At 36.8% G+C, this 58,757-nt stretch overlaps 1 protein-coding gene across 1 annotated transcript; it reads left to right on the top strand.

Annotated features, from left to right (window-relative positions):
• Positions 1–19,326: 19,326 nt before the first annotated feature.
• On the top strand, positions 19,327–43,907 carry LOC121267727. The gene is made up of 7 exons (XM_041171745.1): positions 19,327–19,467; positions 31,643–31,892; positions 37,739–37,862; positions 38,611–38,936; positions 39,046–40,750; positions 42,374–42,627; positions 43,511–43,907. The coding sequence occupies exons 1-7, from the start codon at positions 19,412–19,414 to the stop codon at positions 43,580–43,582; spliced, it is 2,787 nt and encodes a 928-aa protein (XP_041027679.1). The 5' UTR covers positions 19,327–19,411; the 3' UTR covers positions 43,583–43,907.
• The last annotated feature ends 14,850 nt before the right edge of the window (positions 43,908–58,757 follow it).

The following is a 58,757-nucleotide window of genomic DNA, read 5'->3' as shown; positions in this document are numbered from 1 at the left end:
GCCCCCCAAATAATCAAATGCATCGCTGATAGCCCTCTACTGCCAGGTATGAATCTCTCTTTGTTTGGTTGTTAAGAAAATAAAAGCAAATGAAAGAAAAATAATGAATTTACAACTTGTTCTCTGTTTGGTTGTTAAGAATCCAAAAGAAATTGCAGATAAAAATCATTGAAATGGAGGGGGAAGGGAGAAATGGTGGTTTGCAATAGCAGAAAGGGAGGGGAGTAGGGCGCGAGGGAGGGAGAGAACATTTCAATGGATGTGAAAGTGACACGTCAGTTTGTGGGATCCCTTTATGTTTCTAACAGCCCTGTTTGTCAATTGATCCATCTGCTTGGCGCTTATTTTTAAAATCCATTTGTTTCCAATAGATTTGCATCAGGCGGAAGATCAACTAACTCCCAAACTTGGTTATTTGTCATAGAACTCATCTCATCTCTCATAGCAGCCAACCATTTATTTAAAACAGGCAAAATGAGTGCTCTTTCATAAGAAGAAAGTTCATCAAAGTCACACGAAGCACACATGAAAGATTTTCCTTCAATTTCAAAAAAATGACAAGGAAACTCTTGTGAGTTACTCCTAGTGGTATGCTCTCACTAAGAGGCAAGTCACTCCCACTATCTTTTGCGATTCTAGAATGTGATAATTCTCCACCCTTGCCAAAAGATGGTGTAACTCCCTCAAGTTCTTGCAACTCAAATAATGCAAGATTATTCTTTGCTTCACCAATATTGGAAAAATCACTTTCAATAATTGTGACATCATGTGACTCTATTTTTTTCATCTCTATACTACGATGTTCACTAAACATTACATAGACCTTTAAGCTCTCTGAATATCTTATGAAGATATGCTTATTTGCTCTAGGGCTAAGTTTTCCATATTGATGAAAAATGGTGTGGACATAACCTGTAAAACTCTAAAGATACAAATGTTCCAAATTTAGTTTTACGTTATTCCATAATTTATATGGGGTTGAAGGAACGGACTTAGAAGACACACGGCTCAAAATGTAGGTCGAAAAGCTTTCTCCCAAAAAGATATTGGCAGGTTAGCTTGCGTCATCATTGATCGAACCATTTCCAATAAAGTATGATTTCTGCTTTCCGCAACACTATTTTGTTGTGGTGTGCCAGGAATGATCAATTGTCTCTATATCCCTTTTTGCTCACATAGTCCCTAAAACTCTTTAGACAAGTACTCTCAACCACGATCAATTCATAGAATTTCTAAATTTCTTTCTTTCTGATTCTTAACCACATCCACAAAGCGCTTAAAGCAGTCAATGCTTCAAAGCAATAAGAGATCATATAGACATGACTTAAAAGTGAGTAGTCGTCTATAAACGTGAGAAAATAAAAGGCGACATGGTGTGCCTTCACATTCATAGGTCCACAAATATCAGAATGGACTAGGTCTAAAGGATAAGATGTCCAAAGAACCTTTCCAAAAGACTTCCCACAAGCCTTACCAGCTCAACAAGGCTCAAGTAGGCTGATATTAGCGAGAGATCTCAATAGACCTTCTCTAGCTAGTCTAGCCATTCTATATATTCCTTTGTAACCTAGTCTAGCATGCCATTTCAATAAATTAGAAACAACATCGTCATCATTTGAATCCATAAAGGAAAATGATGAATTATCTAAATCCAACATAAAGAAACCGTTCAAAAGAAAATCATATCCATACAAAACTCTATCCAAATAAAGGTCTAGTTGAGCACCATCAAAGTGAAAAGTAAAACTAAGTTCCAATATAAAAATAAATGAAAATAAATTATATTGAACACCAGGTGCATATAGCACATCATGAAGAAGTAACAAGCGCCCTAGACTCATCTTGAGTTGGTAGGTGCCAACTCCCAACACTTTCTCCCGAGTTTCGTTACCCAATATAATTTATTGTCTGTCAACTGGTAATCTTCTATAATCTATGATCCCAACTCGATCTCGAGTTACATATTTGGTTGCTCCTGTATCTACAATCCATTCAGGGATTAAGTGAGCATAAAAAATATGTGAACAAATATAAGTAATGAGAGAGTTGTATTTAGTGGATACCTTCTTTGCCTCAATGCACTCACGAGCAAAGTGTCCCACTTTTCTACATTCATAGCACTTCAATTTGGACTTGTCCTTGCTAGCACACTTGCCTATGCGACGCTTTGCTAATTTTCCATTCCTTGGCCCAAGACTATTTGCCGCTCCAGCAAATCTTCTATGTTGCTTGCGCTTAGGCCTGAATGCCTTGTGCTTCCCAGCTTGGGTAACAAGAAGAGTATTAATGTGCGCATCTATACACTCCGCCTCTAGCTCCAAATAGCGAGATATATCAGCAAAAGTCTTAATTTTCTCACTATGTGTCAAAAAAAGCTTCATTTGCCTCCATGTTGACTCGGGCAAAGATTGTATCACATCGATAACTTCTTATTCATTGGTGAGATTATTGCCAGTAGCCTTTAGATCACGAATCAAGGTAGACATCAACCTCAAATGCTCAGTCATTGTGTGTTTAGGGTCCATAACATACTGCTTAAATCTCAAAGTGAGAGCACGGATCCAAGTAACTAATGTCCCCATAAGCAATTTTTAGCTGATTCCACATATCTTGAGTAGTTCTCAAACTCTCTAATAAGATCATTGTGCATGCTATTAAGCATGGTAAAGCGCGCACCGATCTTTCTTTGTCCAAGCCTTATAGAATTTTATATCACGACGATGTTGGAAGTATTCCCTTCTTTAGGTTGTATCATAAGATGAGACAAATTTTCAAGGACTTCTTGTTTATTAAGCAAATATTGGATTTTTCTATACCACATGCCTTAGTTGGTCCCATCCAGTTTCTCTCTTTCAGTAAGATCAGTAACTACGTTCTTAGTAGTCATTGTCACTATATTCATTACGCGAGATTGATATTAGCACACATTTAATTTTATTTCAAAATCTAATTAGACCATAGAATTCATTTCTACATAGTGAGATTGAAACTTTCACAAAAAACTAGTAATCATCTCCCACTATATAAGTCCAAATACCATACCTAATTAATTTTGAATTAAATTTGTGGAGGAGTTTTTTTAATGAAAAAAACTCAAAAATCATGCACATATAATCCATTCATCAAATATAAAAATCAACAATTATTACGCTAAACACATAGCGCATAGGCTTCACCCAAAGCCTCATTGATAATTTGGTACATCATGTTAATGTGACCTTAAAGTATATCAATAGACTTGAAACACATCCCTTTACATGGCCTCAATAACAAAATTACATTCACAAAATTATATTTTCAAAGCAAATCCTACTACAAATCTTCTAGAAAAATAATAAATAAATAGGGATGTCATGTCATCTATATATTTATAAGTTACACCTTATCCATTCACATAAAAATACATACATACATTATACATGAGCCCAACAAATTAACAATGTCAACTCTATTCATTTTTATAAAAAATATCAATGAACTCAAACATTCAATTATAGTGGTATGCTTGATGGTTCAATGGATAGAGAATTCACATTCTCAACTAATGAGAAGGGTTTGATATGTCATCAAATTTAGGGACATATTCAATATGAATATGTATTTAATAACAATTCAATAGATGCATCCACAACTAATCTATATAAATATCACTTAATATCGAAAAATTAGACTTGAGGAAGTATGACAAAGGTTCCAATTGTTTTTTTAGAAAAACTTTTTCCGACTCTTTGTTTCAATAAAAAAATGTATGAATTAACTTTAGACACCAACACATATTACAAGTGCCACTTGTCAAAAAACGAAGCCCACATACATAGGCGGCGCATGTGCCCCCATGCGCCGCCTACATATGTGGGCTTTGTTTTTGCTTTAAAGGTTGTTTTGCCTCTACTTCATTTGCCACAAAGAAGAGTGTACATCACCTCCTCCGCTCATGGTGTTTTCAAACTTCTAAACTTAAAATTCAGTTATCTTAATGTGTATATGTCTGTAAAGTGAGTAATAATGGAGCCAAATGGAAGAGTGGACTACACTCTCTTTTATCGAGAGTGGGACTAGGTAAAAAATACTATTCATCGTCTCCTTCCTCAACTCAAAATTCTGATTTTTTTCAATTTTGACCACATATTTTCAATTGTTCATAACTTACTCATACTACGTCTAAATTAAGCATATGATATGTCAAATTAAAGCTTATGAACCCATCTTTCTAACATATAAAATTTATATCCAAAAAATAAGGTTTGTTTGGTCAAAAAATTACTCAAAGTCAAGGTCTAAACATGAACTCTAAAATTAGGGTTTTGGATTTCTTCTTCCATATGCAATGAAATTTCACCAAAATTTAGAGACATGTTTCTAACATTATAAGGAATGTTTTCATGTTGATAATTCAATCTTAAACATGTCATATCGTATCCTCTAATGAAAAATCTAAAATACAAGTAATCATGTCATATCATCAATTACATGCTTTTAAACTCATTTCAAAGCATCAAACAACATGTAATCTTATTCATATGGGCGAAAACAAGCAACCTAGATCTGATACCAATGTTAAATGAGGTTAAATCGAATTATCTCAAAGAGCAAAACTCCCACAATGTCGATTCTTTACTAGTCTTACAGCCCACATTACTTTATTGTTTACACTTTTACGTCACTTAGGAGACTACTAGAAACTCCTAGAAAATTCCATGCTTCAAGATCAAGAGATCTAGATGGTTTCTCTAAGAAAATGAAGAGAGAGATAGGAGAATTTTTATCTTTTTACTAAAATTTTTCACTCACACATTTAATGTACGTAGACTCTTATTTAAAGAGTTTTCACACTTGGAAGTTAATTAACTTCCCTAAAGTTGTGGTAGTGATGGGGAGCTAGTAAATAACTTCCCCACCCATGTGGACACAACTTGGTCATGGGATTTACCCACTACCAACACTTGCTTTTCTTGGTTAGTAATTTGGGTAGCATAGGCCCAAGGGGTTGGGTTAGGGATGGTTGGCATGCTGGGCGTGTTTCTCTATCAGCTTGCATGTGCCACAACTCAATCTTCCTCCATATCTTTCCAAACCAAGGATGTAGAACTTGGTAATCCCATCTTAGCAACATTCCTTTTTATATATCTGCAATATCCTGAATTTCAAGAAATTCTTGGAACCAGATCATGGAATAATACATTGATATGAGTACTCGAGGAACTCTCCCTCTAGGAACAATATTTGAAAATTTTATTTCATATGGCTAAAATAGAAACACCCAAATGCTGGGACCTTTTGCTTGCTTTGGGTTTGGACTCCCCAGCCCAAGTTATAGGAACGCATGAATTTGGAAATTGAATCCAAATTATTGAGTCCATGCATGGTACTATTATGTTGGCCGAAAATCAAATTTTTTCCTTGCATGTTGGGTGGACCAGATAGCCTTCATTTAGATATTTGATATTCTTTCCATCTTATAAAATAATTTCATTTCTACCTCACCAGCTCCTGTTTGCAATCAATCATTGTACTATTACAATTCTATAAGAGTCTCGCTGCTGGGCTGAAATATATTGTTTGGAAAAATGGAGATGAAGTAGAAGAAAGAAAAGGTTAGTTTTCATTTTCGTTCATCAAATACATAGTACTCGCTTTGGATTCTTAAAAAATCTATTGGTGTAACGCCCTGTATCAGGAGGTTTAGGGAGTTAGGTCATGTCACTTAAAATCACTAACAAATGGGAGTTAGGTCCTGTCACTTAAAATCACTAAAAAACGACAACTCAACAATACATATATAAACTCCAAAGGCTTTATAAAACATATAACTCATTTGTTCAAACCAAACATATATGTTCCTTTACAAGGACATTAAATAAAGAGTCCAACAGAATTAATTAAGAACTCCACAATGTCTCAATAAAAGGGTCAATATCTCAAAATACCAAATCAACAGAAAGTGACAAATCTCTGTAATAAGACTCTCCAATAATCACTTGTAACCTTTAGCACTTATTCTCCTACGTTCAACTAATCTTGTCCATGCTTCCTACTCTTGATTTCTAATTGAAACATCAAAATCATCTGAAAATATTAAATGTAATTTGGTGAGTTATCAACAACTCAGTAAGCAATGAACATATATAAATATGTAAACATGAGCCAGTTACAAAATGCAAAACAAAGCAAAATACCAAAATAATAGAGCGATGGTTCTGAAGCATTTATTTACACTAATATGATATACAAAGTCATTTGGCATAAGCATAACTGAGCAATATCATTACTGAACAGATTCCATGTATAACCCCCGTAGTAGGATTGTGCTATCCCTTGTGGCCAAACTGGGCATAAGCAAAAATGAGACGCATTCATAATCTACCTGCTTATTCTTTTGCAGCGATGCATTGGTGCGATTGATAAGACCATGATCGACGTTGTTGTACCTGCGGAAGTACGTGAGACATTTCGCAATTGACATGGGCGAGTTTCCCAAAACGTCTTGTGTGTATATGACTTAGATATAAAGTTCACATTTCTCTACACTGGATGGGGAGGATTAGCGCATGATGCTCACGTATTCATCGATGTATTGAGTTAAGTCCGAAACCAATTTCCATGACCTGAGGATGGTAAACCTCTAATATTATTTAATTCTTTGTCTTCATATGTATTTTGTTATATTTCTGGGAATGGTTGGTAAGTAACTGATTTTTTGGTTGAAATGGGTTAACAAATTATTATTATCTAGTGGATTCGGCGTTACCATGTACTATGAGATTTATGCCTCCATATCCCAGAAAAAGATATCATAGGAGGGACCATCAAAGTTAACGGGGATTTAGGGGGTATAAGGACTATTTTAATTATCACCATTCATCCATTCATAACATAATAGAATGCACATTTGGCATCTTGAAATCACGATTTAAAATTTTAAGACTCATGCCTACGTATTCAGTTGGGCGGCAAGGACTCCTGATCACCGCATGCTATATGTTACACAATTTTATTAGAACAACGACTTTGAATGACTTCTTGCTCGAGCATTGGAGAACCGCGCGACTCAATCCAAGTGGTCGTGCGATTGGTGATGCCATAGCTTCATCACGTTATCTTGATATGACCGTGGAATCAGTTTGAGCTATGGCTGCAATTAGGGATGACATTGCAATTTCTATATGGGCATGTAGGGTGGTCATTGAATGGTATATTGCTCATGATGACATGTATGTAATAAATATTGTGGGTGTAAGGGTGTAGTTTGATTAATCAAATTTATTACCATTTCGCAAGTACATTTCGAATCTATTGAAATTTATGTAATATTTCCCATCTAATTTTAATGATATATCAAAATAAAAATCTTATTTTAGTATGGGTGTAAGGGTGTGGTTTTATTATCTTTTTTTTGGTGTAGCATCCATAATTTGCTATAGAAATTATAAATAAATATATTTTCTTTTGGGTTGTATTTATTAATTACTACTAGTTATTTATAAATATATTTATAAATAAAACAAAATTATTATAAAAAAATATAATTATAAATATATTTTTTAATGGGTCTCGCGATAGATTAGTTATTTACACATGAGGAAATTTGTGACACATTTCAACACATATTAGCATTGCTAATTTTACAAGATTTATTTTAATAAATGATTGGTCCATACATAGTTCTAATAATAATAAAATTATAAAATAAAGTGATTTTATATGAGTCAAACTATAAAATAGATATATAGATTCAACATTTTCTTTGCTCTATGCTAAGTTGTTGAGAACATTATAGGATAGAATTTTGCCAAAACAAATCTGAATAATTTTCAATCATCAATGACATACACACGGTGTTTGCATAAAATAAGTTCAAAAATTGGACAAAATGACCATTAGTACTCGAAAATGGAAAATGATTTTAAGCACAATATTTTTATAAAAAATATTTTATAAATATCTTTTTAAGTATTTATTTATTTTTAAATAAAAGATATTTTTATTTGATATTTCATAAAAATAATTTAATTTTATAAAAATATTTTCATCTTATAATATTATTATGAAATATATTATAAAAAATGAAATTTCGGTAGGTAATTTATAAATTAATTACTATTACCTATTTATAAATAAAATAAAATCACTACAAACACTATGCAATAATTGGTGGGACCCACGTCTATTTAAGCTTCAAAAATTTAAAACCATCTCATCTCACTTTCTAACCCAAACAGACAAAATTTTAAAAAACCATCTAATCTCATCTCAACTCAACAATCTCACTACTATTCACAACTATCTCAACTCATTTGATATCATCTCACTATCCAAACATATATAAATCTCAACATGTTATCCTTCAAGCTATTAATAGGTTCGTACTCTTAAGATATAAACTGAGTCTAAATTAATAAATTTATCTCTTATTTTGATGTACAATTCTAAGTTAATGGCCACTGTCCCACAAGAAAATAAATAATGAGACTCATATTGTCTCTTTTGAGTCAAAATCTTCTAATCATTCTCAATATTCTCATTTTTATTTTTCCTTTTAAGGGTAAAAACAACCTCTCTATTGGCATCTAGCTTTTAAAATCACTATTTGTCCTTTCAGCAAATCTTCTTTGATATTTTTCAAAATCTTCGAAAGCTAGTCTACCCATCTTGTTTTTCTTTTCTTTTTAATTATTATTTTTTTATTTATTAGAAAAAAATAACCCCAACCCACAAATTTTCTAGCAATCACAAGTAGATTTCTTACTCCTTGATTTTATCATTTTAGTAAGTTTTCAGTATAATCCATAGGTCTTAGGAGAGAGGGAGAGAAATACATATTGACATCAAAATAAGCCAGCCAAGAACTCCACTATCTAATAAAATTCACATCTCTACAACTACATTTTATTTTGTTCCTCATATGATCAAAAGAATATCTATTCATAATAGAAAGGATAAAGGAAAATAAAATGGAAACATAATCAAAGAGCAAAGAATGAACAAAAAAAAAAAAAGCAAATTAAAACAGAAAAAAACAAGAACAGATATGTATTTTTTTTTTATTGGCTCTTACAGGGTAACTATATACTCCCATGATCATATCCTTTGCAGCCTTAGGGATGTTCGACAATTGCTATCTAATTAGGAAGTTCTTAAGTTTCTTATGATCACCAACACTTCAAATCATTATCTCCACTATTTATGGTGTATGCAAACAAAAAACTATTAACTATGAAAGATTAAATAAAACACTTGCATGATCTCAAATTTTTTTTTATATCATGTCAACATCTGCTGCAAACCAAGCTTCCATTCTACATATGTACCATTGCGACACTTCATGGGCAAGCCTTTTTTGTCTATAGAAAAATGAAAGTTCCATGAGTGACGCTAACAGATTCAGAGCTAGTTGCAACAATGATATGCCCTGCTTCCATATCTTAAATCTGGAAGTCTGTCCAACACAATTGAAATTGCTTGCAGAACAGACACTACATAATACATATGTACCATTGCAACTTTTCATGGGCAAGTCCTTTTTTGTCTGCAAAAAAAATGGAAGTTTCATGAGTGATGCTAACAGATTCAAAGCTAGATTAACAATGATATGCCTTACTTCCATACCTTAAATTTGGAAGTCTATCCAACACAATTGAAATTGCTTGAAGAACAGACAGGTCATCAGTATGCTCATCTTTTACAGGTTTCTGAGCTCTGTTCTACCTCTTCTAGAATTCTTTTAAATGTTTCTCCAACTTCAATGACCATATGTTGAAGAACTTGATGGCCATCCACATCATAGAGCATATAGCTGAAAGAAAAAAAAATCCAGATCTTCAAGACAATAGTTCAGAATGAAAACAAAAGAAACATTAATTATGAAAAGAAGTATTGTGGTTTCATGGGCTATATGATAGAATTATGCTCAATGCAAGAATCAAAACAAAAGGTTGTGTTGATCTGTAGCCTTTCTAATGACACTGTAAAAACCTTTTAACGTGAACTGTTCTTTTACTTTGATATGTCTGTTTATTCGTCTCTCCATAACAAACATAACCAGACAGTTACGAAAGTCATGAGGATGATTTTTCTAGGCCAGTAATTTATTTGGGCTCAGAATGTGTAAAGCATATGCAGCATTGAGAAAAAGATAAAAAGGATAGCATCATTTATGACAGTATTAACCAACGAGTATCGAAGGCTGTAAAACAATTATGATGGATAAGCTTTAGGACATAGCATGTCTTGTGATTCTTTCAATGCACAGATTAATGTATGCACATTACAAAATGTAAGTGATGGAACCCACAACTTTGGAGACGGAAAATTTTGTAACTGAAAATTCTTATAATGAGAATTCTACTATTTGAGATCAAGAGTTGGCTGAAGGTAAAATTCAAAGAAAACTCATTTATGTACCATAGATAATGGAATTGAATCCAGAAGCAGGGAATTGTTGCTAAAGCTGATACCAGTATGCAAAGATAGCCCATGAACCATGGATAATAGAGCAAGTAAATTGGATAGTATGCCATAAGAACTAACAACATTGTGAATTTATGGATAAAGACACCATTCAATTTTCATTGCATAACCAGCAATGAATCCATTTATACTTACAACATCCAAAGTTTGGAAAATCATCCACAAAAAATAACAAGTGAACTTACCATGATGTACCCATATCTATTGGACGACCAAATGAGTAGTCTATATGAATATGACCATCAAATCTATCCCTTGATTCTAGCGAGATCACCTAAAAAACAATTGACGATATGAAGAAATTGCAGAAAGCAAGACAAAGTCTTGCCTACCTAACACTTATAGTAAAGAAACAAAGATATACTACGTTACATATGATCACATTAAATGATGCATCATTGAGGATATGAGCAGTAGCTACATCCAATATACCCCCACATGAATTGATTATAACTAAATGTATTGAACCCTGTTCCCTCTCCATATGGGAGGCAAATGTGCCTAGTCATCATACACAGGTATATCAACATGAGAACAACTTTCTCAAGCATAGATAAACTTAATACAAGATGAAAAGAGACACCTGACTTAATTAGAATAAATCCTAACTTAATTATTTCAGTTAAAAAGACACCCTCTTTCCGCTCCATCTTTTTCTTCACACAAATTAAAATTAAATAAATAAATAGGCAACTGTTAATATTGTAACATGCTTAAGCAAGAAAAACAAATCTAGATTTTTTTTTTTTTTTTTGGCATTCAAATAGACAATTGGCACCTAGAGACAAAACACATTAAATACAAGAATATTGTTATATTTTTCATCGCAATCATACCAATTTAAGACCAAAAAAATAAAAAAATAAATCAGCGCACTTTTTTACATAGTTTATCATTTGCCAGACCCATTCTTTCACATTTATTAACAATAAATCTAGGTAATTAAGAGATAATTATATTGTTAATTGACTCAGAATAATGAGTTGGGCAAGTTTTGTTGTAAATATGTAATGTGGAAGGGAACATTTATATGCACTACATCGTAGGACTATTGGAGTAAATAAAAATTGAATATATGTGTGTGTGTGCGTATGCACGCGCATGCGCATGTGTATGTATAAATAGTGAGGGAGAGCAGTACAACCACCACTACTACCACCACCAGCAACAGAAATAGAGGAACATAACAAAAATAATCTATTTTACACTAAAATCTAAAACATACCAAGAAGCAGATGAGAGGCAAGAAATATACAAGACCCAATCCAATCTAACTGTGAAAAATCAAAAGCGAAATTCAAACAACTAGAAAAAAATGAAAATTAATTATTTAACACAGGCTCTCCAACGTAAATAAAATCGGAAAGAAAAAAAAAGTGACCCTTAGATCCACACCTCACAGAGAGAAGAGAAATGGGATGCGAGAACCACCATACCTAGGGAGCGTCGATCTTGCAATCCAAACAATACATATTGCATTCACTCTTGTGGGAATCTGTGTGTAACTTGCACTGAACAAAGAAATTCTCACTGAGCAGAGGCTGCAGCCATAGTGGCCACCTATTGTCATCGTCATTAGGGCCTCCAGCACCCTATTCAAGAAAAATCAAGAATTAAACCTAGACTAAAAAATCCCGACCAAAAATTGACTGGAACAAATTAACACATAAAGAAAGGGAATCCTATATTAAAAAACAAAAGGAACAGCCTAGCTATAACTCCACGATGGTTGAGCTAGGCTTTTCTAGCCATGGATGGTGGAGAGAGAGAGAGAGAGAGAGAGAGAGAGAACTATTGAAACCACTGTTTCTAAGAAGGTGTGGTGGAGGAGATCGAGAAGAGAAATGACAGATTGTTATGATCCCACTTGAAGAGTAGATGAAGAACACATAAATGGAAAATTACAAACAAGTAGAAATAGCAATGGAGATAAATTGTAGAAAATGAACTTCGAATAAGTTAGCTATGCCATGGGAAGTTTGAGGCTCCCAATTCCTCCAGATAGTTCTAACTTCAAGCAAAATTTTCAGTGTCTTTCAATGAATTCCTCTTCCTCTCATATCCTCGCAGGGATAACTACCAAACAAATAACCAATTGACACATAGCAAGTGAAATAACAAACTACTGAATTAAAATGACTACAAGGAAATGAAATGCAAATGTCCCAAGTCATAAAGCGTTGCATTGCAATATAGGTTCATATCGTTTATCCACAAACAACACCGTTATAGTTAGGTTCATAACAAATCATCTCCCTTTAAAGAATATTGTCCTCAAGGTTCAGAGTAGTGATTATTCTCCTAACTCACCAGAGAGCATGAAAGCATTAAGAGAAGAGTTGGGTCTTGGAAAGAAGTTGCAAGAGGGCTAGTATAAGACAATATATCCTTCTTTCAGAAATATTGCTTGGCACGATGGATCCTTCTAGCATGCCGAGAACATCATTATTGTATTCATCATTTATGGACAAGGATGCAACAATGTAGTAGAGTCCAAACCTAATGGAGGACTTCTGATGAAAAACCACCCCTACATAAGAACCACGAAAGATATTGGCTGACATGTAGCTTAACATTGCCCCAACAACAACCAATGGGCAGAGTAGGATGTCCAAACCAACAAAAGGTACACATATTGTCTTTGAGAAAGGGCCTCCACGACTAATAAGGTCTAGAAACAAATGGTGCCATCCCTTTTAAGAGCATGTAAGGGCCTTTGCAAATAACAATGAGTGAGATTAAGGGCAAATCAATGATGAAACCAATAACTACAGCCATAACTGCAACATGAAGATAAAGCAATCTAATATCATAATAGTCCACATCTGGAGGCTCCTTTCTTTGAAGGTCATTCATATACGAGAAGTAGAAATGGTAACAAATGTGTCCAAAATTTGTGACAGTAGTGAGGCTTCCTTCAATAGTTCCCCAAGTCCCATTATAAAAACAATGGAATAGTTTATTAGTCTTTCATTCGGCCATAGAATCAAAGGTAGCAAATATTGGAGAAAGAAAGCCATATGCTAGCTACTCCACCTACGATACATGCACTAAAGCCAACCACTGGCCACAAAAGCAAGAGCGAAGGTAGAACGCCTATGTAGATAATTATATTGCTATGAAGTTGTCTTTCTCTATCAAAAGGCTAAAAAATCCCTTGAAATTCACTTTTAGATTCCCCGTAATATTCATAAGCATGTAAAACCATTCCTTTCCGCTCAAGACCGAGATTCCCCTCAATCTGTGAAAGCAAATATGCCCACTAATTCCCCAATCTAATCAGCTGCTTCTTAGTCGTTCTCACTACAATCGATTGTGACTTGCCTGCGACCACCACCAGATGCAATAAGTGCATCAACCGGATCCTATATTCTTGTCAATTCACTCCATGATGACGTTATAGTTGCCAAGCTAATTGTTAGCAAGCATGCAATAACAACTAATATATTTCCAAGAAATATTGTCTTAGAAATTGTAGTTGAAATCCATTGTTGTTCAAAGCCCCTCTTTGTAAGTGCAATCTTGACCCCAATATCAGATGCTATTTTAGCCAGATAATCTCTTCCTCTATCAAAGGGTTTGAAAACACCCTTAAGTGGCCATTCATCAAACAACTTAGACACCATTCCTTGTATGTACACTAAAACCATAGCATTCCCAGACCCCACACCTCTTTGAGGCATTTTCTCAAACAACGCTCTCGCATCAACTAAACAACCAATTACTCTTTTACACATGAAATTCATCCATGTGAACCACTGAAAGAGAAGAGAACCACTGCCCAAAACACATACTACTAACAATGAAAAACTCAAAGAGGCGTAGATGGGTGCAACATAAGCACCAAAATGACTCACCAGTTTCCTAAGCTCTTCTCCCTGAGGTGTAGCAATGGGCACTGCACTAGGATGGTCTATAAAGGACCACTTATCATCTCAAAGATTAAGCTTGGTTCCAACCCAATGTCCAGAGCCTCTAGGTTTACAAATTGATTGAGGATGCAGCTCGATGCAAAGTCGAAGATATTTGTACCCCAATCCATCTATAAATTCTGCAGAATATTTTTACGAGAATCATCAAATAATTTTAAAAACTTATATGAGATGTCTCGGCAGCCACCTACAATAAGATTTTCGAGATTTTTGCAAAATCTGACCAAGGAAAATATAGAGGTGTCCCCAATTTTGTAACACCCTTTCTCATCCATAAAAGCATCATTGAGAATATTGTCGAGTTCCTCATTTTTTGCCTTCTTCATAAGCCTGACTGTGAGGTGAATAGATGAAACATCCACAGTGGGTACCTGGATGGCCATTCCTGTCAATTTGCCATGAAATAATGAAAGAACTTCCCCTGATGCCTTAACAGCTCCAGTGCTGCTGAGAATAATGTTGAAAGAAACATCTCTTCGACCATTGCAATCCTTGTTTGGAGGGCCATCAACAACCTTCAAGGTGAGCTTAATGGAGTAGACGATGGTCACTTTGACACTACTTCTAATGGACATTTTCACAAACAGTTGAGACCTTTCTAACTGTGTGAGAACAACTCCAAAAGAAAAGAAAAGGGCAGATTCCTTCAGACTGCCTCCCTTTTCATCTTCACAATCCGAGTGAATGACCAACTTGGCTACAGTAGCAAAGTCACCCACGAGGTCAGAGACGGGGCCACCATGCATCGGCTGAGCAGAGAGAATGGCAGACACAACCACCACCAGTTGCGACCTTTCCATCGTAAGGATCACGACATCAAGAAAATTTGGTGAGCCACTGGGCTTTTGTTGAACCAAGAAAATGAGAGGAAGCTCCCATACATCGTTCGATTGTTCTACGGGTTTGAAAGTGAGTGACATGATTTGGGTAGGGGTTCCCACTTGGGACAATGTATGAATCTTACTTGTGAAAAAATAGCAAGTGCGTATACCCGAATAAAAAATTCACAATCCTACACGAGAAACCTACGTATTTTGGGCAAAAATCCCTACTGGAAGAGCTCGATAGTAATCTCCATGTTGACGAACATCATCCCAGAGTTCACACTTAATAATTTCCTCATCAGGAAGCGGTCATGATGCTCGATCTTCTGAGAGTTGAGAAATTAATTTTGGTTATGGATTTCTAAGAACATATGGAAGAGAGATTTTTTTGGGGATAACTTCCGAAGGCACTACCACTATCTCCTCCACCTCTACTACCATTCTTCTTCCTCCTGCGCAACCTGGTCTTGCCACTCCATGAAGGATTGCGTGAGAATCTTATAATTTTCAAGTGTTTGGTCGAGTAAATCTATGATCTGCAACATTTTGTCAAGAATCCTTTCCATCAACAACAAATCTGCTTGTTGTTTGTTGAAGCTTACCCTGTCCCCCATGATGGATCATTAGGCTCTAGATACTACTTGTTATGATCCCACTTGAGGAGTAGATGAAGAACTCATAAACGGAAAATTACGAATAAATAGAAATAATAATGGAGATAAATTGTAGAAAATGGACTTCAAATAAGTTGGCTACGCCTTGGGAAGTTTGAGGTTCCCAATTCCTCCAAATAGTTCTAGCTTCAAGCAAAATGTTCAGTGCCTTATAATGAATTCCTCTTCCCCTCATATCCTTGTAGGGATAACTACCAAATAAATAACCAATTGACACGTAGCAAGTGAAATAACAACCTTCAGAATTAAAATGACTACAAGGAAATGAAATGTAAATGTCCCAGGTCATAAAACATTGCGTTGCAACATAAGTTCACATTGTTCATCCACAAGCGATACTGTTATAGCCAGGTTCATAACACAGATCTGGCTGGCTCGGCATGGTGCAAAGCTTGACAGATGATAACACTCGGTGAGGCTGTGGCCTTTGTTCAGCGACATCGAGGGTGGCAACTTCGGTTGCAAAAAGGAAAGATGGCTCGGGGTGGGGTGCGGCGCATAGGAGAAAAGTGGGAGAAGAGAAAAGAAAAGAAAGGAGGGAAAAAAAAAGAACTTAGGGTTTTAACCCTTGTGACCAAAAAGAAAAACACTTGACACAAAGGCTGACCATAGCACCCGATGACGTGGTGGCTTTCGTTCGACGACATTAAGGGCAGCAACATTAGTTGCAAAAGGGGAGAGAGGGCACAGGGTGGGGTGTAGGGCAGAAGAAAAAGGAGGGAGAAGAGAAAAGAAGTGAAATAATGAGGAAAAAAAAGAACTTAGGGTTTTAACCCTTCGTGGCCAAAACGAAAAAGAAAGAAAAAGAATCTCACATAGTCACACAAGGGCATAAAACAAAGAAAACGAACGAAATATATGGATGAACAAAAGTTAATGTTCATAGCTAATAACCACTTATATAGTGGAATATATATTATTTTATTTGTTGTGAACCTTTCCTTTTTTTACCATTATTTATCTCTATATATTTATATTAATTAGAGTAATGCAACTTGTAATTCTTTCATTATCCTATAAAGTGATATTAAATGATTAAAAAATTATTTGTTATACTTCACTTATTTATCAATAATTTGATACCATATCAAGAGATACTAAGAAAATAATGGTTAAAATGATGGTGAATAGTAATATGTCTCTATTTTTTTTTTTAAAATCAACATCATAACATTTCATTCATGAATTACATGACTCTATTAATCATTCTATATCTTGCTATTTAAATACAAATAATTTTTTTTTTCAAATAAACCTATTTTCAAATATTAAATAAAGCAATTGTGTTAATTGTAAAAACATACTTGGGTTTTATGTTTTAACAATTCAAGACCACAATTTTTAGATTTTGTAAAATTAATAAATTAAGACTATGTTTGGGTAATGTAGATTTCACTATTTACAACTATTTAATATTTTATCATTATTTTTTATTACTATTCAATATTTTCTCATTACTCTCCATTACTTTTTTACTATTATGTACATATTATATGAAATAACCTCAATACTCAAATATATTTTAAAACTTTCGTTAATTTACCATTAAAAAATTAATGGCAAAATTGATACATTCTATCAGTAGAGAAATGCTTCTAGACAGCCTTGCTGTTTATAAGAGAAAAACAGCCATCCAATAAGCATAAGACACGTAAGAAGCTGGTGTATGAGGACAATACACAATAATACAGGTGGTTAAAACCGAATTGCTTTGCTCCAGGTTCTCTTTTTCTCGAAATCCTTCCCCCACCAGAATTTCCAATGCAAATTATAGTAACTTTTGTGGATGCATTTCTCCATTTTAGCATACAGAGAATTGAAACTGGATTTTGCATATTCCATCCTTGTATGCAAACGTTGTATTCCCCTAGATACCAGAGACTTGCTTTTGAAAATTTAATTATTTATATGTTTCCTTATGCAGACCCAAAAATGTTTGCTCATGTTTACTTGTAAGCAAGCAAGTTGGTCGTCACGTGATCATTGAAAATAATCTTGCTAATGGCTTAACTATTTTACCCTGCCTCCTGAAAGGCTCATTGAAAAAAGTAAATAATTTTAGAGATTTGAAGCTTTCTGCAATACTATTTCCACAAAGTGAAAGAATTACAGGGTATGAATCCTTTGGGAAATCCCCTCTTCTTTTCTTGTCATGACCTCCATTGAGATCTTGCCGTTGCCGCCACCAAATGGAGACCCCACAGTTGCTGTCACCATTTCGAGATTTTGTCGTCACCATCTTCGAGATCTTCCCGTCGCCCACCATGGTTGTCATCGCCACTACGTGTTCATCATGCTCTCTGCCATTGGGGATGAGTGGGGTGGACATGAGTTTAGGTTGAGGTGGAGTGGGGTGGAGATGAGTTTAGGTTGGAATATGAAAACAGAGAAGCACAATTTGTTGGTCTGTTATGTTCTAGTAGAGGCAAATGCATGGTAATTAAAATAAAATGTTTACGTGTCAGACTGCTATTGGAGGGCTGGTTATTGAGGAAGACCAACTGGACCTGTCTCCATATTTTCTCCTATTAGTATGTTAGGTGTTTGCCTTCAATTGACAAACGTGAATATTAATACTACGTGAAAACTAACACGGGACTATCGGTTGATTTTCTAATGAAAATTGATGGACCTATAATTTTTTAAAAAATAAAAAATAAAATATAAATGTTAACATTTGGATACTGACTTTCAAAGTAACTTCAGAAAATTAAATAGTGAATTGAGATGAGATAATCAATTGAGATGAAAATTAAAAATTGAATAAAATATTATTTTTTTAATATTATTTTTATTTTAAAATTTGAAAATTTTGAATTTTTTATTATATTTTACATGTGAATTTGAAAAAATTATAATGATAAAATGAGATGAGATGAGATAAAACATTTTTTTAAACGAGACCTTAAGCTTTGGGGACTACTTTTTTCAAGTATTTTTTAGTATTTGCTTGGATAGTGAGATGAGATAAGATTGTTTTAGATTAATTGAATAAAATATTGTTAGAATATTATTTTTTAATATTATTATTATTTTGAGATTTTAAAAAAATGAATTGTTTATTATATTTTGTGTGAAGATTTAAGAAAATTGTAATGATGAGATGAGATGAGGTGAGATGATTTCTGTATCCAAATGAGTCATTAACGATTACTCATCATCTTCTTAGCATCCCATGATTTGACATTAGATAACTATAGACTATTTATTATATTTTATTTATAAACCTATCATTTAATATCACATCATGTGATGATAAGAAAAATGATGATAAATAGATTTTTTTAAAATTATTTTAAATATATAAACAAAAATTCATAAATTTATTTAAAAATATTTCTTTAATAACTAGAAAAAAAACCGATTGTAGTCTTTCTCGGTGGCTATCCTCGGTGAAATAACATTTGCCTTTAAGCTACGCGGACGAATATTGTCGGTATAAATAGCACTTCCCTCCTCTTTTTTTCTCGTATTTCATCGCTTCGAAATTTGGGGCAAAGAGTCAGAGACACGAATGCGAGAGGAGGTTATCAGCTCCGGAGGGACCATTCACCCAGCTTCTGCTGCCAGGTACCGTTATCTCTCCCTCTCTCAATCACAAGCTTGATCTTCAATTCTTGTTTTTGTCTTTGATTTTCTTTATTCTTTTAAGTCTGTGAATTGAATTAAAGTAGGGTTTCGAATTAAGTCGGCGAGTCTTGAATGTTATTTTGTGGAGTTCACGTTAGGGTTTCAGTTTATTCGTGTCCGGGATTGGGAGCTCTAGGCCCTGTTTGGTTGCCGGGAAAGCGGAGGAAAGGAAGTGGGAGGTGAATTCGATGTCCGGCGCTAGAGCTGTACATGTGATTAGTAAAATGAGAAACTCGATTGAGCTTATCAAATAGGTTTTCAAAGGCTCACCAGGTTGTCTGTAAACATAAGTTGTACTTGTGGTCTAACTGAACTTGGGTGTCCAAAACAGTGGGTAATGTAGCACTCAAATTTGGGAAATTCGTATTGGCACTTCCCATTTGCTTTCTGACCTGTACGGGTTTTGTATTTATTAATTTTCTTGCATTCCCAATTTGAATTTTGATAAAGCAATTTTATTAAATTGCAAACGCAAGTACATAGGAAGTATGCAAGAAAATCACTCAGTATACTCTACCCGTTTGATGGGGGAAGTTGAATATAGGATTTTTTGGTGCCCCTCTAAGAAAGGAAAGTTCATAGTCTGCTCCTTCTGCCAAGCCATGACAACACATAATACAAATGTATACCCATGGAAGAGTATTTGGAAGATAAAGGCACCCTTAAAAAGCAATGTTCTTTGTATGGACAGCTTCTTTGGAGAAGATCCTCACTCTAGACAACTTGAGGAATCGTTGAATCATTGTCATGTGTAAAAAGAGTGGAGAATCTATTGACTATCGACTATCTTCTACTTCATTGTGTGATTGCCATGACATCGTGGAATGAAGTCTTTTTTCGTATGAGGTTAGCTTGGGTGATGCCAAGAAGGGTAATTGACCTCCTAGCTTCTCATAGAGGCATTTGGGACAACTCTAAGATTGTAGCAATATGGAAGATGGTTCCAACATGTTTATGGTGGTGTATTTAGAGGGTGAGGAATGAGGAATTTTTGAAGATCAAGAGTGGTCAATGAATGAGCTTATAAGTTTCTTTTTCAATATTTTACTCCATTGGTCAATTGTAATTGATTTTCATGACATGAATTTTCATCAATTCCTTGTATCACTAAACTAGCACGCTTAGGCGTTGCTTTTGTATGTCCTGTATACTTGTGCTCTTGCCTTTTCCTATGATCAATAAAATTTTGTTTACCTATAAAAAAATAAAGGAAAACACAGAGACATGAATTACTGATAACTAGAGAAGCAAGAGTTGTTGTTAGCTTTCATGCTAGCAATATAGGGGGTGTTAACCACAAGAGCTTTTAGTTATGAAAACCATCCTCACTTATTCTTCAAAGTTTCGAGTGTTGCATTCCTTTCATGCACACCACACACCCTCAAGTGGGTCTAGGGTGGCTATGACCACCCCCTTTGATCTACTGTGCATTTTTTTTATTAAAAAAAATTAAAGTTTCTATTTTTTTATTAGTTTTTTCTTATTTTATTTTTATTTTTATTTGAATCCTTCTTTTTAATTTTAAATATTTTTAGATCTTTTTCTGTTGACATGTAGCACATTTTTATTGGTGATGACGTGGATTCCTTTAATGGGTTTGACGGATTTATAAAGGAAGGATTAATTTTTTTTTAATAGGTAATCAAGAAGTGTTATTCATAGGAAAGAAGTCATAGCCCAAGTACATAGTATGTATACATGAGAAGTACTTAACTAGAGTTTACAACTAAAAATAGAAAATCATGGACATTTAGCCCATTAAAATCATTGACCCCCGCCCTTGAACAAGGTTTTAAAAAGAAAACTTTAAGCTCATATCCTCTTCGCGATTCTTGAAGCTTCTATCATTTCTCTACTGCCAAATGCACCGACACATACATATAGGGCCATCTTCCAGATTGGTGCCACTTGAGGATTGCCTTGGAGGCCTCTCTAGCTTGCTAGAAAATCCACGGGTAAATAAGAAGCCAACGTCAGCAACAACCATCTATAGAGTAGCAGATAAAGGAAAGGGGCTGGGGAGGCAAGAAATTTTGTATGCAGAAGCGGTTAGGAGTGGCGTTGGGAATTAGTCAGCTATATTGGGTGGTTCAGGCTGTATCGGGGTCAACGCGACGGTGGGCTTTCTACGTCAAAGGAGGCTGCACAACAAGTGGTTTCAACAATGGAAGAGCACTGTCCACCGGCGAGACACAGAACAATGTGTTGGCCCTCTCTGGGTCACATACTGCCGCCACAGCTGTGAAGGTGCCTTGGTGCCGGTGGAGAAGATATCTCAGATCCTTGCAGAGGAGACGACGAGAGGTTCGTCGGGAGTGCTAGCGCATGGCAGGAAGCTACAGAAACTCCATTCAGCTACCTCTGGGTAGTCTTCTGACCTACACGCCATGCAAGAAGGCATATCGGCGTTGGAAATTGGTTTGGTTGCTGAGAAATCCCATTCTATTGACAAGCAATTAACTTTGTGGAGGAATGCGTCGGTGAATTTTCGGTAGCATGCTCTTTCTCGAATGTGGATGATGGTTTTGGTTTGGAGTTTTTAGGTGTTTATTGGCCCAACGATGACAGCTGTAGAAAACTTCTCTAGGACGAGATTGCTGGCCTGTGCAGTTGGTGGGATATTCCGTGGTGTATCGGGGGTGATTTCAACGTCACTTGATTTTCGAGTGAGCGATCGGGGGTTTCTAGCACGGGTTCAGCAATGGCTGATTTCTCAGCTCTTTTATTTGAGTTAGACTTGGTGGATCTTCCTTTAGCAGGGGGAGACTTCACTTGGTCAAACAAAAGGGCCTGATCGAGGTTGGATAGGTTCATTGTTTCTCCTCCTTGGGAGGTCTACTTCCCCAATCTATGCCAAAAACGGTTCCCTCGGCTTTGCTCTTATCATTTTCCCCGTTTGCTAGATTGTGGGGGTCTTCATGAGGGATAGAGATACTTTAAGTTCGAGAACTTGTGTTTGAAGATCGATGAGTTATTAGAGAAAGTCAGCTTGTGGTGGGCCTCATATCAGCTCACGGGCACTCCTAGTTTTGTTTTAGCTAGGAAGCTTAAAGTTTTGAAAAATGATCTAAGAAAATGGAATTTGAAAGTCTTTGGGAACATCAATGACCCGCGGGACAAACTCTTTATAGAGCTGCAACAACTTGATGAAAAAGAGGTGGAAGCCGATGATAGGGCAAGGAAAATGATTGTAGTTGATGAGCTGGAAAAAATCACTCTTATGGAGGAGATCTCATGGTGGCAAAAATCACGGGTCCTTTGGTTGAAGGAAGGGGATAGGAGCACTGTTATTAATACCGTACCGTACCGGCTGGTACGGTCGGTTTTGCCGTACCGGCCACTGGGCCGGTACAGATACTATATATATTTCTTACCGGCCTAAATATCGGTCGTACTGGCCAATATTTTGGCTTGTGTACCGGTCGATATTTCGGTCTTAAATTTTTTTTTTTCATTTTTTTACACTACAAGCTCATTTTTTGACCCTCAATTCAGACTAGGCTATTTATAATTTATATATATATGTATTTATATATAATTTATTCATATATAAACTATTATTTTGAAATATAATTTATATATATATTTATATATATAATTTATTCATATATCGACTATTTCGAAACGGTACACGAAACGATACCGGTACCGAAATATTTCGTTCCAGTGCTTTGATCTGTACGACATCCGGTATGGTATTCAAAACATTGGATAGGAGTGCAAAGTTTTTTCATAGAGTTGCAAACTCTCATCGAAGAAACAACGCCATAGAGGTCCTTCATGAGGAGGGCAGGGTTTTATTGGGTAGAGATGATATTAAGGATCATAGTGTCCACTTTTATGATAAGCTTTTGATAGAGCAGTTCTTGGAGGCCCAAGGTAGAAGGTCTAGTTTTTTATTCTATGGACCACACGAGTGCGACTTGGTTGGAGAGGCCTTTCGAAGAAGGCAAGGTGCTTGGTGTGCTAAAAGGTATAGACAAAGATAAAGCACTAGGTCCAGATGGCTTTCCAATGGCTTTTTTTCACGCTTGTTATGACATTGTCAAGGAGGATCTAATGAAGGTTTTTATTGAATTTTACTCTTTTATGAAATTCGAGAAGAGCCTTAGGCTTCATTTGATTTCAAAACCCACCTTAACTCATCTCATCATTACAATTTTCTCAAATTTTCACATAAAATATAATAAACAATTCAATTTTTTCAAATGTCAGAACAACTTTTTCAAATTCTCACACAAAATATAATAAACAATTCAACTTTTATTCTATTATTCACAAACCATCTCAACTCATCTCTGAATCCAAACCACTCCTTAATGTCTCTTTCATCGCTCTTATTCTCAAGAGGATGAGGTCGGTGGAAGTGAATTATTTCCGTTCCATAAGCTTGGTGTGTGGGGTTTATAAGATCATCTCTAAAGTTCTAGCGAAGCGGTTTAGCGAAGTCATGGGGAAGATCATCTTGAAGTTCCAAAATGCTTTTGTGAAAGGAAGACAAATACTAGACTTGGTCCTTATTGCTAACGAATGCCTGGAGAGTAGAGTCAGAGACGGCATTCCAGGTATCTTGTGTAAATTGGATATGGAAAAGGCATTTGATCATGTGAATTGAGATTTTTTGTTGTACATACTTGGTAGGTACGACTTTGGGGAAAGATGGTGTCAGTGGATAAAGCATTGTATTACAACTGTCAGATTCTTTGTCTTGGTCAATGGCACTCCTGAAGGTTTCTTCAACAATTCTCGGGGTTTGAGACAAGGGGATCCACTATCCCCACTCTTATTATTCTAGTCATATGGATGTGCTGAGTAGAATGCTGGAAGTGGTGGTGGATAGGGGTTTCATCTAGGGTTTCTCGGTGGGTGGTTCCTTGCATGGAAGCTTGACAGTCTCTCCTCTTCTTTTTGCCTATGATACATTGATTTTTTGTGACCCGGATTTGAATCAAATTCGTTCCCTAAGAGCACTTCTACTTTGCTTTAAAGTTGTATCTAGCCTTAAGGTGAATTTATCAAAGTCGGAAGTAGTTCTTGTTGGCTTAGTCAATAACTTAAGTGCATCTTGGGCTGCAAGGTTTCATCCTTGCCTATGAAGTACCTTGGACTCCCTTTGGGTCCCCTCATAAATCCAAGGTAATGTGGGGAGGGATTGTTGAGAAAATTGAAGGCAAACTGGCGGGTTGGAAGAGAATTTACTTGTCTAAGGGTGGGAGAATCACACTTATTAAAAGTTCGTTATCTGATCTCCCAATGTACTTCCTTTCTTTATTTCTTGTGCCTGCAGGGGTGGCGAATAGATTGGAGAAGATTTTCCGTGATTTCTTATGAGGGATAGAGGATACAAAAAAGTTCAATTTGATTAAATGGGATAAATATGCATCCCTTTGTCTTGCGGTGTGTTGGGTGTAAGAAAATTGAGAACCTTCAACAAGGCACTTCTTGGAAAATGTTTATGGCGTTATCATCAGGAGGGAGATGCTCTTTGGAGGAATATTCTAGATGTCAAATATGAGAGCGTTTGGGGAGGTTGGTGCTCTAAGGAAGTAAGAGGGGCTTATGGCATGGGAGTTTGGAAACTTATCCGGAATGGTTGGGATGATTTTCTTGGTAACGGCAGGTTTGTGGTGGGAAGGGGCACGCGAATCAGGTTTTGGCACGATATTTGGTGTGGGGATATCGCTTTGAAAAACGCTTTCCCCTCTCTTTATAGGATTGCGTCTGATCAGGGTTCCTCGGTGGCTGATAATATGTACAGTATTGCTGATTCCATTCATTGGTCCATGAGATTCACTAGAGTTGTCCAGGATATGGAGGTGGGAGACATCACTGAATTCTACAGTGTGTTATATGCGTTGAAACAATGGGCAGGAGGGGAGGACAGATTATTCTAGACATGCACAGGGAACAAGAAATTTTCAGTTCGTTCACACTACAAGGCTTTGACGACTCACCTCTTCAATGCCTTCCCTTGGAAGAACATTTGGAGGAGCAATGTCCCCCTCAAGGTTGCTTTCTTCGGTTAGTTGGCATCCCATGGTAAAATACTGACTACAGACAAGTTAAGAAAGCGTGGACTCTACATAATGGATTGGTGCTTCATGTGCAAACACAACAGGGAATTAGCAGATCACCTTCTTCTTCATTGCGAAGTAGTTAAGGTATTATGGGATGAAATCCTCTCTGGGCTTGGTATTGCATGGGCTATGCCTAGGAGGGTGATAGATTTATTCTCTTGTTGGCGAGGGATTAGGGGCAATCGCCAGATCACAACTGTATGAAAGATGGTGCCTTTATGTTTAATGTGGTGCACATGGAACGAAAGAAATGGCCATTATTTCGAGAATAGGTAACGCTCTCCGGATGGTTTTAGGGCTTTTTTTTTTTCATACATTGTTGCTTTGGGCCTTTTCTATTGTATTGAATGGAACGAGTCTTAATGACTTTTACGCTACTCTCCGTAGCATGTAGTTTTGTAATTAGGCTATTTCGTGTATACTTCCTGTGTATTCAAGTTTTGCCTATTTATGTGGATCAATAAAACCTCTTTTACCTATAAAAAAATGTTAGTTTTGAAAAATGTATGAATCTACCTTTTTAGCACTTATTCCCAAAAAGGCGGGATCAGTGGATGTTTGAGACTATCGTCCCATTAGCCTCGTGAATGAGGTTTACAAGATTCTATCCAAGGTGGTAGTGAACCGATTGAGTACGGTGATGGAAAAGTTAATCTTTAATCCGCAAAATGCATTTGTTAAAAGGTAGAAAAATTCTGGATTCGGTCTTAATTGCTAATGAAGTGTCGGATGGACGACTCAAATCTCGAGAATCGGAGTTACTTTGCAAACTAGATATGAAAAAAGCCTATGATCATGTAAATTGGAAGTTCTTACTTTATCTACTTACAAGATGTGGTTTTGGTGAGAAATGGCTGAATTGGGTAGAATTTTGCGTCTCAACAATTCGCATTTCTATATTGGTGAATGGTTCACCAGTAGGTTTTTTTGACGACTCGCATGGTTTGAGACAGGGATCCACTCTCTCCATTTTTTTGTTTGTCATGGAAGTTCTTAGTAAGATGATTGTGGGCCTTGCGGAAGGTGGGTTTTTTTATGGTTTTCTGGTGGGGAATGGTAATTATGGTTTTATTGATATTTCTCACCTCTTGTTTGCGGATGATACTCTCATCTTCTGCGGAGCAAATTTCGAGCATATCCAATCTGTGAGGGCTCTCCTTCTTTGTTTTGAAGCTGTCTCAGGTTTGAAAGTTAACCTCTCAAAGTCTAAACTGGTACTCGTGGGGACTATTCCCGAAGTGGCAACTCTAGCCTCCCTCTTGGGATGTAAGGTATATTTTCTCCCCCTAAAGTATCTTGGCTTTTTTTTGGGTGCTCCCTTTAAGCCTCGATTTGCATTGAAAACTTATCTTATCTCATCATTATAACTTTTTCAAATTCTTATACAAAATATAATAAACAATTTAACTTTTTCAAATCTCAAAATAATAATAATATTTTAAAAATATTTTATTCAACTCATCTAAAACTATCTTAATTCATCTCTGAATCCAAACGGGATCTAAATCAGAGTAAATTTGGAATGTAGTGATTGAGAAAGTGGAACGCAAAATGGCATCTTGGAAGATGTTGTATTTGTCTAAGGGTCGTAGGCTCACCTTGATTAAAAGTACTCTTTCCAACGTACTTACCTATTTTTTGTCATTGCTCCCGCTTCTAGCAAAGGTTGTCAACTTTATTGAAAAACTACAATGCGACTTTTTGTGAAGTGGGTTTGGGGGATGAGTTCTAGTTCCATTTGGTTAACCGGTCAATGGTTTGTACTCCAATTTCTAGGGGTGGATTGGGGATTCGTAACTTGAGGGAGTTCAACCAAGCTCTATTGGGTAAATGTTTGTGGCGGTATCAACATGAAAGCGAGACCTTGTGGAAGACTGTTATAGATGCACAGGTTGGGGAGACATGGAGTGGTTGATGTTCGAATGAGGTACGTGGCCCATATGGGGTGGGTCTATGGAAATACATAAGGAAGGGTTGAGAGTTCTTTTGGAGACACATATTGTAGTGGCTGACGGCTCTCGTGTCAGATTTTGGTATGACAATTGGTGTAGTGACCGAAGTCTCCAAGACACTTTCCCTGTCATATTTGGGCTGCACGAGAGAAGGATGCAGCGATAGCGGACCACTTGCTTTTTTCTAGTGGCTCCCTCAATGGAATGTAGATTTCATTAGGGAAGCTCAAGACTGGGAGTTGGAGGAGATCACAGAGTTCTATGCGGCACTGTATTCCGTATGTATGACTGAGGGTACCATGGATCGGATGATTTGGAGCCCTTCCACAAAAGGTAAATTCACTGTCAGATCACTTCACAAAGTTTTAACAAGTCCAGGCATGCACACATTTCTATGGAAAGAGCATTTGGCAGATGAAAGCTCCTTCCAAAGCTGCCTTTTACGTTTGGACAGCAGCATTGGGCAAAAGTCTCACCATAGATAACTTAAGGACACGTCGGATAATGGTATTAGATTGGTGTTATATGTGTAAGAAAGAGGGTGAATCAGTAAACCTTCTATTTCTACACTGCGAGGTGGCAAGGACCTTGTGGGATTTTTTTTTTTTTTTTTTTCAGGACTTGGTGTATTGTGGGTCATGCCTTTTAGATCGTTGGATTTTCTAGCTAGCTGGAGAGGTCTCTAAGGGAATTCGCAAGTCGCAGCAATCTGGAAAATGATCCTTATTTGCATGTGTTGGTGTATATGGCGGGAACGAAATGATAGAAACTTCAAAAACTGCTAGAAGGCAATGGAGGAGCTGAAAGTCCTTTCCTTTAAAACATTGTTCTCATGGGTGGGGGCCATTGTTTGTAACAGACTTAAGTGTCCATGACTTTTTACCATCAGTTGTAAACTCTAGTTAGATATTTCTCATGTATATACTCCCTGTGTATTTGGGTTTTGCCTACTTTTATGAATAAAATACTTCGATTACCGATCAAAAGAACTTCTCGAAAACAAAAATTATTGTTATCTATTAGTTAGGGTCAACCTAGTGGTCGAAGGGAAGGCTTGAGGTGAGTTGTATACTGAGATATACTCGGTTTGATTCCACACTACGAGTTTCCTTGGATTACTTGATACACGGTTTTGGTCGGGTGCAGTATTGGTGAAAGCAATAGGTACACTTGGGCACAAACTTCGTTTAAAGCCTAGGCGCAAAGTGCAAGCACATGCTTAATTGAAATAAACCGCATATTTTTTAAGATGATATGTAATAACAAAAAATCAATAAAATACAATAAAATAGTTTTGTAATGCATGTTTAAAATGATTTGTTTAAGATGACCATGCAAAACTTAATCTCTCTCTAATCCAGTTAAACCCTGGAGCTGTGTAATGCATCCCCATCACATAGATCTAGTAAATCATTGGCTTTTCACCAATGGGATGTTGCCTCTAGAAATTGTTTGCACCCAAATGTTTGAACCTTAAGGCTCATTTAGACACTTGGAGTATCTCAAAATTCTGTTAATAGTAATGAAATGGTATATGAATAGTAGTAAAATAGTTTGAGTTAAGATGTTTTATTGGGTTTTGGAAAATGATAGAGAAAAAGTTGAATAAAAATATTATAAAGTTAAAAAATTGCTTGAATATAATTTTTTAATATATTTTCTTTTAAGTTTAAAAAATTTGTATTGATTTTTGTATTTCGTTTTGAAGTTAGTAAAAGTTGTAATGATTAGGTAATGATTAGATGAAAAACTATTGAAATTGAAAAGTGTTGTGTTTGAGTGATAGTTGAGAAGGAAATTGTGAGAAGTTTTGAGAATTTCTCATCTCATCTCATTACCCAAACATGGCCTTAGACTTGAAGGGAGCATATCAACAAGACTAAGGCCCTTACTAATTGAGCCAACCCTAGGGTTAAAAAGGTTTTAAAAAGCAAGATAGTAATATATTTAGTCTTTCTAACTCAATTTTTTTGAGTATAATGCATCATGAACATCAAGTACTATAAGGCATGAACATCAACATTGTGCTTTTTATTGTTTGGACCGAGTGTCTAAGTATAAAGTCTCGACTAATTTCGAGGTGCATAGGCCCTCGACAAGGAGTTTCTTGCAAGTGCACATCGGATAATTCAAGAAGAAATTCTCTCAATCCAATGGCCACTAGAAATTGTTTTGAGCCAACCCCTGGGGGTTAAGGCATTGATTTTTGTGTTAACACAAGTTATTCCATATCAAACCATTTAAAATGTGAACATGGATTATTATATCAGCATAGAGTATGGCTCCCTCGTCGGAGTTGAAGGAAAATGGTGTCAGACCATTGGTGACAGGACTTGCTGAAGTTGTGTATAAAGGGTCACCAGAGGTAAAGGGACTTGATGTCATACCATTGGAGAGAACCAATGGAGTTTCTGAGGAGGTACCAGATTTGAATATGGATTTGGCGTTGGTGCAGGTGGATACTATGTCTGGGGATATTGTGGCTCCCTTGGTCTCTCTTCCTCCAATAGCGGATTGGATTCTACCTAAAGTTAACGAGATTCAGCAGTTCGTGAGAATTTCATATGGAGGATGTGAAGACCAATTTAAAAAACTAATCACTACGATCGAGGCAATCACGCACTTAAAACCAAATCAAGTTCCAAGAAAAGCAAGGAGTTATGTCTTTTTTCGGGAATCAACTATGACGCTAAGGGTGGTAGCTCATCTAGAGGGAAATCTAAAGACAGGGCATTGTGAAGACGGGAAAACAAGGGGTTGGAGTGGGGTTTTTGGGTAGAGTTTTTAGTTCTACTAGAAGCAAGGGGTTGGGGTCGGGCTTGGTGTATTTTGGGTTGTTTTTCACGGGCTTTTTGGGTTATTAGGGGTTTTCTATTATGCGCAAGGTGTTTTCTTATATACATTTAGTGTACTTAGTTACTCCTTTTGATATATATATATATATAATATTTTTACTTATATAAAAAAAAATATATCAGGTTGGAAGCATATATATCACATTTGACAACTTGTGGTGTCATGGTGTGTAAAAGATCTCCAATTTTAGCTAATACTTAAAAAACAATTGTTACATGTTGTGGTCTTGAACTGATATATATATATATTTATAAAAGAATACAAAAGTGCGCTTTTTACTTTAAGTTTTCACAAAAAGAGAGGGAAAAAAACATGCTTTTGTAATTGTGCTTCACTTTTGGTAAGTTAGGCGCTTTGGCCTTTGCACTTTGTGCTTCAGTGTGCTTTGACTAGCGCTGGGTGGGTGGGGTTATGTTCAAAGTTTTGAAAATTCCATTCCAGCGATCATTTCAATTAGGCACTAGAATGGAATATTTTAGTACTATTGCATTCGGGTTACCATTTTGGGATTATTTATATTTAGTTGTTTATATATTAGTTCTAACAATTTTATTGTGTATGTATGTAAGAATCAACAATTTATAAAATGAATATATATTGAAACCCATAAAAAAGAAAGATAGAGATATTGGTGTAAAAGATAATATAAAAAAATACAAACTTGACTTGAAATACAAAAAAAAATAATATAAAAAATAAAAAATAAAAATAAAAATAAAAGACAAATAAAAGAGCAAATAATGGGATCTAAAAAACAGAGGGAGAATGACTTAACATAGTTAAAAGTTACAAGAATTTAACATTAAAGAAATTCCATCAGATTAAAAAATTATAGAAATGCCATTCAGATTTGGAATTAAATAAATGCCATCTTGATTAAAAAATTTATGAAAAAGCCATTCAGGTTCAAAATTTTTTTGAAATTGTCACTATTGGAATTTCCCTCAACCTTGATATTGGGATGGAAGTTATTTAAAAGCTGAGAATATGTGCAAACAATGAAGGGAAAAAAGAAAGAAATGAGTATAGGCTAGTGTTGATCTGCCGTATGCAGAGCTCTTTAATTATTAACTTGATCCCTCACCCGTTTTTAACCAAGTACTATGATATTTTCTGATGTGATGTCTTGGTAGATGCCAGAGTCTATATATCTCACAGAACTGATTTGGTGCACTATTTTTTGTACACTATTTTTTGTGAACAAGCTTAATGCTTTATGCATTTTATCAGTTCTGCTGGGGCATCCTCACCTGCTGTTCCTACAAATGTTGGCAGTATAGATGGGTCCAATCATGGACATGGCTCCAAAGCAGCTTCTTTGTCCTGTGTTGGTTCACAACCACCACGGACTTCCATGAGCACAAGTGCTGGTGGTTCAGCTTTTGGATCATCTAGACCTTCATGTAGACCATGGGAAAGAGGGGATTTACTAAGACGTTTGGCTACCTTCAAGCCCTCAAATTGGTTGTGGAAGCCTAAGGTTTGAAACTGGACTGGTGGATTAAGATATATGGAAATCCGATGTTAGAGCAGTGTAGAATAGAAAATATCACTTTTTATTGATACTTATCAACTGATCACTGTTCGTTTTATATTCTAAAACTGAGTTTCTCTAGAATTTAGATTGCTTTTCAGTTTTTATAAGGAATGACCTGTCATTTAATTAACTTAATAGATTTCCAGACACAGTGATGATATAAATTATTTTGTTTGTCTATATAAAATGCTTTTGCTTGCTACATGGGTTCAAGGTTTAATTGGATAAAAGACATGTTGTGTTTACATGGTCTCCAGAGTAAAAAAAAGACAAAACACTTTTGGTTGTGGTATTTTATGTGCAAAATGTGCTAAAAATTATGTCAACAGTACAACTTATTGGATTTTTTATTATTGAGCATGAGATATTGTTTCCAAGAAAAATGCCAAACATTAGAGATTATTTTCCTTTTAAATAAGGTATAAGGGGATTACCTGTATGTGTACTGCATTTGTATTTATCATTGTATCTTTAGTTTATATTCTTTTTTCCGTGTGTTACTCGAGTGTGCATCAGGAATGTCCAACAAAAATGCTATTAAGACATATTGCTTATATTTCAAGGATAAGCATATCTTTCTTGGTGACTCCTAAATGTAATTTCTATTGCCCAAAGATGCTACATTGTTTATAAGACTAATTACTGAGTACTTGTAGGTTTCTTGGAAATCAGTTCAAGTTCTGGTCAAGTTGACACTTTGTCAAATACACACCTAGGTGTGAATCTTCCTTTGTCATTTCCCATCCCAGAAAAGATCAAGAGAATTTATTCAGGAGGCAAAAGAAAGCAAAGAGAATATTAAATATGAAAAAGGAACCATTAATTCTGAAATTAAATAATCTAATAAATTGGCATGTGTCATTCAAAAAATATTACAAATACTCTCTCCACCCTTTATGTGGTCAGACTTCATATCCACTTGTCTTCCACAAGGTTTGCATCACATTGATATAACAAATCTTCCTTAGACTAGTGGGCTCTGATACCAAATCCATAAAATATCTTTAGCACTAGACAATATTTCTTCCTATTTTGTCTGATGATGTGGAACCTCACCAAGGTCGGGCCCTTGAACCACCTATAGGGAGTAAATAGACGATCCCACCGTCAAAACTGTGTATTAGGTGATTTAGGGGAGTTGATTATGCGAAATCGAATTTAGGATGTTTGAGTCTACAGTTCATCCCCTGTCTGCCCTTTAACCATCATGCTGCACTCTGATGGGTAGTACCTTATCAGATACTTGAGAGACTTTTGTTGGTGTCTTCGATCTTTAACACTTTTCTGAAGAAATTGTCTCTTCCTTTACCTTTGACTTTATCCCTTCGGGAGAGTAGTGCTAACTAGGGTAGAGAGCAAATATGATATTGAAGTAACTCTGCCTTGGTTGTTACAGAGAAAAGCTCATGTAAGAAGTTGCTATAGAGTCTGTGAAGACTAAAGAGTTTGTAGTAAGGTGGCTTTGTGTATTTTTCTCTCCGTATATTTTCTCTCGACAATGGAAAACAAACACTTGTTCTCTCTGTTGAGTTTGGGTGGTCTGTGAGTGCGTTATACGATGGTGTTTGGGGGTGTGGTGTGCTTAGGATGGGTTTCTCAAAGGGCATTGTGATAGAAACCAAACTGTTTGAGGTTGTAAGGAATGGACGCCATGTAACATTGACTGAGGAAGGATGGAAAGTTGTAAAAGAGATGAGTTTGGGGTTAGCGACAGTTCGTTGGTTCTCTAAAGCTTTGGAGGAGAATTTGAAGGTTGGGAGAAAGGAGTTCTACACTACTCACCGAGAAGGGGATAGAGGTTATATAGCTTAGTGTTGTTCCAACTTCAGAGGCATCTTCATGGCCTTAGTGGAGTATGGCGGGGGAGGTCGTTCGGAGCTTTATCTTCATTCCAGGGGATAAGGATGGAATGGGTTGGAGGAAACTAGCAGATGTGTTGAAGGAAGTTGGAAGAGAAGGTGGCTCTCTGCGGTTGCCTCCACCAACGACGACGATGCACACGTTGAATCCTCGATCGTACAGGGAGGTACTTCAAGGTCAGAAGGAGATGCCTCGAGACTAGAAGTGCACAGAGAGGGTAAGCATGCCAAGGTCAGTGGGCACCACTCTTTCGGTAGGTGATCAGAGTCATCAGGGGGTGGCAGGGACGTGGTGGGTCTGAAAGAGGAAACTCTACTTCAGGCTTTGGCTGAAATGGAGGATCGATTGGGGGCTTTAATTGATGAAGTAAATTGGTTAAAACGGTGCATTAAGGGCAAGGGGACTCTGTAGTCGGGCTTGGGCCTGGGTTGTGGTCGAGATTTATAGGCTCAAGACATGGGCTCAAGGCTCATGGACCTAGGCCGGCACAGAGGGCCCAATGGTTTTAGCTCTTCTGGTCAGCCGAAGGGGAAGGAAAGGGCTCTGGGACCAGGTGTTGGGCCTAAGCCCTTGGGGCGGCTTTCAACCCTTTCACAGCTAGGCCCGGTCTGGAGGAAGAGAGTGCAGGGGGAGCTGACTCTTCGGCGATTGGGTCCGAGCCACCGTCGCTAGCACAAGTTCAGGCGACCTTGTGGAAGGTTGCCGATCTACAGTCTAAGGCTACGCCGGTGGCAACAACATTAATAGAAGACAACGACGAGGTTTCTTGCAGTCGCGAGGTTCTCGATGATCCTTACGTGGTCGTTGGCGCATCCACAATGTCGGAACCTGCACAGAATCAAGCGATAATGGCTGTTGGTGCATCCACGATGACAACTCATGTGCATAGAATCCTCGCTGCCTCTTGCATTGTAAAGTATCCTTGCTACCTATGAAATATTTGGACCTCCCATTGGGGGCGACTTTTAAGGCTAAAGCCATTTGGGATGGGGTCGTGGAGAAAATAGAGAAACTATCTGGGCTCACACTACTTAAGAGTACTCTAACGAATCTTCTCACCTATTTTTTTTTTTTTTATCTTTGTTCCCTTCGCCTGCAGGGGTGGCGAACAGGATTGAGAAACTATTTCGGGCCTTCTTATGAGGGGAGTGGGGGAGGAAAAGAAATTTCATCTTGCTCATTGGAATAAAGTTTGTTCCCCAATTTTGAATGGGGGACTAGGAGTGTGCAACCTAAGGACCTTTAATAAAGCCTTATTGGAGAAATGGTTGCGGAGGTGTCACTCGAAGGGGAGTCATCTTGGAAGGAAATTATTGATTGTAGACACGGAAGTGATTGGAGGGGTTGGTGCTCCAATGTAGTGAATAGGGGGGGGGGGGTATGGTTTGGGTTTATGGAAATTTATTAGGAAGTGGCGGTTGAATTTTGTAAGCCGTACCCGGTTCGTGGCTGGAGAGGGTACCAAAATTAGGTTCCGGCATGATGTTTGGTGTGGAGATCATGCTCTTAACACAGTTTTCTAGCTCTCTAACGTATTGCAGCAAACAGGGTGCTACTGTGGTAGATTTGCAGGTATCTTCTCGTGGCCCTCCCTAGTGGAATGTCCTCTTCAATCAGGATATTCATGATTGGGCCCACTATTTCAGATTTTTTCAGCTTGATATACTCTACGGGAAATACCACGGCACGGGGGATAAGATGCAATGGAGGATTAATGGCAGCAAGAAATGTACAGTCAGGGCGTACTACAAAATATTGATATCACAAGCTAATGCACATTTCCCTTGGAAGTCTATTTGGAGGTCTCGTGTGCCTTAAATTGGCCTTCTTTGTATGGATTGCTGCTCTTGGGAATATTGACCAGGGACAACTTGAGAAAGAGGGGTTGCATTTTGATAGATTGGAGCTATTTGTGTAAAAAGAATGGAGAATCAGTGAAGCACTTACTATTGCATTATGAGGTGACAAGGGTATTGTGGGATGAGATCTTTAGAAGAGTCGATGTCACATGGGTTATGCCTTTAAGGGTGGTGGATTTATTGGCCTGTTGGAAGGAGATTCAAGGCTGTCCTCAAGTGGCATTAGTGTGGAAGATAATTCCGTTGTGCATCATGTAATGTATTTGGTCAGAAAGAAATGAGCGGTGTTTTGAAGATAGGGAGCGTACAATGGCAGAGCTGCATAATTTTTTTGTACACACTTTAATGTTTTGGTTTTCAGCTATTGTACTTATTGGAAACAATGTGCTTGACTTCTTGTTTTTAATCTCTTGATCTTATAATGTATTTAGGTATTCTTCTGTATACTTTCTGTGTACATGGGCTATGCCTATTTTATTCGTATCAATAAATTTACTCTTGTAAAAAAAAAAAAAAAAAGTTGCTATAGAAGCAACAGCTGGCTGGTGGAACTTCTTTTTATGGTAATTTCCACCAGCTTGAGTCTTTCTAAAGCAACTTTTTTTTTTTTTTTTCTTTATACTTGTAAAAAAAAAGAATGCTGGTGGAAGCTTTAGAATCTTCTATTGAACCTTCAGGGTTATCTATAAAGGATACCTTGGGAAATGAGGTTGCACTGCAGATGGGAGTTCTATGACAAGTCAAGGGAGGCACAAGCCACATATGGGGCTATATTCCAAAATAAGTAGTCAAGATTACAATTGGAGTCCCTTGAATTCATTATAAAGGGCTTGAACTTCTCCCTTGCAAGCAACATGAGATCCCATTCACCACTAACCTTCCTATACTCACTCAGTACAAGATATCCAATCTCTCCCTTTAAATCCCGATATTCTCACTTGGTCATTCCATTATAGGTGGCATGGCTCAAGTCCCACACTTCTGGTTAGAGTTGGCTCTTACATCACTTGTAACAATCAAAGGAAGGCCCAATTCAGCTCTGACATCATTTGTAACAATCAAAGGAAGTCTCAATTCACATTTGGGCCCATACTCCAAAAAGACTAGTCAATAATACAATTGGAGCCCATTCAACTTATTATAAAGGACTTGAACTTCTTCCACCCAAGCAATGTGAGATATCACTCACCACTTACCTTCCTATACTTACTCACTATGGGGTATCATAGGTTTTAAGTCTTCTAGGGCTCCTAAAACTTCTCACATATCTGTTCCTTAATCTGGCATATTTCCTACAACTTTTTTGACTTGTCGAAAGTCCTAGGTAGGCTAAACTTCCTTCCAAGCCTTATAGTCTTCAAATTTCTTTTAACAAATAGCATCAAACTCATTCAAATCAGTTTTGCAGCTTAAAAAAGTTCAGACACCCACACATGTAAGAAACATCCCAAAAGACTAATCAATATTACAGTTATAGTCCCTTGGAATGAGTATAAAGGGTAAGAAGAACTTCCTCCAACATAATGTGGAATACCATTCACCACCTTCCTACGCTTAGTCGTGGGTATTACAATCTCCCCTTGCTAAATCCTTGACATCCTTGTCAGGCTATTCCATCATAGGTGGCACCACTCAAGTCTCACACTTTGGTTGAAATTGTCAGCACACCATTTATAGTGACCAAAAAAAAAGCTCAAGCCACATTTGAGCCTATACTTTAAAAGGACTAGCCAATATTATAATTTGAACCATTTGGAGTCATTATAAAAGGTAAGAACTTCTCCCTTCCAAGCAATGGGATCCTATTCCATTCACCCCTTCCTATAAATGGCAAGAACTTCTCCCTTTATACGAGCTTGTATCTTTTTTTATTGGTATACATTCACATCTTTAAGTAGAGATATTATAACTCAGTCTCTGTTATGCTTTAATGCGAGTCACTGAAGCTTCTAAGTTGGTCGTTAACACATGCAAAAGATATCATTGCCGCACCAAAAATCTTCTTTCCTTGGAGATATAGATTCAAGATCACTTGGAGGTATTCTCACTTTTTTTCCCGATTTGTTTCAGGTTATCAGTTCATTGTCTTGTGCTCAGAGAGGTTGGATAAACGTCGATGTTGATAAAATAGAATGTGAATCATGTGGTGCATATTTGAGTTTTGCATTGATACCATCTTGGACCCCTTCTGAAGGTTAGCTAATTCAAGTCAACTGTTTTTGTTTCTTTTATCTAATACTCTGAAATTACTACGCAATGTGGTGGGGGTATTATCAAACATTTGTTTTTGGAAGGAAAAAAAAAAACTCTGGTGAATTTTTGAATGATTGAACCTTAGCGCAGCTTGCTAGATAGGTGGAGGAAGGAAGTTATTTGAAGGGAGAACAAGTAAGATAAAGAAGTGGGGAGATAAGATTAGTTGTAACTCGCCAAGATTTAGGGAGTAGACCTTCATTCATACTGAAACTTGCATTCTCTATTGAGTTGTGATTTCTCCGTAGTAGCTAACTTATACCACCAAGTTGAATACACACCTATTATAGGTTTGTCTTTTAAGTAAGAAATCTTCATTAAAAAATCCAGAAGGTGCAACCCAAGTATACAGAAAGTATACAAGGGAGAAGACCTATCTAGAAGTGAAAAAAGTCAGATACAAGAAAAGAACATACACCTTTTATGGTTTATCTCACGAATGACTTGACATTGCCTTATTTTCAGCTTACATTTTTGCTAATCTTAGTTGAAGTTATAGTATTGCACCCGTTTCCCTGGTTCCCTTTTTAATCATTTTAATTTCCTATTTCAATTATGTTAATCTGTTTGTTATTTTCTCCTTGTTTACACAATTTTTATTTGGTGTTTCAGTAACATTTGAATGAGATGGTCCTTGCTAATATTGATATTATTTTTCCTTTATTTATTTATTTGTTTCATGGTTTAAGTTCAAAATGCTGCTGAAGCCTTTGCCAAACAGCTGGATGCTGTGCACAATGTTAGTTGTCCTTGGAGGGGAAATAGCTGCCCAGATAGCTTGGTGCAGTTTCCTCCAACTCCTCAGTCTGCCCTAATTGGGGGATATAAGGATAGATGTGATGGACTTGTGCAGTTTCAATATCTTCCCATTGTGGCTGCATCAGCAATTGAGAAAATGCAGGTTTCTCACGGCCCACAGGTTGAATGCTTTTTGTTTGGGGAAGTAGATACTAAACCAGAGAGTATCCCAGAACATGAAAGCTCTCAAGATGGGGCATTTTGTTTATATTCTCGTGTAAGATATATTAACATACCTTTCAGTGGCTGATAATGCCCTACTGATCATTACTTTTTCCATTTATCTGTATTCTTGTGTATTTCTATTTATCTCTCTGCTTTCGCAGGCCCAGAAACTTATAAGCCTCTGTGGGTGGGAACCAATTTGGGTTTTAAATGTTCAAGACTGCGAAGAGCATTCTGCTCAATCAGCTAGGAATGGATGTTCTGTTGGCCCTAACCAGGCCAAGGGCCATCTATCACAAGATCCTGGAACGGTCAAGAAACCACTGACTGCTGTAGTTAAAAAAGACACTGGGAAGAGTAAAGTGTTGGTTAAGGATTCTATATGCGAGTCCAGGTTACCTTTGCTAGATTGTTGCTTATGTGGTGCTACAGTTAGGATATCAGATTTTGTTACAGTTCCTCGACCTGCACGTTTCACTCCCAACAATGTTGAAATTCCTGATGCAAGCAAAAAATTGGGATTAACACGTGGAGTTAGTGCAGCCAGTGGAATTAGTGGTTGGGTTGCTGCTGATGATACAGAAAGAGAACATACTGAAGACCGTGATGAAGTTGCAACGACAAACGATGGAAAATTGCTGCCAAATACAGATGTTGATCTTAATCTCACAATGGCAGGTGGTTTACCTTTTACTCAGTTTGACAGGACAACAATGTTGGAAAATATTCATGATGCAGATATGGGTAGGGACCTAATAATTGGGCAACCCTCAGGCAGTGAGGTTGGTGACCATGCAGCTTCATATGAATCACGAGGTCCCAGCTCTCGCAAACGAAGCTTGGAGAAAGGGGGAAGCTCCTGTTATAGACCACACATAAGGCTGCAGCAAGCTGATAGTGTTGAGGGCACAGTCATTGATCGTGATGGTGATGAAGTCACAGATGGGGGAAAATATTCAGCTGGGCCTTCGAAGCGTGCTCGTGAATCTGACATATTTGATACATACTGTTCATCATATAATAGAGATACATCTGGTGCTGGTCCTAGTCATTCAATGGGTTTCGAAATATGCACTGATGGCAACAGAGTTGCTTTGTTTCGGGAAGGAGTTGACCAAGTTATAAGGATCCAATCGGCTAGGGATTCGACGCGTGCATCATCGGTCATTGCTATGGATACTGGTTTCCATAGTGTGAATGATGACTCCATGGAAAGTGTTGAAAATCATCCTGCAGATGTTGACGATGTTCATTTCCCCTCTTCTAGTATATATGGCAATTTGGACATGAATGATACATCCGAATTGGACTATAGTAACCAAGCTCAGCAGAGCATTGGCTTCCGGCCAGCTGTTGCTGTCCCTGGAGAAATGGGTATCAGTAGTACAAATGATGGGGAAGAACTTTTCAATGCAGAGACCGTGACTGTTCAAGCGAGGGATGGGTTTAGTTTTGGAATTAGTGGAGGAAGTGTTGGGATGTGTGCTAGTCATGAGGCTGAAATTCATGGGGCTGACGCATCTGTTCATAGAGCTGATAGTGTAGTTGGCGATGTGGAACCTAGAGCAGAAGATGCTGAAAATCAGGGCCAAACGGGTGAATCTGCTACAGATCCTGGACTTATGGATGAGATTGTCCCAGATGAGATTAACAGGGAAGATCCCCATGGTGATAGCCAGGAAATATTACCTCGATCCATTGGAAGGGAAGATAGCAGCTCAAAAGTTGATGGTTCTGCAAAAACTGAATCGGTTGAAAGTGGTGAAAAGATAAGTCAAAGTGACAAGTTGGTACCAGAGAACAATGCCCACCCTTCTCTTTCTTGCAATGCTAATAAAACAACAAAGAAAGAGGTTACAAATGCTGGTAAATCTTCTTTAATAAACAATTGCTTGGACCTAGAGTCAGGTTATGCATTTCTAGTGGCGTCGTTAATTTGTATGACTATTGATTTCTTAGCAAATTATGCCCTGCAGCTTTTCAGATTCTAAGTCTTCACTTTCTTAATCTGATTTGATTATTTATATGAAAGTTGGCCTAATATTTCAATTTTTTTTTATTTGTTTTCATTTTTTGAACGAAAGCTTTATATTTTACTTATAAAAAAAATATTTGCTGTGCTGCAATCGTGATAGTTGGATGTAGTTTAGCTGAGGAAAAAACTTTTGGGACTGTGTAGAAAGACCCAAGAAGGAGACATTAAAATTTGGATATGAAGGCAATTGTGTTGGTTTTATTTTGCTCATTGGGCGCTTGAGGCTATTTAGCTTTACCTACATGTAGTGGGTTACTCCATTACTATTTTTCTATAATGTTGTAGGATTTTCGTATGAAACATCAGTGATTGTTTTACTTAGATTTTTTCTTTTTAATTGATAAGTTACACATGCATGGAATGTGCTTTGACCGCTCATTCTCATCCTTCACCTCGTTTTTACAAGAGGAGGTAGTGCCATTTGAGCTTAAGGTTGGCAAGATGGGCGAGTCCTTGTAAAAACAAAATAGGCGACCCTTATTTTCTAATTATACAGGGTAAAATTGGAACAATGACTCCCCAAATATTATGGTATCCATAGATGCCATACCTACATGCGCGCTTGTGTGTATAAGTGCAAGGTAGAGCTCTTAACTCCCAAAAGCAAAATCTCAAATAATACTGATTATGTCCTTAACCCAATGTGCATAATGAGTTCCCGGTTTCAATTTTTCATTTAGGCGTTCCATCTTGTATTCTTCTTGTGGATTTAGGCTATGCCTTTTGCGTTTTTTAATAAAATCTTAGATTACTTGAGGCACAATGAGTGTTTCAAGTGACATCTAACAAGCATTTCTTTTCTTTCCTTTTCCTTTGCTGCTGCTGCTGCTGATTTATTTTCTTTTGGGAAAAGGCTGAAAAGCAGTTAATTCCTCATGTGCATACAACTTAATTGTCTTGATGTTTTTTTGCTCAGTTATTTGTCATGGTTTGAAATAATTCTTGCATTGTTGTTGACTTTCATTTACATCAGCCTACCTCTGCACTCAATATGAACCATGATCTAAACTGTCGAGTTCAGTGCCGATTGATCTAACACTCAAAACAATCGTGCCTGCATCACCATCTTGATTCTTTTGTATGCAATAAAAACAATTAGCAATGTGTCTTCTTGTGCATAGAATACGAACATATCCCAGATAATTTCGGACACTACCACATTCCCTATTTTGTTCTGTGCTGGGTTGTTAGTGGTACACTGTTGGAAGTGTAATATCCTAACTCAGAAATCTGAACGGCTATTGAGCTTTCTGTATAACCTGGTTCATTGTCATCCAAACTTCCATTACCCATTTACAATTTTATGCAGGGTTTTTTACATGATAATTCCATGCATTCCCCTTGGGTTACTTCCACCTGGAATTTTTATGCCAGGTCTTATAATATTTTAAATTTTCTAATATTTCACTTATTTGTGTTATTCTTACTTTTTTATTGTCGATGTAATTTTTCAGGGCCTCCAAAAGGGAAAAGCAACTATGAGGAAGCTATGGAATTTGATCCAATTGTCCATCACAACCAGTTCTGCCCCTGGGTGAATGGAAATGTTGCAACTGCTGGTTGTAATAGTTGTGGTTCCAGCACTGGTGCTGATGCTATTGCGCTTTGTGGGTGGCAGTTGACACTAGATGCACTGGACGCTTTGCGATCATTTGGCAATATCGCAATTCAAATGGTACAGTCTGAGTCAGCAGCCTCTTTGTATAAGGTTCGTCTTGAGTTTTTACCCCTTCCAATGGATTATAAGTTTGTTTTTCTCAATTTTCTTAAGCAACATGCGCAATGTTCTTTTTTCTGTTTCTTTTTCATTGTTATGAGTTGTTTATTTCTTCAATTTTCTTGTATTTACTCGCTTGTCTTTTAAGTTTCGTCAATGCTATGTTTTGGACTTTAAAAACTTTGACAGCCAGTCCAAGGTGGAGATGTTAGTCACAGATTCTATTTTTACTGAAGCCAATTTGTTTATCACTGCTTGTTATTATAGCCTAACCACGAGTACTTACATAAAAAAAAATAGCCTAGCCACGAGTCAGCTGGAGTGTGGAAATTTTTATCTGAGATGTAGTCCACTTCATGTAGTAGCATTTATGAAATAGTAATGTTAGAAACCATACAGCTTCTCCACTACTATCCCACTGTTCACATTGCACTAATTCATGGCCTTTGGATCCTACAATCTTGAACAATGGTTGTTAAATGTAAGGGTTAATAAAACTGTCATGTCAACTAGGATGGTGGTGTAGTATCTAGCGTGTTCCTTTTTATAAATAGGAAATGGATCACATTAGTCACTGCTGACAGAATCAAATATAGATAAGCTTTATTCAGATGTTTTGGAAGGTTGAGCTCTTTGTCCTCTTTGCATGGAGTGCGTCTCTTGCAAAGAGCAGTTCACTCAACTCAATATTCTATGCTGCTGGAAACTCCTTGCCAAGAGCTTGTGCATCCCTCGGGATTAGTCGGGATGCTGTTCTCGGAAATCCGGTGCCAATAAAGAAACATATTCTATGCTGCTGGCTCCCCTACAATATTATATATAGTTCAATTCTTGGTGTCAAAGCTTATGCATTGATTTGAATTTGCTCTTGTAGGATGATCACCACAATCGTGATCAAAAGGTCCTTCGACACCACTCAATAAGCAGAAGCCATGGGCGACATTGAGATTCAATCTGAAGAGATGACCATTTCAAAAGGCAGCAGACCAGTTTGACTTTATGAAGTGAGCTCCCATGGGTTCCTTTTGGTCAGGGATATTTCTCAAGTAATCTTCATCCCATTAGTTTGGTGTTTCTGTTTTTCAAGAAAAAACTGATGATTCTTACATGTTACTAATTATGAGTGAACCAATGGTTCTGAACCTGCAATCCTATTCCCTTTGTGCTACTGTACTCGTTTTACTAATTTTGATCAAATTTTAGTCTTGTGGAACATGAACCCGATGCCAGATGAAGGTATAATTTATAAATAATTAATTGATTTTCCCGTTCCCCTTCTCGTCCTGACTTTGCATTGAGAGGACCTCTTCTGTATCCTTCCCAGTGACCCTACTTGTGTTGATCGGTACCAATAAATAAATAGGAAGGATATATCATATCTCATATTGTGTTCCCATAAATTGAGAGAGATTTGTGTAGTTTATCTCTCTATCTTTTACAAGGAAACAAGAACTAAATAAATGATACTTTTATCGCTTCTAGGTAATAGCTTCCCAAATGGGGCTAGATGTAATGGTATTCCTCACTTCTCACGATAGAAAATAAGGAAAGAACATAATGGAACAAGAACTGAAGGAAACAACCAAGAACAAGAACTTAAGAAACATCAAGAATTGAATAAAGAAGCCACAACACTTCTCTTATTGCTCAGAGATTTTTGAGGAATCTCTAACCTCCAAAATACAATCAAACTTCAACACAAGAAACGACGACGTTATACTATACTTCACACACTACATTATGCCCTTCACTATACTTCACACACTACATTATGCCCTTCATCAAATGCACGTCCACTTAACTACAAACACTGTTTTACCTCACCTCTTTATACAAATTCATCAACACAATCATACTTCACCTTACAATCCCTTTTCCTTAAAGGTCCTTGAGGGTCCTGTCACGTCCTCTCCATTCAAAGGACCTTGCCCATAAGGTGTGGGTAAAGATCCCTTAACTTCTACAACAATTCTCATGAGTTGTCTTCAAGATGTGCTTCCACCCACTTGAATAAAACTTCTGTAGCAGCTTGGTTCCTAACTTTTTTTTCATTCTTCTCTACAAGATAGACGAGTTTAGGTTGAATCTGTCCTTGAGAATCCACAGGAGGCAAAGTAGATAGTGGTATGATTTACGGGCCCAATATCTTTGTTAAACAAGATACATGAAAAACTAGGTGTATCTTTGAAGGAGAAGGTAGATTCAGTTTATAAGCCACAGATCCAATTCTTTCAATCACTTGAAAAGGACCATAAAACCTTGGAGCAAGTTTTAAGTTGTGGCTCATGGCCACTGACTTTTGTCTATAGGGTTGAAGCCTCAAAAAGACCCGATCACCAACTTAGCTTCTATCGATCCTTCTCCTATCTGCATAAAACTTCATTCTCTATTGTATTGCAATCAAATTCTGCCTTAACAGCTGTATCAACTACTCCCTTGATCTTAACTATTGGTCTGTTGCTTCATTTGCAATGGTACTTGAAATGTAGGCCAACAACTTAGGAGCTAAATACCCATAAAGGGCCTCAAAAGGGTGAAACCTTTAATGAAGAATGGTAACTAGTGTTATAACACCACTCAACCATAGGCAGCCAAGTACTCCACTCCTTAGGTTTGTCATTGTCAAAGCATCTCAAGTAACCTTCCAGAGATTTGTTTAACACTTCAGTTTGCCTATCAGATTGTGGGTGATAGGCAGAACTAAAGTAAAGTGAAGTTGGAAAATCTCTTTCCAAAATGAGCTTGTGAATATAGGATCCGTATTTGAGACAATGGATTTGGGCATTCCATACAACTTGAAAACACTAGAAAAAAAATGTTTGAAACACTGTGTTTGCTATAAAAGGATGAGCAAGAGGAAAGATAGCAAGAGGAAAGATATGGGCAAATTTAGTGAACCTGTCAATTACTGTGAAAATAATAGAAAATTCCTTTGATTGAGGCAGTCCCTTAATAAAGTCCATGGATATGTCAAGCCATGGAGAGTTTGGAACTAGTAAAGGCTCCAAAAGACCAGCTGGAAGCAAGATTTCATATTTACTAGTTTGAGAAACATCACACTCTTGAATCAACCTCCTGATGTCCTTCCTCATGCCTTCCTAAAAAAAAATCTAGCTTGGCTCTTTGGATAGTCTTGTGATACCCCCCACATGACCAGCTTGTGGACTATAGTGGATATGGTAAAATATTTTTGTTTTAAAAGGTGGCTGAAGAACCACCACTATCTTTCCTTTCCTTAAAAGAAGTCCCTATTGAATGTTGTAATGCTTTGGCCCCTTTAAACCTTGTTGGAGTTTAGAATAAATGTCACTAATGAAAGAGGAGAGTTAGTATGACTGTTTTAGTTCTTCAATCCATATAGGAGTTGGAAAAGTAATCAAGACTACAATTGCCATATCCTCTTCAGACTTTTTTGAAAGTGCATCTGCAACCTTGTCCTTACCACTCTTGTAATCAATAAATAAATCATAACCAATCAACTTTGATAACCACTTCTGTTGAGTCTCAGTGCTCACTTTTTGCTCCAACAAATTCTTCAATGTTTGCTGATATGTTTTAACTTTAAAAGCTTGTGCCAACAGATAAGACCTCCATTTATGGATTGCTGAAACAAGAGCCAAAAGCTCTTTCTCATACGTGGACAAAAAAGAGCTTTGCCTTTTAAAGCCTTGCTATAAAAAACAATAGGTTGGCCCTCCTACATAAGCACAATCCCTAGGCCCAAACCAGAAGCATCATATTCAATTGTGAAACTTTTGGTGAAATCTGATAACCTCAAGACAGGAGGTTCAATCACTATCTTCTTTAATCTTAGAAAAGTTGTTGCTTCATCACTCCACACAAATGAATTTTTCCTCAAACAATGCTGTCAATGGAGTTGCTATACCACCATAATTTCTTATAAACTTTCTATAATAACCTATTATGCCCAAGAAGCCTCTTAAAGCTTTTAAAGAAGTTGGAACTGGCCACTCCAACATGGATGCAATTTTGGATTGATCAGCCCTCACACCCGAACCAGATATCACATGGCCTAAGTAATCGATCTCCTTAAGTCCAAACTTGCACTTGTACATTTTAACATACAAAGTATTCTTCTTCAGCACCTCCAACACAGATCTGAGATGATGTATATGCTCACCCAAGTTTTTGCTATAAACCAAGATATCGTAAAAAAAAAAAAAAAAAAAAAAAAAAATAGCAGCACAAACCTTCTCAAAAAAGCTTGAATATATCATTCATTACGCCTTGGAAAGTAGGGAAAGTAGCAGGGGTATTAGTAAGTCCAAATGACATTACTAAGAACTCATAGTAGCCCTCATGAGTTCTAAAAGTTGTTTTCTCAATACCCTCTTCCTTAACTCTAATTTGGTGGTACCCAGATTTCAAATCCAGCTTTGAAAAGACTTTAGCTCCAAACAGCTCATCAAGTAACTCATCAATGACAGGTATAGGTAACTTGTCTTTGATGCTTCCTTGATTTAAGGCACGGTAATCAACACATCCTCCAATATCCATAAGATTTTTTGACTAAAAGTACTAAAGAGGAGAAAGGACTTTGGTTTGGTCTCACCACACTAGCTATGGAGTGGTCCCCTCCTTCAAGGGAATTTGATGATCAAAAGTCATTTTAGGAGATAACCCAACATGTTCACCAAAAACTTCCTTGAACTCATTAATAATTGTTTTTATCTATTGATTCTGGTCTACAAGTTGTTGTTCATGACTTCTGGCTAACATCTATAAAAACCAACCATTTTGTCTAACCAGAGAGGACTTCAAGCAACTATCCCCATTATGGATTCTCAATTAATATGGTTTTAGACCCTTCAAGATTAATCTCGAGTTCCCAACACAAAACTCATGGCCATGTTAGTAAAATCTCAATTAATAGGCCCCAATGTTCTGAGCCATTGCACACCTAGTACCATATCACATCCCCCCCAATCTCAAAACATGGAAAGGTACATCAAACTTAGAACCTTAAATCTTCACTTCTTGACAAGAGCCCTCACTCATCACCACATCCTCATGAGCAACCTTCACCTATAAAGTAGAATCCCTTTGAATCCTCAGCCTTGCAGATTACACAACTAGTGGATCCAAGAAGTTATGAATTTATGAGTACTTCCTGACTCAACTAGAATTTTGATAGAAAAAAACCCTAATTCTTCCTAGCAACCTCATGGCATTGTTGCTAGAATAGCCTGAGATAGCATGGATGGAAATCTCGAAGTTCTCTTCATCAACCACACTGCTTTTCTTCCCAATACTAACCCCTTCAAATTCATCATCACTTTCAAAAATTGCTATCACAAAATGTTCCCCTTGTAACAAGTATACTTTAGGATTTTTACAAACATGGGTTGGATTCTGCTTTTCATCACAGTGATAACACAGTTCTTTCCTCCTCGTCTCATCCATTTGGGAGGAAAAAACCTTTTTAATAGGTGTAGTACTCTTTTGCACTTTGGCAGCATCCTCTTCTATATCAAAACTACTCTTAGAGCCATACATTGCACTGCCTCTCCAAGATTTCCTCGAGACCATTAAGTATTCCTCTTGGATTTTAGCAAGGCCAAAGGCAGCATTTAAATTCACTGGACTGAGCATTCGAACAAATAATCGAATCTCATCCTTAAGGCCACTCATAAAGCAACTCAACTTGTATTTTTTAGACAACCCCTTCAACCTATTTGACAAGGCTTCAAATTGTGCCTTGTAAATTGTCACAAAGACACTTGCTTTAACTGAGTTAAAGCCTCCATAGGGTCATCATAGACTGTAGGACCAAATCTCAGCTGAAGGGCCTTCACAAAAGAATAACAATTTGTAAAAATACCACAGTCAACAACATCTTCATACCACACAAAGACTTCACCCTCCATGTGATATGAGGCCATCAAAAGCCTCTGATTCATTGAAGTTTGATGAAACTCAAAGTATTGGATGGCTTTAAAAATCCACCCAGCATGATTAGACCCATCAAAGTGTGAAAAGTCTAATCTAACCCCTTGGTAATGACCCTTTTCATCATGATACATACTTCTCCCATATAGCCCTCCCCCCCCCCCCCCCCCCCCCCCCCCTCCCCAAATCAAGATTTTCATCCCTACATCTAATAGAAGGATTACGAGCAAAATTTACTTGTTCAGATTCAGCCAAAGAACGTAACATGTTAGTACGTTGGTCTAACCTACCTGTAATGCCATTGATAGCATGATGGTGTTCTTCCAACTGCTTCACAATGCCCTCTTGCTGCCTCAAGGTGCCTCTTGCTACTCCTTCAAAGCTGTTGCACATGTGTTCTCTGCCATGAGAGGATCGTCCTCTCTGATATCAATTTTAATGGTATTCCTCACTTCCCACGATAGAAAATAAGGAAATAATTGAATGGAGCAAGAAAGAACAAGAACTTTAGAAAGATCAAGAATTGAAGAAAGAAGCCACAACACTTCTCTTATTGCTCAGAGATTTTCAAGGAATCTCTAACCTCCAAAGCACAATCAAACTTCAAGAATTAAGAATCCCTACTCTTTTAAGGTTAGGGCTTTTAAACTCATCTAATACAGGACAAGAAATGACGACGTTATACTATACTTCACACACTACATTACGTTCTTCATCAAATGCATCGTTCTACTTAACTACAAAACGCGCTGTTTACACTTCCCTACCGTTAATTTTATACAACCTATAAACTGCATAAAACTTATCTCAATGCACCGTTTTACCTCCCTTATTTATACAAACTCATTAACACAGTCAACATTTTTGCATAAAACTTCACATCAACCCTGCAACTACATAGCTAGACTTCACCTTACACTAGACTTCAAAATGTTTCCATTGTAGTCCATGTTAGCATCAAAATTTCGATAGTTTTCCAATATTTTCCGTCTAGTATGTAAAATTTGTCTAATATGTGTGTGTGTGTGTGTGTGTGTGTGTATAAATATATGAAAAATTTTACTCATCATTTCTACACCATACACTTGCTTTTATTTTTATTTTTTTCTCAACATGTGTGTGGTGTAGGGGTGCTGAGTAGAGTTTTTATTATATTAAATATATTTGACTTACATAAGTCAAGATATTAGCAATAGATTTTTAATTTGTATTTTTACTTATGATCCTAATGGGATGTTTGGGAATAATGTTTCAGGATTACGAAAAAAATCCTAAAATGTTACAATGCTTGGATGAACTTAAGTGGATAATCCCCATCTCATCAACCCTTTTTTGAAGGGAATGTAAATAGATGGAATCTACATTCCCACCTTTTTAGGATTTTTTTTTTAATTTTTATAAAAGGACAAAAATTACCATTTTAAATTTTTGGTAATTATATAAATAAATTTATTTATAAAATTAAATAAATAACCTTGCCCTTAGTGAATTTGACAAAAAATAGATTGTAGGAGTTAATTGTAAACAATTGTAAATCTAAGCAGTTAATTGCAAAATCGTGAAAAATATAAGGATATTTTGAGGAGCAAATAATTTCTACATGATTTTTTGGAAAACAACCAAAAGTAAGAATTTCATAATACCGAGAATCTCATCATATTCTCAATCATTTGCAAGCATGAGTTTAGTTACATTCTTAAGAATCTTTATTTCGAGATATTACATTCCTAGAAACATAGATATTGAAGGAAATGTTAGGTTCATGAACTAAATGCCAATTAAGTTTAGAGTTTGATAAGTAGAACAGTGAGAAAGAAATTTAGAAATAGGGCTAAACCATCATTTGGAGAATTTAAATTGTATGAAATGGCTAAACATTATCCAAATGATAATTGTTAATTTGAGTTCTATTAGGTCTATAAAAAGATCTTCTAAATATAATTTCACAAAGTAATACATTAAATTTACTTTATTATAATTATAGTTTTACAATTTACTGCACTATATAAGAAAAGAATATGCACTTATATGTAGAAGTCGCTCACCCATGTTGGTGTCGATAAGTTGTATTTATAGACAAACTTACAATACATGATATATATTACAAAGTTCGATATTTCTAGATTACATCTTTACGTCTCTATCACATCTAGTAGTACAAGATGATTATCATTTAGGTTTATCTTGATTATATGTTCAACTTTATCTAGAGGTTCTTTGAGTTGTGACTCTTATCTTCAATACACTCCCGCAATCCCAACGATAAGGCATGCACGTTGAGATTGTCACATAGCAATGAAAAATGAGCGTGAGACAATGGTTTGGTTAGGACATTGGATGGTTGATCACGATTGGAGACGAATTGAATTGAACTTACAGCTATTTTGATGCAACTTTGTCTCAAACGAAATGATAGTCAAGATCGATCATGTGCTTTGTTTGTGAATGAAAAGTTGGGCTCACAGTGAGGTAAGTGGCCCCAATGTTGTCACAATAAACGGTGGGAGTTGTTTGTAGAGTTATGACAAGTTCCTAGAGAATATGTGTGAGCCATGTGAGCTTAGTCATTGCATTTGCTAGTGCTCTATATCTGCTCCCATAATTGAGCGAAAGATAGTGAGTTGTTTTCTTGAACTTCATGAGATGGAGTTTGCCTTGAGGAAGACACATTATGCACTAATAGATATTGCATGATCTGGACAACCAGCTTAGTCTGTGTCGGAGTAGGCAACAAGTTTTAAAAGTGAGTTATCGCAAAGAAGTAGACCATAATAAGGGGTGCCCTTTAGATATCGTAGGATTCATTTTACAGTAGCCCAATGAGTTGTGCGGGGGGTTTTGCATGTATTGACCAACTATATTCATAGCAAATGAAAGGTCTGGTCTGGTCATGGCAAGGTATTGCAGTGAGCCCACAATGCGGCGATATTAACTTGGGTTAGAGAGAAGGTCACCTTCAAAGGTCGATAGCTTGTAGAAAGATGCCATATGATACTGGTTTAGCTAGAGCCATAATATTTATGTATTCTAGGAGGTGGGTGATGTATTGTTGTTGTAATAATCGCATGCCATCAGTGACATGAATAGCCTCATTATCGAGCAAGTAGTGGAGAGTACTGTGATCTTAAGGGCAAGCACTTGATTAGTTTTATCAACCACTGGCTAAACTGCAAGGGGCGATGATACAATGATGAGGATGTCGTTGACGTACACGAGAATGTACATTCAAAAGGCAGCAGCGTTGTAAGTAAAAAGAAAACTATCTAATTTGCAGTAAGAGAAACCGAGGACAATGAGGTGTGTGCTGAGTTGGGAGCACCAAGCTCGTAGAGCTTGTTTGAAACCGTAGAGGATACATTGTAGCTTGCATACATGGTTAAGAAGATGGGATGGGAGAATCCTGACGGTTTAGACATGTACACAGTTTCATCAAGTAGGCCCTAGAGAAAGGCACTCTTTACATTGAGCTGCCAAGCTTGCCAACCTATAGACAGAGCTAAAGATAAAACCAAATACATAGTTATGGGTTTAATAATGGGACTGTAAGTGAGCAAAATCAATGTTTGGTTGTTGCTGAAATTCCTTCACAACAAGGCATGCTTTGAAGCGTTTAACTATGCCATCTGACTTCTTTTTTACTTGGAATACCCATTTTTAACCAATAATATTCATATTGTGTGATTGAGTTACCAAGGTCTGAGTGTCATATTTTAGTAAATCACTATTTCCTCAGCCATACTGATGTGCCATTCTAGAAATTTAGCAGCCTTAATATAGCAAGTGGGCTCTTGAAGTGGGGAAGTTGCAGTGGGTAGAAGGGCTTGTGGAGGAAGATAAGGCATAGTCCCCATCTATACGCTAGATAAGATTAGTGACGTTATTTTGTAAGAATGTTCTCATGTGATGAGATTGACCAGGCACATTTATATAACAAAGGTGAGGTGGCGAGGGTGTTTGATGTCAATGGAGAAAACGACTCTGTAGGATGACATTACGTTACTGGAATGGAAGAGGACTTTGTGTGAGGCAGAAAAGAGCTGCTGTGGGAAGAGGTGGATTCAATTGGAAGCTTGAGATTTGTGAGAAGTAGTGTGAACTAAGGATGAGTGAGAGGATGAGTGGTGAATGGTTGGGTGAGTTTTTGAAATGAGAATAACGATTCATCGAACACATAGCGTGCAAGATATATGTAGCCAATGGTTGGGTCCAAACACTTGTAGCCAACATAAGATGGATTGTAGTCAAGGAAGATACATAAGGTGGAACGAAATTGAAATCTATTGCGATTATATGGGCAAAGGAGCGGTCAAAATGAAGAGTCAGAGACACAAAGAAATGTGTAGTCTGAATTGTTACTGTAGAGATGGTGGAATGGTGAATCACAAGAGGTGGAAGGAGGCGACATGCAAATGCTAAGGTAGCATGCAGTTTGGAATGCATCATCCCAATATAGATGAGAACCAAGTTTTGGATGAGGACTAACCTGGTCTCAACTACATGACGGTACTTACACTCAATGACACCATTTTGATGGTGGGTGTGTGGGAAAGAAATGAATGGAGAATGCCTTGTGAACTGAGGTAAGTATGCAAGGAGCGGAACTCACCACCCTAGTTACTTTGCATAGTTTTTATTTTGGTGGAAATGTAGCGCTCAACTTGTTTTTCAAAGGATTGAAAATGGTGGTAACATATGATTTTGCTTTGATTGAAAATAATCAAGTTTAACGAGAAAATGCATCTAAAAATGAAATGTAATATTTATTTTCATTGAATGAGATGCATTGGGAAGATTGTTAGTTTATAAAAAGTCAATCTTATAAAAAAGAAGAAGACACATGAGCTTTTATTTTACTTGCATATAAATACTTGTATAGGCACACGCGAAAGGTGTTAGTTACACTTTCATCAATTACACTTTCCTCTTTTCATCTAATCTCTAAACTTTATCTTTCTCTCCCTACTACTGATTTGATAAAGTTTTAGAGTATTTCATTTTCTTCGATTAAATTGCTATGGCAATTGGAGTTTTGTCATAGTATCAGAGAAGTATCTTCCGCATTTGAAACATAAGATTTCTGCCAAGAATTTTTTAGAGTTTTTCAAGGATATTCTTCATTCTAAATACAGAAATTGAGATTTCTGTCAAGAAGTTCAAGTTTTTTCTTTCAAAATCTCAAGATTTCTTCAATGGATTCTCTCATTGTTCCAAATCCATGTGATAATCCCTCAACCCATATTTTATTCATCATGGAGAAAATCCAAGAACTGTGCTGGTTACATAGGGGCTTAATAGAGATAATCTTCATACATGGAGTTGTTTAATGTCGATGCCAATTAGTGCCAAGAACAAGACTGCGTTCGTGAATGGAAGTTTTCCCAAGCCCGCTAAAGATGATCCTTTGTTTCCTTTGTGGTTGAGGTGTAATGATATGGTAATATCTTCGCTTGTTAATTCAATTTTCAAAGATATTGCATCTACCATTTTATTCATGGATACTACATCAGAAATTTGGAAAGACCTACACAAAAGATTTGCATAGGGAAATCGCCCTAGAATCTTTTAGCTTAGGAAAGATATTTCAACCTTAACACAAGGGCACAATTCTATTAGTATGTTCTACTCTCAGTTAAAAGGCCTTTGGGATGAGTTGCTAATACTCAAACCCATACCAGTTTGTGATTGTAAACCAGTTTGTGTTTGTAGTTCTAGCAAATTTTTGGTAGAAAACCAAGAAGAGGAGCAAGTATCACAATTTTTTATGGGTTTTAATGATTCATATTCTCAGTTCAGATGGCATATTATGCTAATGAAACTTTTTCCTTCTATTAGCAAAATCCTTTCTTTAGCTTTACAGGAAGAAAAACAAAGTGGAATTTTAACTAGTAATGTACAGAATGTTGATACTTCCACTGCCTTAACAACGAAAGTCAATCCTGGTTTTTCCACAATAAACAACAGCAATAGATTATAACAAGCTTATGGTAAACCACAACAGTTCTCTTCTCGAAATGATAAGGTAGTATGCAGTTACTATGGATATAATGGTCATATTGTTGACAAATGTTATGAGATTCATGGCTATCCTCTTGGTTGGAAGTCCACAAAACGTAAAATGTTTAGTCTAGTGCTGTGAACCAAGTAAGCAATATTGATGAACCCTCTCTTGATGGTCCCAAATATTTCCTTACAATAGTTGATGATTTCTCTAAATACACTTGGCTATATCTTATGCATGACAAGGGTCAAACCCGACAATTGATCCAATCATTCTTTACACTAACCGAAACTCAATTCCACGTAAAAATAAATGTCATTAGATATGATAATGGCAATGAATTTCATATGCCTGATTTGTATGGTTCCAAAGGAACCAACCACCAAAATTCCTATGTTGAAACGCTACAACAAAATGGTATGATTGAGAGAAAACACCAATACTTACTGAATGTTGGTCATTCTATGAGATTCCAAGCTCATCTTCCATTAAAATTTTGGGGAGATTGCATCTTGAAAGCGGCCTATTTAATCAGCAGAACTCTTACTCTACTCTTATCCAACAATCACCATATGAAATTATTTTCTCTAAAGCTCCTATGTATTCTCATCTAAGAGTCTTTGGATGCTTATGTTTTGCTTCTACCCTTTCTAGAAACTGACAGAAATTTGACCATTGTGCTAGAAGATGTCTATTCCATGGATATCCATTTGGATTAAAAGGTTTTAAGGTTTTTTTTTTTTTTTTTTTAAATCTTGAAAACCAATCCCTTCTTGTCTCTTTGGATGTAGTTTTCTTTTAAACTATTTTCCCTTTCCAATCATCGTCATCTTCTACTTCTATTCCATATGATACTGTTGTTCTCCCTCTTCCCATTTCTGATATTCCTACTTATTTTACTTCATCACTTCCTTCCACTGATCTCCCATCCTCTTCTTCTTCTTCTCATTCTTCTCATTCTTCTTCTCTTGAGAATTTCAACCCTACTAGTGTTAGGCAATCCTCTAGAGCTCACAAAGCACCAACTTTCTTGCAAGATTACCATTAAAAGTTAGCTATTGCTCTTACTATCTCGACTTCTACAGATGAAGGCATTGGTAAGTTTACTATCTCTTATTCTATTTCTCCATTCCTTTATATAAAAAACTGTCTCCTTCCTATAAATTATCAATCCTTTCTATTTATATTATTTTTAAGCCTAGAACTTTCAAACAAGTTGTTCAATACCCTCATTGTCGTTAAGCCATGGCTACTAAAATAAAAGCCTTAGAACTTAATCATACCTAGATCATAACCAATTACCTGATGTAAAACAACCTATAGGCTGCAAATGGGTGTATAAAATCAAATATAAATGTGATGGTAGTATTGAAAGGTATAAAGGAAGGCTGGTTGCTAAGGGTTACACACAAGTTGAATGTCTTGAATTTCAAGAAACATTCTCTCTTGTATCTAAACTTGTAACTGTGAGATGTCTTCTAGCATTCTAGCAGTGGCTGCCTTTCGAAACTGGTTTTTGCACCAGTTAGATATTAACAATATTTTTCTTCATGGATTTGGAAGAAGAGGTATATATGGAGATCCCACATGGTTTTTCTCGTGAGGGGGAGCACAATATATGTAGGCTTAATAAGTCTTTATATGGCTTGAAACAAGATTATTGGCAATGTTTATCCAAATTGTCTTCAACACTTACTTCATAAGGATTTATTCAGTCCCAACTCCAAGCTGATTATTCATTGTTTACTTTACATAATTCAAATCATTTTACCACACTTTTGGTTTATGTGGATGACATAATAGTAGTTGGAAATGATCTTCCATCTATTATGAATTTGAAGTCTTTTCTTGATCAAAAGTTTAAAATAAAAATCTTGGAGATTTAGGATTTTTTCTTGACTTAGAGGTGGCGCCCAGTTTGCTAAAGCCATTGCTCTTAACCAGTGTAAATATGCACTGGACATCCTTGAAGAATCTAGTTTTCTTAGTTCAAACCTCTCAAATTCCCTATGCAACAAGACTTGAGGCTTAGCAAAGAAGATGGTCCTCTCCATCATAGACTCATTGGCCACTTGAGATATTTGACTATCACTAGGCCTGACTTGGCCTACACAGTTCAAGTACTCAGCCAGTTTATGGACAAGTCTCAACAGCCTTATCTAGATGTTGTTCATCGCATCTTAAGATATCTAAAATCCACTCCAGACCAAGGACTTTTATTTCTAGCAATTGGTGATTTACATCTCAAGGCATTCACAGATTCAGATTGGGCTAGTTGCCCCGAATAGGACCTACCTGACCAGACCGGACCGGTCTTTATGCCTATTTGGTCCGGTCTAGGGTGAGAAAACCCTAGACCGAATTGGTCCGGTCCGGTCTACAAAACCTCCTCGGGATCGACCGAATCAGACCAAATTCACCCCTAATCATCAATTGTGTTAAGAAAACTCGTAAAAGAACTGTAAGAAACAAATATGCTCTGGTGTGGTACTCTTTGTACAAATTACACCAAATATCATTTACAATGTTGAATGAAATATAGAATGAAACATGTCCCATAAAACGTAAGAAAATAAATCTCCCAAGGAGGTAGAGAAAGTAATACAGAAATGGAAAAAAAAAAAGAAAAAACCTCATCGATCTAACCCCATCAAAGAAGATCCCTTCATTTCCCTAAATCGTTAGAAGATTAACAACCGACCAAAATGTAGGCAAAACAAAGTAACGATATGTCGATGTCTTCTTAAGTGTTTGGGAGATCAAAGTGCAGAATCTTGTGTGTTTGGCAAAAACTATAGATTACGTATATTTTAGAGCTTGCGAACACAAAGAGAGAGAGAGAGGCAAAGAGAGAGAGAGAGAGAGAGAGAGGGGTCTGGTCTAGGTTTGCAAACCGAGAGATAGAAGAACTGGCTTGATCTGGCTGCGTTTGTGAATCGAGAGAGAGAACTGGAATGAGTTTACATACATAGAAGAAGAATTGGTATGCTTCTTCTCCTTTTATATTATTTTTTAATGAAAAAAGCTAAACTCAGTAGCCTCGCGTAAGCATAGGGGAAACGCGGTTGATGTGGTAAAATGAAAACGCATCATTTGGTGGAAAAAATAGAAACGCACCGTTTGACTCCAAACATTTCTCTCCCCTCCATTCAAGCTCTCTTTGGCCTACATCAGTTTCATCTTCCTTCCTCTGCATTTCTTTCCACTGAAGCCAACTCCCTTGAGTCCTCCCTCCATCGAAGCCTCCCTCCCTCCCTCCCTCCATCATAATATGTTATAGTAACAACCCCACAAGAAAAAGTTGCAAGATTTTGAAATTTTGCTTCTCTCTCTTGAACGGTTTATAAAGGGAGCAACTTTAGATTTAAGAAAAAGAACCCAAAAAAAAAAAAAAAAATTGCAACTTGCTGTTGCATCCATCAAAGTTAAGCTTGTATATGTAGAACAATCCCATAGCTAGATAGATAGATACAAATATTTCATGAATATCAATGTAATCGTACGAAAAAAACCTTGCCAATGATTCTCCCATTTCTTTTATTCCTGTATTCAAATGAAAAGAGAGCTAGCTTGTGAATGAATATGGTCGAACGAAGAAAATTTTGGATGAGATGACGAGGAGATAGGTTTCGAAACAGAGGATTCATCTTGATCATTTACAACTTGAGTCTTCTTTTGTGCAACCGGAATCAACGAGAAAACCGGGTCGTAATCCGATAACCCATTTTGATCACTTGTCTTGGAAGATATTTTCGTGCGTTGGACTCTTGGTTTTGAAGAAGAGATTTTCTTGGTCTTTTGGTTTTGAAGCTAGTGGTAAGGTTTGAGATTGATGGGGCTTGGGATGCGCAGATGATATCTCCTTTTTACTTCTGGATAACAATTTCACACAATACTCGGTAGTTCTTCTCTTTTAATATTGACTGACATGGCATTACAAGAATCAGTCGACTCCCCACCGCTTGCATCCCTCGACTATGCGTAGAAGAATTATTTTTTTATTTGTTATTATTGGTTGACTTGGTACCATGTCGATTGCACGACGACTCCACCCTGCCAGATGTACGTAGCGACTTAGGTCATGTTCAGAAAGTGAATTATCTCATATTAAATATTTTCTCATGGTTTTCTTCACAACATCCTTTAAATATAAAATAATTTTAAAATTTAAAATTTTCATTTAATCATTACTTAATCATTATAATTTTTTTAA

The sequence above is a fragment of the Juglans microcarpa x Juglans regia genome, chromosome 5S (assembly GCF_004785595.1).
Source record: "Juglans microcarpa x Juglans regia isolate MS1-56 chromosome 5S, Jm3101_v1.0, whole genome shotgun sequence".
Classification (NCBI taxonomy): Eukaryota; Viridiplantae; Streptophyta; class Magnoliopsida; order Fagales; family Juglandaceae; genus Juglans; species Juglans microcarpa x Juglans regia.
This window is presented reverse-complemented; position numbering and strand designations above follow the sequence as displayed.

Coding starts and splice junctions, on each gene's coding strand:
- LOC121267727 (XM_041171745.1), top strand. CDS start 19,412: ATGCGAGAGGAGGTTATCAGCTCCGGAGGGACCATTCACCCAGCTTCT. Junction 40,751..42,373: donor GAAAGAGGTTACAAATGCTG/GTAAATCTTCTT, acceptor GTAATTTTTCAG/GGCCTCCAAAAGGGAAAAGC. Junction 42,628..43,510: donor CAGCAGCCTCTTTGTATAAG/GTTCGTCTTGAG, acceptor TTGCTCTTGTAG/GATGATCACCACAATCGTGA.